We start from the raw sequence: 71,273 nt of genomic DNA, 5'->3' as shown, positions 1-71,273 counted from the left end.
GTCGCACAGAAGATAGGACATTAATCTTTTCTGACAAGGAATTGTTAATGACAAGACGCGTCGTACAACCTGAGTACGCCATCTTGACTCCTTCAAAAACAATGTTACCTACATTGGCTTTATTTAGAACCTCCCACAGCACCCGGTGGCATACTCTGTCAAACGCCTTTTCCAGGTCAATTTGAATCATCGCTACCTGGCTTCCCTCTGCTCGAGAGTTTTCGAGAATAGTCCTCGCGACATGAATGTTCGTTTGAATTGCCCTCCCTTTAATTCCACAGGTCTGATGGTCCCCAACTAACTGGCATATAACGTGCTGAAGTCGTCTCGCCAACACCTTCGCAAAGATCTTATAGTCTACGTTGCTCAACGCAATAGGACGGTAGCTCGATACCTTACGTCTCTGAGCTTCGTCTTTAGACTTGGGGATCAGTATCGTGTGCGATTGTAGGAACGAGGGCGGAAGCGCTTGACGTCGATAAGCCTCACGGATTACTTCGAAAAGGAAGACCGACAACTGGTCTCTGAAATGCTGATAGAATTCAGCGCAGAGGCCGTCTGGACCTGGCGTTTTATGAGCAGCGAGGCTCTCAATGGCTCGGTCAATCTCAGACTTTGTGATGGGTTGTTCCATCCAGTCCTTTGTTTCTGTGGATAGCTCAGGTGCTATCTGGAGAAGACCTTTCAAGGCGGCTGTTTCTTTCGGCTCACCTTTGTCTCCAAAGAGGTTCGTGTAATGTGCAACAAATGCTCTTTGAATGCCGTCTTTGTCATTGCAGATGACGCCTTCATGGTCCAAAACGGTTATCTCTTTGGCCAGCGCAAAGCATCTTTCATCCGCCAGTGCTCGCTTTGTGGGCTGTTCGCCGAGCAAAAACTTTTCCGCCCTCGCCCGCACAACCGCACCACGATACCGATTATTTTGAAAAAGTTGCAATTCACGCTTAACTACCTTCATCTCTTCAGCGTATCTACCAGGGCACTCGCTATCGTCTTTGAGAAGCGCGAGCAAGTACTGCTGCAAACCATTTTCTTCTTTCTTTGATACGTAGTTGGCGATGGACGACTTTTCTATAGCTAACAGTTTAACCTCCTCTTTAAATAATTCCCACTTCTCAGTGAAACTTAAGTATTTATTTTCGCCTAATTTATCTAAAATATTAATCACTCCATCAGTAAAGCTTTTATCCTTGAGGAGGTTGACATTAAATTTCCAGAGACCCCAGCTAAATTTTCGTGACGATTTACTTTTTTTTCCAACCGTTACGCCTACGAGACAGTGATCGCTGAAAAACACAGGTTTGACAGAGTATGCCACTGTAATAGGGCCTAATTCCGCGGACACATATATGCGATCTAATCGTGCATGCGATGACTGCTGAAAGTGTGTGAAACGAAGTTCCTCACGTTCGACGTGCATATCCGCAACGTCGGTCAACAAATACTCATCCAAAATATCTCTTAACAAGGTACTACTACTATCGCTAGGCGATTTCGCTGATGCCCTATCTCGGACATTACATACACAATTAAAATCTCCTAAAAAAATCATATATTTTTCGCAATTAATATATTCTGTTATCTGACGAAAAAAAAGCTCTCTCTCACAGTTTCTGTTTGGGGCGTAAATACACAATACACGCCACTGCAAACCCCCCAGCAAAAAGTCACAGAAAATCAGGCGACCCCCACTATCTGTAGTGACCTTAAGGTCAGTAAGCGCAATACGCTTCGAAAGAAACAAAAAACATCCCGCGGATGTACCGACAGCATGGCTGACACACACTTCGTACGCGCTTAAAAATGGTCTTAATGCGAGTGCAATTTGATCGTCCTCGTGCATTTTTGTTTCTTGGACGGCAAGGATATCGATGTTTTCCTCGTTTAAAAGCCTTTGCACCTGGTATTGTTTTTTTCTAGAGTTAAACCCTCGCACATTTAATGTGGCGCAACGAAAAGGTTGGTAACGTTCAGGTGTCATTTAAGAAAAAAGGCTTTTAAACGATCTTTTGCCAAAAGGAAAGGTTCACCCGTTTAAACCAGTTTTATAACTAAGCACATACGAAAGGGCCTGAGTGTCATTCACTCACAACGAGTCCTTGCGCTGGCGACCATCCGCGGGGATGCGGGGCTTGGGCGGTGCTCTTCGGTGCTTCTTGGGTCCCATGTGGTGCCAGGGCAGTTCGCCCCCGCCTTCGTCTTCGGGAGCGGTCTCGGCGAGAGCATCGTCCAGCTGCCGCTTGCCAGCCAGGATGGCTTCGGCATCCATGGCTTCCGTTGTTCTGCTGTCGTCTTCCTGGGGCTGCTGGTCGTCCCCGGCGTTGGCCCCGGACGTTACCGGACTCTCCGTCGTCCGGGAGGAGGGCTGGGTGGTGCTAGCCGCATTTCTCCCAGACTCAGCGGTCGACGCTAGTGGTAGGCGTTGCACTCGGGTGGATGCCTCGACCTGAGTGGCCGGGCGGACGTCCGGGCTCGTGTCCTTGGGATCTCCGGTGGGGGGTGTGATTCCTCCGGCCGCGTCTTCCGCCTCCGCCTCGTCCATTTGCAGGTCGCTCGTTTCGTCGTCCACCCGTTTTTGCGCTATGGTAGCGTAAGTGCGGACGCAGTCTGCACTCTCGTGGCCAAACCGGTGGCACTCCGTGCACCGGGGGACGTGGCAGTCTCTCCTGATGTGCCCCTTGCGTCGACAGCGGAGGCACAGAGGAGCTCGTCCGGGAACTAGCACGAGGACTTTGCACCCCTCGAGACGAATCTCATGAGGGATGTCATCCACCGTGACGCCGTCTTTTAGGGTCATCTGGACGACCTTCGTGTTGGTCTCGACGCCCTCGAAGCCCCTCTCGCGGAAGTGTTCCCGGCTGACGTCCGAGACCTTCCCTTAGCGCTCGAGTTCTCGACGTACCTGGCAACTGGACACGTCGTAAGGGACCCAGTGAAGCCGCAACTTGACCTCGGTGTTGGCGGGGTCAAGGACCAGGCACCGCCCACCTTTCACTCGCAGCTCCTTGGCGTCGAGTAGGCACTGCTTCGCTGCCAACGTGTGCATGCGAAGCATCCACACGTGGTTCATCTGGTGGGCACCCGCCGACGCCAACTCAGGAAGCACCTTCAAACGCAGAAGTTCCTCTCGAAAATCTTGAATGCGATACGGCCGGTTGCGGACGTCGCAATGTAAAAAAACAGAATTTTTAGCGATGTATCCGTTGGGCAGGGGTGGCAAAATAATCTTATAGTCAGCGGAGCCTTCAACATCAGATAAGCCACGGCCAGATACGGCCGCTGATACCGCTCCTTGGGAGCTCGTCATCGTGCGTCCGAACACTTCGGTGGTCGGCCACAGACTCCCCACTATACTAACGAGGAGAGACGGGAATAGCGGGACGGGAACTCTACCGCAGCATAAACTTTTTCAATAAAGTAAAAAAAAAACGGGGTAAAAAAAAAAATTATGCTCCCCGTCGGGGAATCGAACCCCGGTCTCCCGCGTGACAGGCGGGGATACTGACCACTATACTGACGAGGAGAGACGGGAATAGCGGGATGGGAACTCTACCGCAGCATGGACTTTTCAATATAGTAAAAAAAAAAAAATGTGGGGTAAAAAAAAATGATGCTCCCCGTCGGGGAATCGAACCCCGGTCTCCCGCGTGACAGGCGGGGATACTGACCACTATAGTAACGAGGAGAGACGGGAATAGCGGGATGGGAGCTCTACCGCAGCAGAAACTTTTCAATAAAGTAAAAAAAAAAAAAAATGTGGGGTAAAAAAAAAAAAAAAATGATGCTCCCCGTCGGGGAATCGAACCCCGGTCTCCCGCGTGACAGGCGGGGAAACTGACCACTATACTAACGAGGAGAGACGGGAATAGCGGGACGGGAACTTTACCGCAGCATAAACTTTTCAATTAAGTAAAAAAAAAAAAAAAACTGGGTAAAAAAAAAATGATGCTCCCCGTCGGGGAATCGAACCCCGGTCTCGCGCGTGACAGGCGGGGATACTGACCACTATACTAACGAGGAGAGACGGGAATAACGGGACGGGAACTCTAGCGCAGCATAAACTTTTCAATAAAGTAAAAAAAAAAACTGGGTAAAAAAGAAAAATGATGCTCCCCGTCGGGGAATCGAACCCCGGTCTCCCGCGTGACAGGCGGGTATACTGACCACTATACTAACAAGGATTTTTTTTTTTTTTTTATTTATTGCCTGCTTGGCATACCAAACAAATACATGCAACACACAGAACACCAATGTTAAAAAACGCCCGCCCTTCCCAGGACGGCGCAAATGGTCTAAAATGCCTTCAGGGCGACCAGAGTATCCATCACAGGCAGCCATTCAGGCTGCTCATTTTGGGCTTTGTACACTTCCCTGATGTACGCAACACTCTCAATAAAATAGTCCCTCACGGGACGTGCATCTGCGTCAGCGTGTCGCACGGCCATTCTTGTTCGCCACATACTGTGCAGGCTCAATACCATGAACATGTCATAGGGCACGCCCCCTTCACTGCCAACGGGGAGGAAACGAATGCCATACTCTGTTATTGGCAGATCCTTTTTCAGAGTTCGTTGTAAAATGTCCCAATGCAATACTGCATCCCAGCAGTCCAAGAAGATGTGGTTTATAGTTTCTGGTTTTCGACAGAACAAACAGTTAACTGACCAGGGAACAAATAGTCCTTTTTCCTCAAGCCAGGGTTTAACAGGGAGTGTGCCACTATGCAGTTGAAAAAAGAACGTTTTTACAGATGGCCTAACAGGCATTTTTTTTAGTCTTTTGAGAACATCTTTGCCAGGGCCAGCGCAATAAGAAGATCGGTAAAGATGCTCAGGCAACACCACATCTACCAAGTCTCTGTACAAACGTTTTCGCGATACAACACTCAGGTACTCCAATGAAAAACGCACCTTCAGGAACTGGAAGGCTCGGACAACTTCATGCAAAAAACCACGCATCCCAGGAGAATCAACCTTACTAGACGAGACAACAAAATCGGGTAATGCATGACAGAGGCGAACTTGCAATACAGTCCTCAAAAATAAATCCCTCTGATCACGCAAGAAAATAAAACGGGCCACAACCTGCCGAAGAAACAAAGGGGCTAATTCCAACCCCCCCACTTTGCACAGAGCGAAACAGGTTGGTACGACTAGTGCGTTCCCATCCAGATCCCCAAACGAAAACTGCAAAGACTCTATGCAATTTCTGAACGCTGGCCCTCGTCATCCAGAGGGCTTGAAGCACATACCAGACTTTAGCCACAATAAAAAGGTTACAAACTGTCGAGCGAGAAAACATTGACAAATCACGACCCCCCCACTTGAGTGTTTTCGCTCGGACCTCTTCGATTTCCTCTTTCCAATACTCCGTAGTGTCACGGTAATGCTCGAGTGGCACCCCGAGGTACTTTGCCGGTGAACGGGTCCATTGAATATTTTCGAGAACACGAGGTGCACTTTCCCACTGCCATGCCAAAATCCCACGCACTTACCCCAATTGACGACACTACCTGACAACTTACAAAATAAATTAGCCACCCTTACGACTTCTCTAACACTTTCTGTATCCTCACAGAAAACAGCAATATCATCCGCGTAGGCAAGAACCTTAACTTCACTCGACATCAACCGAAAGCCCCTTATCCGTTCATTATACAAAAGCTTTAAACAAAACGGTTCGAGGTAAACAGCAAACAACAGGGGTGATAACGGGCACCCCTGTCTGACCGACGACTGAACTTGAAAACTTTTACTAACTTCCCTATTAATAATAATGCTCGAAAAACAGTCCGTGTAAGACATCTTAACCCCCTCTAGAATTACCGAGCCAACATTGACGTGCTCTAAAATGCGGAAAAGAACATCATGCACAACGCGATCGAAAGCCTTTTCCAAGTCGAGTTGCAGCATGGCTACTCGCCCTTGAAATGCATCGCAACACTCTAAAATACTTCTCGCGACATGGATATTGGTGAAAATTGTTCGTCCCTTAATCCCACATGTTTGATGAGGCCCAACAATTGATGATATGACGCCTTGCAACCTTCTTGCTAAAACCTTCATGAACACTTTATAATCTACGTTGGTCAGACTTATAGGGCGGTAGGACTTCACCGATAAAAGCTTCGCTGGATCGTCAAACTTAGGAATTAAAACGATATGAGTTTTACGGAAAGACGGTGGCAGCTCTTTTTTGTCATACGCTTCCATTACCACGCGGTGTAAAGCCACAGCTACATCGCTTTTGAATGCTTTGTAAAAAGCAGCGCCTAAGCCGTCGGGCCCAGGCGACTTTCCAGGAGTTAGTTCGTCGATTGCCCGTTCAATTTCTTGCAGACTAATTGGTACCTCGAGACTCGCTTTAACTTCGGCATCTAACTTGGGCATGAGTGGTAGAAACTCGCGATCAAATCCTTCTTCTACACGCTTACTTTGCCCCAGAAGATCTTGATAATGTTCCACGAATGCGCGTTCAATTAGTTCTTTTTCGCGAGTCATGGAGGCGCCGTACTGTATTTCTATTATGTTATTTTGTGATGCGTATCTCTTTTCATCGCTAAGCGAGCGCTTGGTCGGTGTTTCACCCAACCACAGACGCTCGGCGCGGGCTCTTATCGCAGCTCCTTTGTATCTTTCTACATCAATAAGTTCCAGTTTGCTTTTAACTTGTTTAATTTCTTTTGTAAACTTTCCGGGTTGCGCGCTCTCCATGCTTAATACGAAATCTAGCTGACAGTGCAACTCTTTTTCTTTCTCTTTTTCTTGCCGGCGTAAAATACATGAGCTTTCGATCGCTCTTATTTTAACGTCATTCTTGAACTGCTCCCAAAGTTCAGCAAAGTTTCGCGTCCCAGACGCCAGCATTTGTCCAATGCGTTCTTTGATATCATTCGTAAAAGTTTTATCATTCAGAAGCTTATCATTAAATTTCCAAAGATCCCAGTTAAACCGTGATTTTACTTCTTTTCGCCCAATTGTAAAGAGGACTAAACTATGGTCACTAAAAGATACGTTCTTAACTTCATAGTTTTCACACAGTGGAACAAGACACGCAGAGACGTACGCCCTATCCAAGCGAGCGTGGCTGTCACGTTGAAAGTGCGTAAACTGGGGAGAATTACTATGGGTCAAGACACAGCCAATATCCTCTAAATTATTCTCTTGCACTACCAGGTTCAAAAATCGAGCACTCTGATCCCGAACAGGCTGCCTGCGCACTCTGTCTTCTGCTGCGCACACACAGTTAAAGTCACCCAACAAAATGACAAGTCTTTCGCATTTTATGTAATATTCAACACGTTCAAAGAACACTTTTCGTTCATATTCACGATTTGGCGCGTAAACACATATTGCCCGCCACTGTGAGCCAGAAAAGGAGAAATCACAAACAACTAAACGGCCTGTTTCGCATACTGTTACTGTCTCTTCAACAATACCCAACGAATTGCGCAGAAACAGAGCACAACCTCCTGACGTTCCAACAGAGTGACACACGCAGACATTGTATCGAGCTCTGAAAGGCTGCACCATGCGGTCCGTTTGCTCCACACTTTGAACCTTCGTTTCTTGGACGGCGACTATGTCTAGATCGTGTTCTAGAAAAAGGCGGCTGAGCTGGTACTGTCGTCGCCTTGCTCCCAGGCCCCGCACGTTCAACGTCGCGACGCGGAGAGGTATCGTAAGGTTCACTGCCATTTAAGAGTTAGAGCAAGCGGGTCGCATGGTGCTTACCTCGGGTCGCTGAGAACGGCGACAGACTCACAGTCTTGTAGCGTCGCTCGGTGCACCCACCCATGGGATCGCCGAACAACTCATTACATGCCTCGCCGTGAAGACGCGAAGCCGCCGTCCTGTCAGAGTCTCGTCGGTCTCCAGTTCGATAAGCGGTGCCTAGCCGAGCGCGGGCCCTCGCTGCTATGGGGGCGATATCACCGACGCACGTCTTTCCGGCGGAATGTTGGGCTTCGGCTTGACGGTTGCCCGGCGCACTGGAGCCGTTTTGGGGGGCGGCTCATCGGGGAGGGCCTCACCGGAGTTGGGTCTTTCGTCGACGCCTTCTTCACGAGCTCGCTTGGCGACAGCGCCGCTGGTGCCTGCCACCTCGACACTCATGGTTTCCGGCTTTTTGCAGGACGTCGTCGCTGGGACCGAACTTGCGGTCTTGGTGCCCTCCGCCGAAGGGGTGTCGCCTATTACTGGCTCTGCAGGTTGCAGGCGCTGCTCTCCTTCACCCTCAAAATCTTTCTTATCCCCCGCGGTACGGTCAGGGGGCGTTGCCCCTGGAAGTGGTCCACCAGCTTCGTCGCAGGCAGCTGCCTCGGACTCGGCCACGTCCATAAGATGTTCAGCCTCGTCCTCGTTTCCTAAGGGCCCCGTGACGGACGCGTAGGTCCTAACGCACTGGCTCTCGTCATGACCGAAGCGTCGACAGAGCACACAACGCGGTACACGACACTCCCGCCGTATGTGCCCCTTCCCCCGGCACCGAAGGCAGAGCGGTGCCCTGCCTGGGACGACCACCAGGACCAGGTCGCCGGCGACACGCAGTTGATGTGGGAGGGCGTCCACCGTGACTCCAGCCTTGAGCCTGAGTGACACCTAGCGCGTTGTTGAGCACACGCCCGCGGCCCGCCACTGGTCTCTGACGACTTCCGTAACCTTGCCATAGGGTGCCAGGGCCACTCGCACTTCATCGTCGGGAACGTGGTGCAGCAGCCAGTGTAACTTCAGGCGTGTGTCCTGGTTGCTCGGGTCGACCACGATACACCGGCGCCCCTTGACGGCCAGCTCGCCGGCGGCGAGCAGCTTCTTTTTTCCTTCGGCACTCTTGAGGGTAACCGCCCACACGTGATTGTATTGGTACGCCCCCATGGCGACCACCTCGGCGAACAGTGTCGCGCTGACAAGGGCCTCGCGAAAATGCTCCAGACGGTAGGGCCTTGCACTCACGTCGGCATGCAAAAAAACTGTATTCAAAACTGTAGTACCTGTTGGAAGTGGCGGCAGAATGACTTGGTATTCCTGGGCAACAGCGTCCGAGTTCCTGTTACCGCGGCCGGCGGCCGCTGAAACCGCTCCGGGGGAGCTCATGATTGACACGTCCGTACGCTGCGGCGGCCGGAAGTGGAATCCTATACTAACGAGGAGAGACAGGAATAGCGGGACGGGAACTCTACCCCCAGCATGGACTTTTCAATAAAGTAAAAACAAAACTGGGGGTAAAAAAAAAAAATTATGCTCCCCGTCGGGGAATCGAACCCCGGTCTCCCGCGTGACAGGCGGGGATACTGACCACTATACTAACGAGGAGAGACAGGAATAGCGGGACGGGAACTCTACCCCCAGCATGGACTTTTCAATAAAGTAAAAAAAAAAATGGGGGTAAAAAAAAAGTTATGCTCCCCGTCGGGGAATCGAACCCCGGTCTCCCGCGTGACAGGCGGGGATACTGACCACTATACTTTTTTTTTTTTTTTTACATAATACATAAACATTTTATTAAGGAATTATGAAAGGCATGTTTCTCAAGCATGGTTGCTACGATAGTTCTCTGCAGCTGATAGCATAATGATATTAACAGCTAGAGGAATGTCAGGCACTATTAAAGATTTTCCTTACAACATCGAGCGGGAACCGGCAGTCAGCACTGCTGTCTGAAACTCCCGCTTTCCGTTCAATGCCATGTTCCTCCAGCAGGTCAAGTCCAACAGCCGCCATGGACAATGACCCTGGAGGCGGACCATTGACCCTTATGGTCATGAGCTCTTCGGTCTGGTCCCCTTCAAGCAAGGACTGGGACTGCGCCTGAAGCACCTTGGAAGCAGGGCACAAGAGGCTTACAGAACTCAGAAGCGTGACAATGCCAGGGTAGAGGCCTCGAAAAGAGGAAACCATTCTCGGAGCAATATCATCAAAGTTCTCCCTCAGGTCCCTCACAAAGGAGTTCAGCACAGTGCGCTTATAAGAGCCCCACTCCTGGAAAACATCAATGTTTTCTAACAAGGAGTGCTGGTATTCTCTCGCTAGCATCTTCACTGAGTCAAAGCCAAATGCATCTAAGTCGCAGGTGTCGACCGGCCATGTCTTCGAGCCCAGAATGCTCAGGGTTTTTATGGTCCTGCTGGATCTCTGGACTATGTCATCGAGGATGTCAGACATCAAGCCACACACCCTCTCCATAGTGGAGACCAGGACTGCCTCATCCAAGTCGCATTTAATGGGCACCCCTTTGTACCTTCCAATGTCAAGCTGGAGTTCTTCACGCACTTCTTCTACTTTGGATCCACCGGTGGATGTGTGGTGTCGGATGGTGCACGAGACTCCCTCAAGCTCGTTGATCACCTGATAAGCAGGGATGCCCAGGTTGACCACTTTGCGAGTCCAGTCATGCAGACAACGGAACAGTTCGAGGTAAAAAGCAAGGTTAACAATGAAGGTGGTCGACTTGAGTGTTTCCAGAATAAATGAAATCACCTGACGGTCATCCTCCACCAGCGAGTCGACCAGTATTTTGTTCAATTTGGTGACTATGTCGAGCCAGTGGTTATGTATAGTGTCCAATGTCTTGTAGTTAAAGAATGTGTACGTCGAGCACTCCGAGCCATGAAACATGATGTCACCGAGGTTGAGATCATCTGCAAGGGCAAGGTTTTTGAGCATGTTACACAAGTTTGCAATGATGGAAACATGAGGGTCATCCACCATTGATTTCTGGAGAGCATAACCCAACATGGACTCTAACTTGTAGATAACACAGTGGAACTCAAGTAAGTCATTCACCCTGTCCCTCTTACTGTGTAAGATGGCATCAATTTCATTGCAGTGAAAGCAGTCTCTGTCTACAGTCACTGAGACCAGTTTGCAGGAATCTACGATGGAAAGCTTTTCAAGCTTATTGTTGAGAACATCTGCAAATGTGCATGGCAATCCCCGCTTATACGAAACAAGATACCTAATCATTAGCTGGTTATTTTTTATGAATGTAACATAGACCGCATCTTCAAAGTCTCGACATCGAACAAATACTAGCCCATAGTAATAAGCTGCACTAAGGTCTTTCCCAAGCTCCCGAGTAAGATACCTGTCAAACAACACAGCCCCGTCCAAAACAATGTTACAAAAGTTTTCTTGGCAGAAGGAGATCACTTGGTCATGTTCATTCCTCAAAGCAACCATCTCTGGTAGTTCACTTGCCGACTTGTTGGTCTTGAGCACTTCATAAACGCATCGAAGCAGTTTGCTCAAGTTGACTTTTGGATGAGTACATGAAGCTGCTGGAGTATGCTGTGTTCCCTCGTTAGAATGGTCGCCACAACCTAAAGCAAATGAGTAGGAGTGATCCCTTGCTTCTTCTTCCATCCTTTGACAAACACTAGGAATAGCACAAGTGTGGTGCTCCGAAATTGAAGTAACTCTGTCGTGAAGTCATGAAATGTGCGTACGCCGCGTACGCGCCCTTCTGCCGCTCATTACTTGGATTATACTGACCACTATACTAACGAGGAGAGACGGGAATAGCGGGACGGAAACTCTACCGCAGCATGGACTTTTCAATAAAGTAAAACAAAAAAACTGTGTGTTAAAAAAAAAATATGCTCCCCGTCGGGGAATCGAACCCCGGTCTCCCGCGTGATAGGCGGGGATACTGACCACTATACTAACGAGGATAGACGGGAATGGCGGGACGGAAACTCTAGCGCAATATGGACTTTTCAATAAAGTAAAACAAAAAACTGGGTGTAAAAAAAAAATCACGCTCCCCGTCGGGGAATCGAACCCCGGTCTCCCGCGTGACAGGCGGGGATACTGACCACTATACTAACGAGGATTTTTTTTTTTTATTTCTTTATTGCAGGAGGAATGCAAAAACGGTCATGTCACTTTAAAAAAAATACTCTGCAAGCCTTATTGCAGGGTACATTAAAATCCTCGCATTTCGAGGAGCGGTTTACAAATTTCTAGCCACTCGGGTTTCGTTTTACGGTTTGAAAAAACACTTTCCACTTGCTTAACAAGGCTGAAAAAATAATGATGCACTTCTTTCACACTAGGGTCGGCATGACGGACCGCCATGCGCGACCTCCAAATACTGCACAAACCCAACAACATAATCATATCAAAAGGTATGCCATCATCGTTACTCACATTCAAGAAACGTATAACTGATTGGCTAATGCACAGTTGTTTCTTCAACGTGCGCTGGAGCACGTCCCAAAAAAATACCGCATCCCAGCAAAAAATGAAAACGTGCTCGATAGTCTCAGGTTTCTTACATAAAATACAGTCTACCGACCAGGGAACATCAATACCCTTTCCTTGAAGCCACACCTTAACGGGCAGTGTATTGGAATGCAGTTTAAAAAAGAACGTTTTAACGGAAGGGGGAACGCACATATTCTTCACTCGCTTGAGCACATCTTGGCCCCCGCTACAGACTACAGTTCTATACAACGGGTTTGGAAACAAACTTATCAATAACTCGCGTGTAAGTGTTTTCTTGCTAACAGCAGACAAATACTCAAAAGAAAAACGGGCAGACAAAAATAACACTGCGTCTACCACCTCCTTTTGATATCCCACTAATCTCTTAAGTTCGCCGCCATGGGACGAAACGAGAAAAGATGGCAAATGAGGAGACAATTTGGTTTGTATAAATGTACGTATGAAAGGATGCTCTTGGTCTCGTAGAAAAAAGAATCGGGACACAATCTGTTTGCAAAACAAATGTGAGAGACCGAGACCACCGTGACGAATCCGATGGAAAAGATTGTCTCTCCTCATCGGCTCCCACTTTGAATTCCAAATAAACGTGGCAAAAACACGGTGAAATTTCTGCACATTCAAGCGAGCACAATGAATGGCCTGCATCACGTACCATAATTTTGCAATGAGAAAAATATTACATACTGTCGCTCTGGCAAATATGGACAGCTCACGCTGCTTCCAACGGGAAGCGCGTCTGTCCAGGTCGGCGGCGACTCCCGACCAATAGGATTTGCTTTGCCTGTAACATTTTAGTGGCACACCGAGGTAAGTGCACGGCACACGGTCCCAACACACCCCTTCAAACACCGAAGGGGTTGTGGCCCACTCTCCGTGCCAAAACCCACGGCACTTGCTCAAATTTATGGCTGCCCCTGTAGCCTTACAGAAGTCTCTTGCCAACTTCACAGCCGCGCTAATACTTGGCTTATCGCTACAAAAAACCGCGACATCATCTGCATAGCTCATGACTTTTATCTCCTCATTTTCCATCCGGAATCCGTGACATTGATTACTGTTCTGAACACTTAAACAAAAAAGTTCCAAATAGAGGTTAAACAATAACGGCGACAAGGGACATCCTTGTCTTACGGATGTTCGCACACGTATCGGTTCAGTCAATTCCCTGTTCACAATGAGCCTAGTGGTACACTCTTGGTACGCCATTTTAACCCCGTCCAAAATACGCTCGCCCACATTCACGTGCTTTAAAACATCAAAAAGGACATCGTGCTTAACACGATCGAAAGCCTTATCTAGGTCCAGTTGAAGCATGGCAACTTGGCCCATGCCATCGTCACATGCCTCCAAAACAGTTCGGGCAACGTGCACATTCGTCAAAATAGATCGACCCTGTATTCCACAGGTCTGATGATCTCCAATGAGCTGGCAGGCAACACTCTGGAACCTCCTCGCTAGGATTTTAGCAAAAATCTTGTAATCTACATTACACAGAGTTATCGGGCGGAAACCAGTGACTTGACGTAGTTTCGCAACGTCATCGCTTTTGGGAATTAACACAGTGTATGTACGTGAAAAAGACGGCGGCAGTACTTTCCTTTCGTATGCTTTACAAATGACTTCTAAAAAAAGCGGAGCGATTACGCTTTTGTATTTCTTATAAAATTCGGCGCATAGCCCGTCCGGTCCTGGCGTTTTCGAGCTCGGCAAATCGTCTATTGCTCGCTCAACCTCTTGAAAAGTGATCGGCTCTGTGAGGTTTTCCTTCTCCTCTTCCGTTAGTTGCGGCAGGGACTCTAGAAGTTTTCCACACATAGGGTCCTGCCTTCCTTTAACTTGGGTTTCGAAAACTTGCCTATAGTGTGCGACAAAAGCCTGCTCAATACTACTTGGGCTCGTGTTAATCACTCCGTTGTACTCGATTTCGCCAATTTCGTTGCGAAGCGCGAACCTTTTCTCATCCGCCAAAGACCGTTTAGTAGGCTGTTCTCCCATCAAGTACTTCTCTGATCGAGCCCGAACAATGGCTCCGCGGTAACGCTCTTGATGAAAATGCGTCAGGCGTTGCTTAACCGTTTCCAAATCTTTAAGAGCTGTGCCGGGTCGCTCACACTCAGCTCTTGACAGAGCTTGCAAATCTTCGATTAAACCACGTTCGTCGCAACGCGCCTCGTACGCTAAAATCGACGACCTTTCGATAGCGAGCATCTTCACTTCCTGTTTGATGAGCTCCCACGTCTCGAATATATCGTCCCTTGCGGTTTTAAAAAATGTTTTGAAGACGTTATCTACCGCTGCAAGAAAACTTTCATCATCAAGCAGTTTTGTGTTAAGCTTCCACAGCTTCCAGTTAAACTTGGCCTTCGGCGGCGCTTTTTCGCCGATCGTTGTCGAAATCATGCAATGATCCGAAAAAAACACAGGTGTGACGCGATACTTTAACACTGCTGCCGCGGAGGCCGATACGTATACTCTATCGAGGCGCGCATGAGACGACGCTTGGAAATGGGTGAAACGAATCTCGCTCGTTTCGTTCGTCACCGTTCCGGCGTCAACCAAGTCAAAGTCTTCAACCAGTTCGCTTAAAACTTGCGCACTCTTGTCACTGCTCCGCCTCAGGGGCGTTCTGTCTGCTGCCCTTACAACGCAGTTAAAATCGCCCAACAACACAATCGTTTTATCACAATCTAGAAAACGGCGTAAGCCAATAAAAAAGGAAACACGGTCTTTAACCGTACTAGGCGCATACACACAAACAATTCGCCACTGAAAAGACGCTAAAGAAAAATCGCACATGATGAACCGCCCTTCCGTGTCGGTGGTTACAGCTAACTCCGACAAGGGCAGGGACTTTTTAAGAAAAAGAAAACATCCGGCAGAGAAACCAACCGCGTGGGTGACACAAACTTCGTACGACTGCAGAAAAGGCCTAAGCGCACTAGCAACCTGTTCCTCCTCAGCCATTTTAGTCTCTTGCACCGCTAAGAAATCGGGTTTCTCTTTAAGCAGCAAACGCTGCAATTGGTATTGTTTTTTCCTGGCGCTCAAACCTCGAACATTTAGCGATGCGACCGTTATTGCTGGTTGGAACGTACAAATCATGCGTTTTGCTGTAGCACTTGCCTTGGCATTCGGACGTCAGTCTTTGTAACCAGGCGTTAGCCGCCTTACTTGCTGTTGAGTCGCCTCCGGTCATCTGGGGTTAAGGTGGGCGTGGGCTGGAAACGCCCCTTCTTTGTCCTCTCCATCCAAGGGTTGGGCCTGGGTGTCATGCCCGGCGTCGATGGAGGGTTCTCGTCGAGACCACGCTTGATGGACTCGGTGGTTTCGTCCATAGTGTCGTGACCTTCGGAAGGCGCCTTCTCGAAAGTCGGGGGGGAGGCCCCGCGCGGGGCTACGGTCTTCTCCATTGGCGTCGCCGAGGGAGGGAGTGCCGCGCTGTCCGGTTCAGGAAAGCCACCAGCCACCTCCTTCTTCTTGTCCTTTACAGGCGAGACTTCAGTCGAGCCGTCCGCTCCAACAGGATGACTGCAGGGCTCACCAGACGGTGGAGCTTCGTCTTGTTGTCCCTCAGCGGAGCGCTCAGCCTCGTCGATATCCATGGTCAGGGGCGAAAGGTCTTCCGCCGCCGCTCCACCAGTTACTCGGGCGTAGGTCTTTACGCACTCCTCCTTCTCGTGGCCGAAACGTGAGCACACCGAGCACTTAGGCACGCGGCAGTCGCGCCTGATGTGCCCGGCACGCTTACAGCGCAGGCAGACCGGCGCCCTCCCTGGGATTACGATAAGGACGTTCGCCCCCTGAAGCCGCAGCTGATGAGGCATTCCGTCGGGCGTGACGCCGCTCTTCAGCGTCATGCGCGCCACCCGGGTAGTCGACTCGATGCCCTCGAATCCCTCGACGCGCCATTTCTCACGTGCGACTTCTATAACCTTGCCGTAGGGTTCCAAAAACTTGCTCACCGCGTCGTCGGTCACATGATACGGGACCCAATGGAGGCGTAGACGAACTTCTGTGCTGCTGGGGTCGATGACAACACATTTCAGGTCCTTCACGTTCAACTCTTTGCAGTCGATGAGCCGCTTCTTGGCTTCCGGCGTTCGCAGCGTGGCTAACCAGACATGGTTCATCTGGAAAGCACCGAGCGCCACAATCTCGGACAGGACGGCGCACCGCTTCAATTCTTGCCGGAAATCTTCAATACGATAAGGGCAGCCTCTCAAATCGCAGTGCAAAAGTACTGAATTCAAAATAGTTGCACCTATTGGGATGGGAGGCAACACCACCTTGTAGTCGTCGGCAGACGATGACGCAGCAAAAGTACCGCGGCCAACTGGGGCCGTTGTCGCAGCTCCGTTGGAGCCAGCCATCCTGCGACCGTTCTCGGCGAGTGCCAGAAGCAGAATCTTCATACTAACGAGGATTTATATTTTTCTTTATTGCCTGTTTTTACATTTGTACAATAGCATATATACAAAGGAGGGATTAAAAACACGTCAGCCGTAACTTGGCTGCCGTGGTGTCATTAAAATTCTTTTAGACAAACCAAACCATCAAGAATGGGCAACCAATCCGGCGGTTCGGGCTGAGCCCGGAACACTTCACGCATGCCGGCAACACTTTCAATAAAATATTCACGCGCCGAGCGGACTGTTTTATCAGCGTGATTTACGCCTACTCTTGTTTTCCATAAACTGTGAAGGCCCAGTAGTAGGATCATATCATAAGGTACGCCATTTACATTCTCTATTGATAAAAACCGTATACCCCTGGCGGTGATCGGGAAATCCTTTTTGAGTGTGCGCTGGAGTATATCCCACAGAAATACAGCGTCCCAGCAGGAAATAAACACGTGTTCTACAGTTTCTGGCTGCTTGCATAAAAGACAACACGTAGACCATGGCACGAAAATGCCCTTTTCTTCTAACCATGGCTTTACGGGTAAAACGCCACAATGAAGTTTAAAAAAAAAGGATTTAGCATTAGGCTTTACCGGCATCTTCTTCACTCTTTTTAGAACATCTAGGCCAGGGCCTTCGCAGTATAGGGAACGATAAAGCGGCACAGGCAGCAGAACATCAACCAAATCTCGATACAATTTTTTCCGTGACACGGTACTAAGATAATCTAAAGAAAAACGGACCTTCAAGATTCGAAAAGAAAGTAACACTTCTCTCAAATATCCTTGCACTGCAGCACCCATCCCAATGGATGACGAAACAATAAACTCTAACAAAGCGTTTTGCAGACGAAGTTGAACAACTGTGCGCAAAAAGGCATCCCTCTGATCGCGTAAAAACATGAAGCGTGAAACAATCTGACGTATGAACAAATGGGACAACCCCAAACCACCACTTCGCACCGACCTAAATAAATTCGTTCGAGCAGAACGCTCCCATGTCGAAGACCAAATAAAAACGGCAAACACCCTATGCAGCTTTTGCACATTCATACGTGACATACACAACACTTGTAATATATACCAGACTTTTGATATTAAAAACAGATTACACACGGTCGAACGCGCAAACATAGATAAATCCCTACCCCTCCACCCTTCCGCCTTTAATCTAACATTTTCGGTTTCTTCATTCCAATAACTTGAGGTGTCCTGGTAATGTTCTAAAGGTACTCCGAGATACTTCGTCGGTAAAGTCTTCCACCTAACATTCATGAACACTTCTGGCTTACTTGACCAGTCACCGTGCCAAAAACCAACGCATTTATCAAAGTTCACCACGCTACCAGTTTGCGCACAAAAGGAAGACACCACATTTATCACTTCATGTACGCTGTCTCGATCGACACAAATAACAGCGACATCATCCGCGTAGGAAGGAACCTTTACTTCACTTGACTGCAATTTATAACCACGAATATTACTATTATGAATAAGCTTTAAACAAAAGGGCTCTAAGTAAAGCGCGAACAGTAGTGGCGAAAGCGGGCAGCCTTGCCTTACAGAAGTCCTAACTTTGATACTTTCGGTGACTCCCTTATTTACAATCAAACTAGTCGTGCAATTTGTATACGCCATCTTTACGCCCTCGCGAATGACAGAGCCTACGTTCGCATGCTCTAGAACACTAAAAAGTACCTCGTGCGAAACGCGATCGAACGCTTTTTCTAGGTCGAGCTGCAGCATCGCCACTCGTCCAGAAAAAGCATCGCAGCACTCTAGCACAGATCTGGCCACGTGAATAATTGTAGCTATGGTGCTCCCTTTAATACCGCACGTCTGGTGCGGTCCCACGAGACATTGAATCACAGATTGCAACCGTCTAGCCAGAACTTTCATAAAAACTTTGTAATCAACATTGGTTAAACTGATTGGTCTATACGCTGATACAGACAGAAGCTTTACTGGATCTTCAGACTTGGGAACAAGCACAGTGTGCGCCCTTGAAAACGAGGGCGGCAACACGTGAACTTCGTAGGCCTCGGCCAAAACATTATGCAGTGCAACTGCTGCCTCACTTTTAAAAGTTTTATAAAAACCTGCCCCAAGGCCATCCGGCCCGGGTGTCTTGCCGGGACTTAATTCGTCTATAGCTTTTTTCAATTTCTCCAATACTGACTGGCACTTCCAAGCTTTCGCAAACCTGCTGATCCAGTTGCGGCATCAATGACAAAAAACAAGTTTTATAGTCAGTGTCTAAAGGGGTATTTTTCCCTAGCAGATTGCGATAATGTTCTACAAACGCTTTTTCAATCCCGTTCTTATCGCGGGTTAGAGGGGCGCCGTAACTTATCTCTTTGATTTCGTTGCGTTTTGCATATCTTTTTTCGTCGCTAAGCGAGCGCTTCGTAGGGCTTTCTCCCATCAAATACTTTTCACTACGCGCCCGCACAATAGCCCCTCTGTACTTTTCAGCATCGATAATTTCCAATTGACTTTTAACATCTCTTATTTCTTTCGCGAACTCGCCGGGTTTCTTGCCTTTTTCGGCTATGAGCATGTCTAATTTGCGTCGAAGATCATTCTCTTTAATCTTTTTGTGATGTGTTATGACGCTACATCTCTCGATAGCGATCATTTTTACGTCCTCTTTAAACAATTCCACCTTTTCCCCCAATTTGCTTGGTCATTCACACTCAAATTTTTAAACGCTTCTTTAACTTGGGAAATAAAAGGTTCGTCACTAACGAGACATCCGTTCATCTTCCACAGCGCCCACTCCCAACGCGGTGATTTCTTCTTGTTCCCAAGAGTAAAAAATACCAAAGCATGGTCGCTAAAAGACACGTGTTTCACCTCGTAGTGGTCGCAAAGGGGTACTATCGTGGACACTGTTAGCTATAACACCGCAGCGGCGGCCGTCCCGTACCCCCAGCGCCTCATAGCAGGCGCCGTCCGAAACTCCGCGCATGCGCCGTGTGGCGGACTCGCTCTTCCCGTTTGCGAGCACACCCTCGCTCTGTCGTCTGCTAGGCGCAGAGCAGGCGATGCCGCAGTGCTGCTCGTCTGGCACCCTGGCCCTAGCGAATTGGTCTCAAACTCATTTTAAACCGGCGATTTTGATTGGGGGAGATTGCAGAATCATTGGAGCATTAACCCTGTCTACTTTTTTTTTTTTTTTTGCTTTTTCAGAAACAGGATTTCGCAATCCATCTTTCACAATATGCGCTCGCAAACCAGTATGAGCGCAGCAGGTGTGATACAGAAATAGACTTATACTCCGTTCCGAATGCAGCGTACGCTACAAAACGACATAGCCAATCAAATAGCGGCAAAGGTGCAATGTCACGGAGTGCGTCACCGGGGGACACAATAAGGTGCAAAAAGTGAGCTTTTGTCGCTTTTGGTTGGCCCTATCGTCTCGTAGCGCCCGCTGCGCTTAGACCTAAGTGAAACGGGGTATAACTGCAAGTTTGTCTCATAAAAAAAAAAAAGAAAAAAAAGTAGTCTACCGTGATATTCCAATTAGTGGCGATGATTATCCTTAGCCAGCGGAGTCAGGGAATCAACCGTGGACACCTCTTACGCGGTGGTTTGCTGAACCGTGTTCAGGGAAAATTGGCAAGCGCTGTGGCGTCGTCTGCTCTGTGCCTAGCAGACGACAAAGCGAGGGTGTGCTCGCAGGCGGGAAGAGCGAGTCCGCCACATGGCGCATGCGTGGGGTTTCGGACGGCGCCTGCTATGAGGCGCTGGGGGTACGGGACGGCAGCCGCTGCCGTGTTATAGCTAACAGTGTCCACGATAGTACAAGATCAAGTGAAATATACGCTCTGTCAAGCCTCGCATGGCTATTACCTTGAAAATGGGTGTACTGAACCCCTCCCTTAGATGCACAAACAGTGACGTCCTCTAATGTATTTCTTGCAATAATATCACTCAAAGAAAAAGCACTGGAATCTCGAAAACGCACTTGATCGCTCTATCCTCTGAGAGCAAACACAATTAAAATCGCCAAGAAAAATAACGACCCTATTACAGTTGAGATACGTTTCGATACTTTCAAAAAAACTTTTACGCTCACCTTCTTGGTTTGGCGCATAAATACAAATAACCCGCCACTCGACGTTAGAAAAGGAAAAATCACAATACACAAAACGGCCAGAGGAACACGAATGTACGGCCGTTTCTACAACACCTACTGACCGGCGAATAAATAAACAACAACCTCCGGAAAAACCAACCGCGTGCGAAACACATATATTGAAAAGAGACTGAAAGGGTCGCACCATACGGTCCGTCTGTTCAGGGCTTTCGACTTTCGTCTCCTGCACGGCGATTATGTCAAGCTCACGCTCGGCAAACAGACGGCTTAACTGGTATTGCCGGCGTCTCGCTGAAAGGCCACGCACGTTAAGCGTGGCGACTCGTAGGGCAGACTCTAGTCTAACAGCCATCAAAAATAAAAGGGACGGACCGTATGGCGCTTACCTCGAGTCGGGCGGCCCTCTCCTCTGACTCGACACACACCTTCCACGACTTACGCGCCACCACCGAAACCGTCGCCTTTTCTACGCCGTCAGGGGGGTGGCTTGGCACCCCTGACTACACCTGCAGCAACGTTCGGGACGGCGCCGGGCCGTCTCAACCTCGTAGGTGCCGTCTTGGCAGGCGGCTCCTCCTTGATCGCTGCCTCTGGGTCAGCGCCGTTGTCGTCCCGAGTCCGCTTTGCGGCGGGCTCCGGTGTCACGGCCGTCTCCATGGGCACGTCGCCTGGGTGTTCGGAGGAGGCGTCGTCGCATGCGCCGGCTGCCTTGACTCCAGGGCTCGACGCCTCAACGGACTGACTGTCCGGAGACTCGGCCTGGCTCGTCGACCCAGCACCAGGTGCCACGTTGACCGCGGATGTGGCCGTGCCGCTCTCGGGCGTCGCCGCCGCCGCTTTCTGCGATGGTGCCGCCCCGCTGACCGCACCCGCGACGGCCTCCTCGGCGTCGGCCTCGTCCATGAGAAGCTCGGATTTCTCCTCGCCTCCCACAGGGCCCACGGCCGCCGCGTAGGTCCTTACGCACTGCGTGCCGTCGTGGCCGAACCGTCGGCAGACGTTGCACTTGGGGACGCGGCACTCCTTGCGGATGTGCCCCGTCCGCTGACACCGCAGGCAGAGCGGCGCCCTGCCCGGCACGACGACGAGGGCGAGTTCACCGGCGACGCGCAGCTGGTGCGGGATGTCGTCGGGAGTCACGCCCCCCTTCAGGCGAAGCACCGCCGTCCGCGTCATGGTGCTGACGCTGTGGCAGCCGTCAATGTGCCACCGCTCCCTGGAGACGTCCAGGACCTTGCCATAAGGCGCCAAGGCTGCCCTCACGTCGTCGTCGCCGACGTTAAAAAGCAGCCAGTGGAGCTTGAGGCGTACGTCCCGGTTGCCCGGGTCGACGACGATGCACCGCCGCCCCTTGACGACGAGCTCCGACTCCGCCAGTAGCTTCTTGGACCCCTCGGTAGTCTTGAAGGTGACGGCCCAGACGTGATTCATTTGATACGCCCCGAGGGCGACAACCTCGGGGAGTAGTCCTAAGCGAGCCAGCGCGTCGCGAAAATCTTCGGCGCGATACGGACGTCCCTTCACATCAGCATGTAAAAAAACCGTATTTACCACGAGTGACCCGGTGGGCAGCGAAGGCAGGATGACAGCGTATTCCTTATCTTCAACGTCCCTGATACCGCGGCCCGGCTGGGCCGCCGAAACCGCTCCGTCGGAGCTAGACATTCCGCGTCCGATCGCTTCGGCTGCCGGAAGTGGAATCCACTATACTAACGAGGACAGACGGGAATAGCGGGACGGGAACTCTACCGCAGCATGGACTTTTCAATTAAGTAAAACAAAAAACTGGGTGAAAAAAAAAATATGCTCCCCGTCGGGGAATCGAACCCCGGTCTCCCCCGTGACAGGCGGGGAGAGACGGGAATAGCGGGACGGGAACTCTACCGCAGCATGGACTTTTCAATAAAGTAAAACAAAAAACTGGGTGTACAAAAGAAAAATATGGAGACCGGTGTTCGATTCGCCGTCGGGGAATCGAACCCCGGTCTCCCGCGTGACAGGCGGGGATACTGACCACTATACTAACGAGGAGTTTTTTTTTTTTTTTTTTTTTTTTTTTTTTTTTCTTTATTGCAACTGGAACAGCACATGTCAGTTCAATTTAAAAAAGCGCTGCAAGTCTTCTGCAGGGCACGTTAAAAGGCTCTCATTTCTAAAAGAGATTTACAAAGACCTAGCCACCCGGGCTTAGGCTCGCGCGTAGAAAAAACACTCTCAACTTGCTTTACTAGTGAGAAAAAATAGAAGCGTACTTCTTTGACATTGGGGTCGGCATGCCTTACTGCCATGCGCGAGCGCCAAATACTACAAAGGCCCAAAAGAAAAAACATGTCAAAAGGCACACAGTCGTCATTCGTCACGTCCAAGAAACGAATACCTGATGGGGTGACTCGCAGCTCTTTCTTTAGCGTGCGCTGAAGCACATCCCAGAAAAAGACCGCATCCATGCAAAAGATGAAAACATGCTCAATAGTTTCAGGTTGCTTGCATAAAAGGCAATCGACCGTCCACGGGACATCAATACCCTTTTCCCTTAGCCACACCTTGACCGGCAACGTATTGGTGTGTAGCTTAAAAAAAAACGTTTTCACTGAATGTGGTACGCACATACGCTTCACTCGATTTAACACATCGTGGCCGCCATTACAGAAAAGTGTTCGATACATTGGTGTCGGGAACAAACTGACCACCAAATCGCGCGCGAGCGCTTTCTTGCTCACTAGAGACAAGTACTCCAAAGAAAAACGTGCAGACAAAAAGCGAACTGATTCAACAACCTCCTTTTGAAATCCCACGAGTCTTGTTGGCTCGACGCCGCAAGAGGAAACAAGAAAGGATGGCAAATGAGGAGACAGTTTTGTCTGGATGAAGGTGCGGATGAACGGTTGCTCTTGGTCTCGCAGAAAAAAGAAACGCGATACTAGCTGTTTAACAAACAAATGGGACAGCCCAAGCCCCCCGTGGCGTACCCGGTGAAAAAGATTGTCCCTCCTCATGGGTTCCCAGTTAGACCCCCAGATGAACAAAGCAAAAACACGGTGGCACTTCTGAACGTTAACACGTGCACAATGTATGGCTTGCAAAACATACCACATCTTTGAAATCAGAAAAATATTGCAAACTGCCGCCCTCGCAAAGATGGACAGATCACGGTGCTTCCAACGAGAAGCACGGCTGTCCAGATCGGCGGCGACCCCCGACCAAAATGTTTTGCTGCTGCGGTAGCAATTTAGAGGTACGCCCAGGTATGCGCAGGGCACGCGGTCCCAGCTAACGCCTTCGTACTCCGAAGGCGTTGTGGCCCATGCGCCGTGCCAAAACCCGCGGCACTTGTCCCAGTTTATGGCAGCGCCGGTCGCGTCACAGAAAGCCTTTGCCAAAGACACCGCGGCACTGACACTTTTCTTATCGCTGGAAAACACTGCGACGTCATCTGCGTAACTTATAACTTTTACCTCGGCATTTTCCAGCCGAAAACCCCGACAATCCTTACTGTTCAAGACGCTTAAACAAAAGAGCTCCAAATACAAATTAAATAAAAGCGGCGACATGGGACATCCCTGCCTCACGGACGTTCGCACGAAAATCGGCTCGGTCACCTCTTTGTTTATGACGAGACGTGTGGTGCAATCTTTATAGGCCATTTTGGCACCTTCCAAAATAACGTCTCCGACGTTCACACGATTTAAAACATCAAAAAGGACGTCGTGCCTGACACGATCGAAGGCCTTGTCCAAGTCTATTTGGAGCATGGCTACTTGGCCCATGCCCGCATCACACGCTTCCAAGACACTGCGCGCGACATGCACGTTCGTCGTGATGCTCCGGCCCTGGATCCCACACGTTTGGTGTTCCCCGATAAGTTTGCAAGCAACACTTTGAAAACGTCGCGCTAAAATCTTTGCAAAAACTTTGTAATCTACGTTACACAGGGTGATCGGGCGGTAACCAGTGATTCGCCGTAGTTTAGCGACGTCGTCACTTTTTGGTATAAAAACAGTATGTGTTCGCGTATAAGAAGGCGGTAACATTTTCCGCTCATACGCTTTACCAAAAACTTGTAACAATAAACTGGCGAGTACGCCCTTGAATTTCTTGAAAAACTCGGCACTTATTCCATCGGGTCCCGGCGTTTTCGAGTTTGGCAGGTCGTCTATCGCCCGTTCGACCTCTTGAAGAGTGATCGGCTGAGACAGGCTTTCCGCCTCCTCTTCAGCTAACTGCGGCAGCGCCTCAAGCAGCTTGACCCACGCGGGGGCCCCTTTCCCTTGAACTGGGCTCTCAAAAAGCTGCTTGTAGTGAGCCACAAACGCCTGCTGAATACTGCGTGGACATGTGCGCGTAACGCCGTCAACTTCAATTTCCGCTATCTCGTTTCGCACGGCGTACCGCTTTTCGTCTGCTAAGGCTCGTTTCGTTGGCTGCTCGCCCATGAGGTATTTCTCCGCCCGGGCTCGAACCACGGCGCCGCGGTAACGTTCTCGATGCAGCTGTTCTAGGCGTTCCTTAACGTTGTCCAAATCCTTTAAGCAGACGCCGGGGTTTGCACACTCCGCTCTAGAGAGCGCCAGCAGATCGGCGTTTAAACTCCGTTCAGCTTGACGCGCTTCGTGGGCCAAAAGAGACGACCTCTCTATCGCAAGCATCTTCACTTCCTGCTTTGCGGTCTCCCATGCCTCAAAAATGTCCTCTTCAGCGTTTTCAAAACCCGACTTAAAAATGTCACCGGCGCCCTTAACAAAATGTCCGTCGTCAAGCAGCTTCGTGTTCAGCTTCCAAAGCTTCCACTCAAACTTCGCCTTCGGCCGCGCCTTATTCCCGATCGTTGTCGCAACCAAGCAATGGTCGGAGAAAAACACTGGTGTGACGCGATACTTTGTTAACAACGCTGCCACGGAGGCCGAAACGTAAATCCTGTCTAAGCGAGCGTGGGAGGACGCCTGAAAGTGTGTGAAACGCATCTCCCGCGTTTCGTTTCTAACACTCCCAGCGTCTACCAGATCGAAATCTTCGAGCAACTCTTTTAATATCGTCGCGCTTCTATCGGGGCGCTGCCCAGACGGCAGCCTGTCTATCGCCTGAACGACGCAGTTAAAATCCCCGCACAACACAACTGTCCTCTTACAATCTACAAAACGGCGCAAGCCAGAAAAAAAGGAAACTCGGTCTTTCACCGTATTGGGGGCATATACACAGATAAGCCGCCAATGAACTGCCGCAAACAAAAAGTCACACAAAATAAAACGACCTTCCATGTCGGTAGTTACTGATAACTCGAACAAGGCCAACGATTTTTTTAAGAACAAAAAGCAACCACCCGATAAACCTACAGCGTGCGTAACACAAACTTCGTACGAAGATAAAAAGGGCTTAAGTGCATTCGTCACCTGCTCTTCCTCGGCCATCTTGGTTTCCTGCATCGCCAAGAAATCGGGTTTCTGGCTTTCCAACAAACGTTGTACTTGATATTGTTTCTTCCGCATGTTGAAACCGCGAACATTTAACGATGCGACCGTGATGGCCGGTTCAAGCGTGCAAATCATAAAAAAGGCTATGACGGGACACTTGCCTTGAAAACCCGCACGAAAGTTCATGAACCAGGCGTTGCCGCCTTACTGGCTGTCGCGGCGTGGCCCGCCGTCCGCGGGGCTGCCAGGTAGACGCTTGTACCTGCCGCGCTTGCTCGTTTTCCACCCCTGGTTCGGGACCGGTGTCATGGCGGCGCCCTCCCCGTCGCGACCACGCTTGGAGGAGTCCGCAGTCTCGTCCATGTCGACGGTGTCTTCGGCATCCTTGCTGGGTGGGAGGACAGCGGGAGGCGCAGCCACGACGGCCTCGGGCGACGTCGCCGCAGGAGAAGGCGCAGCACCTTCCTCCGTCGGGGTGCTAGTTGCCGGCTCGTTGCCGTCGTTACCGTCGGCCCCGGCGCGTTGCTCCTGATGTTGTTCGGAGGTCTGGGGGGCGTCGCTGTTGAGGCCACACGCCGCCAGTTCGGCGTCCTCCGCCTCCATGATGAACGGGGATGGCTCGTCCGCCTCAACTGCGCCGGTGACGCCGGCGTACGTCCGCACGCAGTCCTCCTTCTCGTGGCCGAAGCGGAAGCACTCCGTGCACTTCGGCACGCGGCAGTCGCGCCTGATGTGCCCGGGGCGCTTGCATCGCAGGCAGACCGGCGCTCTTCCGGGGATGACGATGAGGGTGTTCGCACCTTGAAGACGGAGCTGGTGGGGCATCCCGTCGGGTGTGGCATCGCTCTTCAGGGTCATGCGAACGAACCGAGTGGTAGATTCGATGCCCTCAAAACCGCTGACGCGCCACTTCTCACGTCCAACTTCCTTGACCTTGCCGTACGGCTCGAAAAGCTTTCGAACCGCATCGTCGGGTACGTGGAACGGCACCCAGTGGATGCGAAGGCGAATCTCGGTGGTACAGGGGTCAATGACGAGGCAGCGGAGGCCCTTCACCTTGATTTCCTTGACGTTGAGGAGGCGTTCCTTGGCTTCCGGCGTGCGAAGCGTTGCTAACCACACATGGTTCATCTGGAAGGCGCCGAGCGAGACGATGTCTGGCAAGGCGCCGGTCCGTTTCAGCTCCTGGCGAAAATCCTCGATGCGGTAGGGCCGTCCCTTCAGGTCGCAGTGAAGAATCACGGAGTTCAAAAAAGTTGGCCCGGTGGGCATCGAAGGCAAAACAACCTTGTATTCTTCAGCGGTTGACGTTGAGGCATGAAAAACAGTAGTTCCACGGCCATCAAGGGCCGTTGTCGCAGCTCCGCTGGAGCCAGCCATCCTGCGACCGTTCTCGGCGAGTGCCAGAAGCAGAATCCTATACTAACGAGGAGAGACGGGAACTCTACCGCAACCTGGACTTTTCAATAAAGGAAAAAAAAAATGTGGGGGTAAAAAAAAAAAAATTATGCTCCCCGTCGGGGAATCGAACCCCGGTCTCCCGCGTGACAGGCGGGGATACTGACCACTATACTAACGAGGATTTTTTGTTTCTTTATTGCAGGAGGAATGCAAAAACGGTCATGTCACTTTAAAAAAATGCTCTGCAACACTTATTGCAGGGTACATTAAAATCCTCGCATTTTGAGGAGCGGTTTACAAATGTCTAGCCACTCGGCGGCCAGTCGCCCAGCTTGCAATCGTCTATACAACGGGTCTGGAAACAAACTTTTCAATAAATCGCGTGTAAGCGTTTTCTTGCTAACAGCGGACAAATACTCAAAAGAAAAACGGGCAGACAAAAATAACACTGCGTCTACCACCTCCTTTTGATATCCCACTGATCTCTTAAGTTCGCCGCCATGGGACGAAACAAGAAACGATGGCAAATGAGGAGACAATTTGGTTCGTATAAACGTACTGTCGTGAGCAAAAGTCTGGATAACACGGGAGCGCCGACCGAATTTAGACCGAATTGCATCGCCGCGCTCCCTGACGGCGCGGCGCCTGGTGCCGAGACCCGCGCAATGCGCACGCGCGTCCTTTCTTATCTGCTGGCCCACTCGTTCGCTCGCTTCAACGCGATGCGCTCCTGAGCGAATAAATGGGCGCTAGGTGCCGCCCCGGGAACCAAGGCTCTGCAAGATTCCAGAGCAGTATGCAAGATTCCGAGAGCCTCGCTCACCGCTCTGGACAAGCTCGCGTGGTCCGCGGCACGCGTTGTTCGCGCATATCTTTCCAGCCACACGGAGACGCTTTAAAAACTGTCGCTTATATTGATGCAGCCGGAATGAATTGTTTATTTATTTATTTATTTATTTATTTATTTAGGGATACTACCAGCTCCAGTCAAGGAGCTAGAGTAGGAGTGGTTCCAACATAAACACAGTACACACAGCAACACCAAGCGAACATTAAATAAACACGTTAATCGTAGCGTTCCACAGCCGCTATAAAAGCATGAACAGAGGTTAAGTTGACAATATCATTACTTAGATTATTCCAGCCGCGAATTGCCCGAGGAAAAAAAGAATACCGGTAACAGTCATTTGTAAACCTGTATTGCCTTAAAGATCTAGAGTGGTTTAATCGTGAGGACCCGGACAATGATGGCTGTAAGTAACTGGTGCTATCAATGTGAATGCTGCCGTTTAGTATGTTATATAAAATTTTTAACCTTTCGACGTCGGCCCTTTTATCCAATGATTGAAGCTGGGCCCTTGCAAGTAACTGAGTGGGGGATGTATTCCTGTTAAAGTTATTATATATAAATCGGGCTGCTTGCTTTTGAATACTTTCGAGTTTGTTAATACCAACCTTTGTGTAAGGGGACCACACTGATGAGGCATACTCTAAAATTGGTCTTACGAATGCTTTGTAGGCTATGAGCTTAGTATCAGGATCGGCAAATTTTAATCTCCTTCTTAGCTCAAACAGAGTACCTCTTGCTTTGTTGACGGTCGTTTCCAGGTGCAGGTTCCAGTTTAGCTTGTTATTGAATATTAATCCAAGATATTTGAATTCGTTTACCCGTTGTAATGATTGACCGCTGAGATTGTAACTGAATAAAATTGGTCTTTTTTGACATGATACTGTCATAACAGCTGTTTTATCATAATTTAGTTTCATTTGCCATTGAGTACACCATTTAAATATTTCGCCGAGTGCTTTCTGTAACTTATAATTATCATCCAGGTCACCTATTTTTTATATATTATGCAATCATCAGCAAACAAACGCAGGGGAATGTCGATGTTATCAGCTATGTCATTAATGAAGACTAAAAACAAAAGGGGACCAAGTACAGACCCCTGAGGTACACCGGACGTGACAAGAAGTTTGGAGGAGCCAACTTTTTTGTAATGAACATATTGGGTCCTGTTTGTTAAGTACGCCGTGATCCAGTCAGTTATTTGAGAGTTTTTTAGTACATTTGAAAGCTTGACTATTAGTTTTGGGTGCGAAACCTTATCAAATGCCTTTGAGAAATCCAAAAATACCACATCAGTTTGTCCCCGCTCGTTAATTGTTTCCGCCAAGTCGTGAGTTAGTTCAATTAGCTGGGTTGTGGTCGAAAGCGATTTTCTGAAGCCGTGCTGTTTTTTATATATAAGGTTGTGTTTGTCCAAATAACTTGCGATGTGTGTAAAGATGATGTGCTCCATTAATTTGCATGTTGTACTTGTTAAAGAAATGGGCCTGAAATTAGATGCTAAGTTAGAGTCGCCGCCTTTGTGCACTGGAATTACTTTTGCCGTTTTCCAATCACTAGGAAGGGCAGCGTGCTCAATAGAAGCTCTGAACATAATGACTAAGTACTTCGATACCCATTTGGCATATCGTTTAAGGAATGTGTTTGGTATCATATCAGGGCCCGCACTTTTCTTTGTATCTACTTTAGTTAGTAATAGGTTGTTATAGTTACGTCATCAATTTTAGGAACTAGACTAGGATAAAAACCATGGGTCAGCCCGTCGTCATCAGTAAAAACAGATTTAAAGAAAGCGTTGAACTCATTCGCAGACAGGTTACTTTGTACAAATGACTTCCCCCTGGGTGAGATGTACCGCCAAAATTTTTGTGGCGAGCTTTTGATGAAAGAACGCAAAGTCACATTGAAAAACTTTTCTTTCGCTGTACGGATCTTTTTTTTAAGGCTTGAGGTTAGACCAGAGATTAGCTGGCGACATGATGATGTCCTATTTCGATTAGTTTTCTTCCTCACTCGGGCAATTCGACGCTTCAAATGCAAAATATCTCTATCAATCCAAGGGTTATGAACATGAGTGTTTTTCATTCGATAGGGCACATATTTCACCACACATTTGTTCACTATATTTTTAAAACTAAACCATAACGCCTCAACGTCTGCACCACATTCAATAGACAATTCTTCAAATGTGCCAAGAGACAACTCCAAAAATTCTATTATAGAAACATCGTCAGCTCGGTTGAAATCGGGAATTGAAACTACTGTAGTGCGGGATCTAGGTGTTTGGCCTAAAGAAATTGACACATGTACCATGTCATGATCTGAGATACCCTCTACCACTTCAAAACTGTATTCTTTTGAACCCAGGTTATCAGATAAAAAGACCAAGTCCAGTAGCGACTCAAACCTAGTGGGGCTGTTAATTATTTGTGTCAAGTTAAGAGAAAACGCCAAGTCAATTAAGGCTTCCCCATTAGCGCGATCCTGGCTGTGTGCGGAAAGGGTATCCCAGTCGATGCATGGTAAGTTGAAGTCACCAAGTAGTATAAAATTAGTGGAACACTTAACATGTTGGAGCAGATAGGTATTGAGGTCGATAATCATACTAACGGGGGTATTTGGTGGCCTATAAACTGCGCAGACCATCAGAGAAACATTATGACAAGTGAGTTTGCACAACAAGACCTCGTAATCAATTGACATAGAAACGGGTGTAAGCTGATAAGATTGCTTAAAAAATATTGCTATACCGCCTCCCCTAGAAGCCCTGTCTTTCCTAACAATATTGTACCCAGGGGGGCATAGTTCAGAATTATCAATGTTAAGGTGAAGCCATGTCTCCGTTATAACCATAATGTCCGGAGAGTGCAACAGTAGGATATGTTCTACTTCTTCTACTTTATTGGCCAAACTTCTTGCATTAACATTTAACACTTTGAGCTGGCACTTCTGAAAACCCGCAGGTCATTGTGGGCCTTGTTTGCGCGTCGCGGAAACTTTGATTCTCGTGCATTTTTCCTGATCCCAAGCGTAAACGTCATCGTTCACGATCAGCTTGTCATAGCGAAGAAAAACCTTGTCATCTGGCGTCCGGGTATCTCTCACTGTCTGCCACAGCTGCTTTCTTATCGTTTGCACTTTACGCGAATAGTCCTCGGACAAAGAAATGCGCGTGCCTTTTAGCTTGAAAGCGTTTTTCATTAGTTTCATTTTCTCATTGTAATCAAAAAACTTTATGATGACTGAACGAGACCGGTTAGTCATCTTTCTTCCCAGACGATGCAACCGTTCTATGCTGTTAACAGCAACGCCAAGTTGAGCCTCAAAAAGATTCTCAATAACAGCTTTTCTCATCGAAACCGCCGTTTCATTCACCTCCTCCTGAATTCCGTAGAATTGTAGAACCTGTATTCGCGTACTCGAGGCAGCCTTGGGCTTCCTTTTGAGTGATCATGCACGTGCGGTAAAGTGGTGAATGACGAGCAAAAAGAAAACGCCAAATAAGAAAGAAATATTTATTCAACCCCCCCTCCCCAGAAAAAACAAGAAGCAAAACGGAAGGAAAAAGAGGGGCTGGTTCAGTTTGGGTGGCTAATACTTCGTCATATTTCCGTTAGCATGAATCACTTCTGCCACACGGCGTGGCATAGAATCATAAAGTGAGGCCACCAACTCTGGCTGTGCACGAAGCGCCTCCCATTCCTCTTTGACAGCGTTCCAGAGCGTCTCCGACGTAGCGCTTCCAAGGTTTTGTGCTGCAAGGCGGCCTTTCATCCACCCCCACACGCTCTCGATGGGGTTCAGGTCCGGCCCGACCGGTGGCCACTGCAGCGTGCGGACTGCACGGTCCTCCAGTAGGGCGCTGACAGAACGCGCTGTGTGAACTGGGCTTCTGTCGTGCTGCAGCAGACAGCAGCCGTCTTCGAAGGGACCATCCAGAATATATGGAACCAAGACGTTGTCAAAAGATTTCGCAGTAGCACTGTGCGTTAAAGCTGCCCTCAATACGCACAAGAGGGCCAAGGCCGTCTTTGCTCATGGAGCCCCAAACGCCAACTGCGCATCGGCCGCTTGAGAGGACACTGTGGGTGTACTGGACCATATATACCTAATATAAGAATAGAAAAGAGGACAAAAACGGGTGAACCAGATTCTACCTAAGACGCTGTGATCAATTGCTGCAGAAATAGAGCTGTTTTAATCATACATCTTAATAAATAAAAAGATCGTCTTTAAATTTGGAACAAACACGAGGACTAAACGTCTTGGGGAAATACATATTCCTTCAGCAAAACAAAATAAAAAAAAATAAAAATGCATGCTTCAATTGTTTGAACACTAAGTAAAAACAGCGAACCCGCCACGACAAGTTTCAGTTGAGGTAAAAATTTACTTTAAAAAAAGTTACGATGCCTGGGATAGACAGTAGTGCATTAGATAAATCCAACTAAAAATCTGTATAGTGGTTGTCGGCTGGCATATCACAAATAGTATACGCTGCATGTGTAACACTGGGCCATTGTAGCACTCGTGCTCCGTTACTATAAAATTCTGTAGTTACCATCACTTAACAAAATTATGTATTATTACTACCTGCAGTTAAACGGCCGCCGGACGCGCCGCTGCTGGTCCCACCGGCTTGAGAAGGTCGACTCGTCGGTGAATATAACTTCTCGCCAGTCGTCCACCGTCCATCCTTGCACAGCCCGGGCAAATTCGAGCCGAAGGCGCCTCTGTCGCTCTGTGAGGTGCGGCTTTTGCGCTGCGACACAGTTCTTCAGACCAGCTTCTCTGAGCCTTCGCCGGATGGTTGAACACGATATGTTCAAGTTCAGTTCACTACGGATGTCCTTCGCGTAGACGAAAGGATCTGCGACTATGCAGGCGATGATTAGTCGATCAGTCTCTTCATCGGTTGATCTTGGCCTTCCGCTGCGCTGGTCATCAGTAAGTCGCCCGTTATCACGATATGCACGGATGATTCAATTTACCGCTTTTAGTGATCTGCCAGTACGTTGGCAGATTTCTCGCTGCGAGACACCTTGTATGGAGAGCTCAACAATGCGTCTTCTTGCTTCGATGGTAACTGGCGGCGGCATTCTTGCAGAAAATAAAACCAAGCAAGAATACCTTATATATGTAGCTTTTGCGGCATGATCTCGTCCAATCGCTGACCAGAGCTGCGGAAGCTTTGTGGTGACGATTGCTGCCTAATGCATGTTAGCGTGGTTCACCAATACGTGATTAAGCCCTGCTATCCTGCTGACGCGCTCCGCCGTGATATCGAGTTCCTTCCTAGCGGTATCGAGTGTGCCGTTAGTGAGCCCCCGCCGTGACTCTCATAGATTACGTGCTGAGGGCTTACAAACAGCCGCGTTTTCCGCGTATTCATCTCTGCCTCAGCTAGGAGACAGTTTTACCTACTGCTTTAAGGACACAATAAGTGGCACTATTGCGCACTATGGGTGGTTGTCGCGCGTTCGTGTCACTCAAAGGGGCTATGCAAAATTTTTAACATTGAAATAATTTGCAGCTTGTAGTTTTATATTGTTGATAGCGTCAGAAAGAATCAAAAAAGCATCACTCTCCTGCAAAATGTTGCAATTCTGTTGTGTAATCGCAAAGCAGAAATGGAAAAATTTCCCTCTCTGCAGTTGTGCGCGGCGGTTGAATCCCGGAGAAAAGCTCACCGGAGAAAAGCTCACCGGAGATAAGCTCACCGGAGAAAAGCTCACCGCAAAACCAGCGGATGCGGAGAAAAACTCACCGGCCATTGAGCGTATGTGCAGAAAAGCTCACCGATATTTTTTCTTCTTTTTATGTGGAGGCTGTTGGATCGTGCGTAACATATATCAATTTATTATCATTAAAATTCGTCAGCTTTGTAAAAAATAAAATGTCCTCTTTTGTAATATTTGTTAAGCTTAATGGGTATATTGCTCCCAAATTAATAATCGCGGGCCAGTGTTTTTTGTGGCTTACTCTCTAGGCAACGAAAGCCTAACTAAAAATCTTTATGAACTTGAAGAACAGGAAAAAGTTAAAGAAAGGTAATGATGACTGCCTAAAACCTCAAAATCAAAGGTGTAAATGGCGAAAATTAAAAAGTCCACGCGCAACACCGCGGTGCCTGAAACTCTCTTTGAAGCTTTTGTTAACATTTGAAAACAGGATAAAACAGTCAATTGGATATCGAGGCTTCTTTCTTCCACGGACATGCACGCTTTCTAACCGTTTGTGCTGGTGTTTCCACATGTTCCTTTTGTGTGATAGTGTCCTTCTACGGTGCGCCAGCCATGACCTTCAGAAGTGCACACAGTCTCCGTTATTATTCGTGAGCTATATAAGAACTAGTAATTTGTAAGGTAGGTAGCGAATTGGGTGAGTTGGTAAACGTATACATGATAAAAACCGTTCAAACGACGACGACGGAGTGAAGACAAAAAACACGACACGACGAAGCTGTTCTCGCAACTAAAGTTTTGTTAGTGAAATTAACAGAAAGAAAACAGCGTAGCCGACACTGATTACATCCACAAACACCTACTTATCGATTAGGCACTACACAATATTTGGACCTCAAGCGATTCACACACCGCTATTCATATTAGCTCGCAAAAAACAAATTTCTTTATCTGACAGAGCTATACCGACGGCACACCCTCAGCTGTCAATAAATTGTTGTCTTTTTTACCGGTGTACAATGTTCTGATTTTTTACTTGCGACTTCATTAATTTACAGAATGGGTGATTACTAATTTCTGAGGAATTAGTAAATATGCACAATGAACCTCGAGAATATTACAAAAACGAGGACATTTTTTTAATGAAGTGACGAATGCGAATAGTGTTAAATTGCCACGTTTTACGGAGAATCAAGCTAAGCTAAAAAAAATATCGGTGAGCTTTTCTCCGCATCTGCCGGTTTTGCGGTGAGCTTTTCTCCGGTGAGCTTATCTCCGGTGAGCTTTTCTCCGGTGAGCTTTTCTCCGCCGCCCGCGGCGGTCATGGGAAACGCGCCGTGACGGTGACGCGGGGATCGCTGCAGCTCAACGCTTCACGAAGAGCAGTAAACAAAGCAAGAGTAAACATCCTTGGGGAGAGCGCACGGAAACCGGTGCATCCTCACGTCGACGTCACTGAGCACGTCATTCGGAGAGTTGAGGGGTGCCGGAAACTTGAATCTTTGTTCTTGTTTAAAATTATAATTAGGGCACACAGACGAAATCGCTTTTCTCTTCTTTACTTTAGAAGTGTCGGAGAACAACTCGTATAATTATTTGGCCATTGTCCGGAAATCGTTGCAGAGCCGCTTTATTTTATGGCTTTCGGTACAAGTCATCACAGCTGATGTTAAACTGAACATTTTAAGGTCACTTCGCGAACAACCATGCTGAGAATTTCTGGCCAGTACCACGTGTTTTTTTTTTTGTTTTTTTGTTTTTTTGTTTTTTTGTTTTTTTCTTGTTTTCTTGACTTCTTTACCCTTTACAACGCGTGCATAATAAATTGAGCAGCAGCTGTTTGCATGGTAGCCGGGGAAAATTTAGGATGGGAAGCTTAAAAATAACATATGGAGGGAAGCGACAGTTTTTAACGCGTCGCCGAGTCGCGAGAAAGATATGCGCGAACGGCGCCTGCCGCGGAGCACGCGAGCTCGTCCAGCGCGGTGAGCGAGGCTTTCGGAATCTTGGTTCCCGGGGCGGCACCTAGCGCCCATTTATTCGCTCAAGAGCGCATCGCGTTGAAGCGAGCGAACGAGTGGGCCAGCAGATAAGAAAGGACGCGCGTGCGCAGTGCGCGGGTCTCGGCACCAGGCGCCGCGCCGTCAGGGAGCGCGGCGATGCAATTCGGTCGGCGCTCCCGTGTTATCCAGACTTTTGCTCACGACAGTACGTATGAAAGGATGCTCTTGGTCTCGTAGAAAAAAGAATCGGGACACAATCTGTCTGCAAAACAAATGCGAGAGACCGAGACCGCCGTGACGAATCCGATGGAAAAGATTGTCTCTCCTCATCGGCTCCCACTTTGAATTCCAAATAAACGTGGCAAAAACACGGTGAAATTTCTGCACATTCAAGCGAGCACAATGAATGGCCTGCATCACGTGCCATAATTTTGCAATGAGAAAAATATTACATACTGTCGCTCTGGCAAATATGGACAGCTCACGCTGCTTCCAACGGGAAGCGCGCCTGTACAGGTCGGCGGCGACTCCCGACCAATAGGATTTGCTTTGCCTGTAACATTTTAGTGATACACCGAGGTAAGTGCACGGCACACGATCCCAACACACCCCTTCAAACACCGAAGGGGTTGTGGCCCACTCTCCGTGCCAAAACCCACGGCACTTGCTCAAATTTATGGCTGCCCCTGTAGCCTTACAGAAGTCTCTTGCCAACGTCACAGCCGCGCTAATACTTGGCTTGTCGCTACAAAAAACCGCGACATCATCTGCGTAGCTCATGACTTTTATCTCCTCATTTTCCATCCGAAATCCGTGACATCGCTTGCTGTTCTGAACACTCAAACAAAAAAGTTCCAAATAGAGGTTAAACAATAACGGCGACAAGGGACATCCTTGTCTTACGGATTTTCGCACACGTATCGGTTCAGTCAACTCCCTGTTCACAATGAGCCTAGTGGTACACTCTTGGTACGCCCCATTTTAACCCCGTCCAAAATACGCTCGCCCACATTCACGTGCTTTAAAACATCAAAAAGGACATCATGCTTAACTCGATCGAAAGCCTTATCTAGGTCCAGTTGAAGCATGGCAACTTGGCCCATGCCATCGTCACACGCCTCCAAAACAGTTCGGGCAACGTGCACATTCGTCAAAATAGATCGACCCTGTATTCCACAGGTCTGATGATCTCCAATGAGCTGGCAGGCAACACTCTGGAACCTCCTCGCTAGGATTTTAGCAAACATTTTGTAATCTGCATTACACAGAGTTATCGGGCGGAAACCAGTGACTTGACGTAGTTTCGCAACGTCATCGCTTTTGGGAATTAACACAGTGCATGGACGTGAAAAATACGGCGGCACTACTTTCCTTTCGTATACTTTACAAATGACTTCTAAAAAAAGCGGAGCAATTACGCTCTTGTATTTCTTATAAAATTCGGCGCATAGCCCGTCCGGTCCTGGCGTTTTCGATCTCGGCAAATCCTCTATTGCTCTCGACCTCTTGAAGAGTGATCGGCTCTGTGAGGTTTTCCTTCTCCTCTTCCGTTAGTTGCGGCAGGGACTCTAGAAGTTTTTCACACATAGGGTCCTGCCTTCCTTTAACTTGGGTTTCAAAAACTTGCCTATAGTGTGCGACAAAAGCCTGCTCAATACTACTGGGGCTAGTGTTAATCACTCCGTTATACTCGATTTCGCCAATTTCGTTGCGAAGCGCGAACCTTTTCTCATCCGCCAAAGACCGTTTAGTAGGCTGCTCTCCCATCAAGTACTTCTCTGATCGAGCCCGAACAATGGCTCCGCGGTAACGCTCTTGATGAAAATGCGCCAGGCGTCGCTTAACAGTTTCCAAATCTTTAAGAGCTGTGCCGGGTCGCTCACACTCAGCTCTTGACAGAGCTTGCAAATCTTCGGTTAAGCCACGTTCGTCGCAACGTGCCTCGTACGCTAAAATCGACGACCTTTCGATAGCGAGCATCTTCACTTCCTGTTTGATGAGCTCCCATGTCTCGAATATATCGTCCCTTGCGGTTTTAAAAAAACGTTTTGAAGACGTTATCTACCGCTGCAAGAAAACTTTCATCGTCAAGCAGTTTTGTGTTAAGCTTCCACAGCTTCCAGTTAAACTTGGCCTTCGCCGGCGCTTTTTCGCCGATCGTTGTCGAAATCATGCAATGATCCGAAAAAAACACCGGTGTGACGCGATACTTTCTTAACATTGCTGCCGCGGAGGCCGATACGTATACTCTATCGAGGCGCGCATGAGACGACGCTTGGAAATGGGTGAAACGAATCTCGCTCGTTTCATTCGTCACCGTTCCGGCGTCAACCAAGTCAAAGTCTTCAACCAGTTCGCTTAAAACTTGCGCACTCTTGTCACTGCTCCGCCTCAGGGGCGTTCTGTCTGCTGCCCTTACAACGCAGTTAAAATCGCCCAACAACACAATCGTTTTATCACAATCTAGAAAACGGCGTAAGCCAATAAAAAAGGAAACACGGTCTTTAACCGTACTAGGCGCATACACACAAACAATTCGCCACTGAAAAGACGCCAAGGAAAAATCACACATGATGAACCGCCCTTCCGTGTCGGTGGTTACAGCTAACTCCGACAAGGGCAGGGACTTTTTAAGAAAAAGAAAACATCCGGCAGAAAAACCAACCGCGTGGGTGACACAAACTTCGTACGACTGCAGAAAAGGCCTAAGCCCCCTAGCAACCTGTTCCTCCTCAGCCATTTTAGTCTCTTGCACCGCTAAGAAATTGGGTTTCTCTTTAAGCAGCAAACGCTGCAATTGGTATTGTTTTTTCCTGGCGCTCAAACCTCGAACATTCAGCGATGCGACCGTTATTGCTGGTTGGAACTTACAAATCATGTGTTTTGCTGTAGCACTTGCCTTGGCATTCGGACGTCAGTCTTTGTAACCAGGCGTCAGCCGCCTTACTTGCTGTTGAGTCGCCTCCGATCATCTGGGGGGTGGGCGTGGGCTGGAAACGCCCCTTCTTTGTCCTCTCCATCCAAGGGTTGGGCCTGGGTGTCATGCCCGGCGTCGTCGGAGGGTTCTCGTCGAGACCACGCTTGATGGACTCGGTGGTTTCGTCCATAGTGTCGTGACCTTCGGAAGGCGCCTTCTCGAAAGTCGGGGGGGAGGCCTCGCGCGGGGCTACGGTCTTCTCCATTGGCGTCGCCGTGGGAGGGGGTGCCGCGCTGTCTGGTTCAGGAAAGCCACCAGCCACCTCCTTCTTCTTGTCCTTTACAGGCGAGACTTCAGTCGAGCCGTCCGCTCCAACAGGATGACTGCAGGGCTCACCAGACGGTGAAGCTTCGTCTTGTTGTCCCTGAGCGGAACGCTCAGCCTCGTCGATATCCATAGTCAGGGGCGAAAGGTCTTCCGCCGCCGCTCCACCAGTTACTCGGGCGTAGGTCTTTACGCACTCCTCCTTCTCGTAGCCGAAACGTGAGCACACCGAGCACTTAGGCACGCGGCAGTCGCGCCTGATGTGCCCGGCACGCTTACAGCGCAGGCAGACCGGCGCCCTCCCTGGGATTACGATAAGGACGTTTGCTCCCTGAAGCCGCAGCTGATGAGGCATTCCGTCGGGCGTGACGCCGCTCTTCAGCGTCATGCGTGCCACCCGGGTAGTCGGCTCGATGCCCTCGAATCCCTCGACGCGCCACTTCTCACGTGCGACTTCTATAACCTTGCCGTAGGGTTCCAAAAACTTGCTCACCGCGTCGTCAGTCACATGATACGGGACCCAATGGAGGCGTAGACGAACTTCCGTGCTGCTGGGGTCGATGACAACACACCTCAGGTCCTTCACCTTCAACGCTTTGCAGTCGATGAGCCGCTTCTTGGCTTCCGGCGTTCGCAGCGTGGCTAACCAGACGTGGTTCATCTGGAAAGCACCGAGCGCCACAATCTCGGACAGGACGGCGCACCGCTTCAGTTCTTGCCGGAAATCTTCAATACGATAGGGGCGGCCTCTCAAATCGCAGTGCAAAAGTACTGAATTTAAAATCGTTGCACCCATTGGGATGGGAGGCAACACCACCTTGTAGTCCTCGGCAGACGATGACGCAGCAAAAGTGGAAGTACCGCGGCCAACTGGGGCCGTTGTCGCAGCTCCGTTGGAGCCAGCCATCCTGCGACCGTTCTCGGCGAGTGCCAGAAGCAGAATCTTATACTAACGAGGAGAGACGGGAATAGCGGGACGGGAACTCTACCGCAGCATAAACTTTTAAATAAAGTTAAAAAAAACTGTGGGGGTAAAAAAAAATTATGCTCCCCGTCGGGGAATCGAATCCCGGCCATCCGGGTGACGGGCGGGGATACAGACCACTATACATTTTTTTTTATTGGCTTATATAAAAGTACCAGCTTCACGGCTAGGTTATGCGATACATTCCTTGCATCTTTTTTCAACACTCACAAATCACAGTACGTTTGAAGCAATGCACGTCTAATTTCAAAGACAACCCTGGCGGCAGTGCAGTACATATGCCTGCGAAAAATTCCCAATCTGTACGCGGTACAGATTTTGAATTGACCAGCCCTGATGCTTTTAGCAGCGCAGCCGCTTACACAGTTTCCGCTTAGCACGTTGCCAGCTCTCTATTTCTTCTTCCGGTGTTCGCTTCGCAGAGCTCAGTACCCGTTCTGTGCGCTCTTTAAGAAGCAGTCAGGCTGTTCTCAAGCTTAGATGGAACAGCGCGGATGTAGTCACACTTACATGCACACCAGAAACAGACTCGCAGCGCTGACTAACAACTCAGTGATATATTTTTTCTTCCTCAAATCGCCGTCATCTTCGCCTTCGCCGTTATAAAGATCATTTAAATTTTTTAAACACCAGCAACCAAATAGCCAATGAACATTAATAAATAAATATATCTTTGACAACAAAAAATAAAATTACAAATATATTTAAAATATACATTTTTTAGAATAAATTAAAAAATTAAAATTAGAAAATTATTAAAATTATAAAAAAAACTTTAAAAAGCCTTTAAAAATAAAAAATAAAAATAAATAAAATATAATTTAAAAATTAAAATACATCACTGGAGTTGTTAGTTAGTGCTGCGAGTCTGTTCTTTCTTGCGTGTCTGTGAGCGTGACTGCATATCCGCGCTATTCCATCCAAGCATGAATTACCGACTAGCCCCTGCCTCCGCATTATCAATGTTCTCAAGCGCGGAGCAGCCTCAACCTTAAGCGTTCTACGTATCCACAAGGCGTGTAGCGCCATCGCTACCAAAGCTTGGAATTCTTGAGAAGTGTCCCTTTCAAAATATCAGAACTTTAAGGATGCCCAGAATGGCACAAACGCAGTTTCTAGCACATACCGAAAATCTGCCCAGAAGCAGAAAGCGTCTTTGCAACCTAGGAAAGCGTGTTGCAGGGTTTCCCCCTCTCCGCAAAAGCAGCAGTCGGTGACTAATGGCATGTAGAAATCCTTTGCTTCCAGCCACGCTTTCACCGGCAACGTTTCGGTGTGGAAGTTGATGAAGAACTGTTTCTTACTTGTGGATGCATGCGCAACTTCTTTAGCCTCTTGAGGAAGTCGTTTCCCTCGTGAGCACCATACCCCTCGATCCTGTACAACGGTAATGGAAACATGGTGCTCGGTGTGTCCCAGTAGAGTTTCTTTCTAGTTATTTGCACAAGGTACTCCCACGAAAACCTCGCTTGGAAAAAGATATTGCCTCTCCGATCTCCATGTAAAGTGTCTCGACTTCGGAATTTCTCCCGCGACAGCCACCCACTTGCTTAGGTAGGCGACTCCGTACCGCTGCTGCGCTGTTCCCGTGATTCCTTCTTGGCGGTTTCTAAAAAAAAAACAGAAGTGCTGCACCATTAGTTCCAAAGCAACATTGACCAGGCTGAAGCGTCATTTCCTAAATTCCAGGAATAGATAAGTTCGTCGCATCTTTTCCATCGGTGACGCCCAAGTAAATGTGGCGAACAGGTGATGGACTTTGCTGATGACGCTGTTGCTCACTGGGACTACACGTGCAACGTAAAGCATGTCCGAGAACGGGACAACGTTGCAGAAGTGGCTGCGCTGGATTGCGTTGACCTGTCTTTTCCGCCAAGGAAGAAGGGACATTCTCATCGCTTGAAGTCTTGCCACCCATGCCTCGTCAATCGATTTGGAAGACCCCAGCTGTACTCCTAGGTACCTATTCATGCACGGGGACCCCTTCAGTCCCAGCAGCACTTCTGGCGTGCACAGCCAGTTGCCCAGCCATGATCCTGTGGCCTTCTCAAAGTTGACCTTCGATCCCGATGCGGCACAGTATTCTTCTTGTATCTTGAGTACCTTGGTTATTTGAATTTCGTCCGACAACGTCATCCGCATAATTTAGCACCTTGAGGTCCATGTTGGGAATCTGAAGACCTCTTATGTCTCTGCCCGAGCTAAGCGAGCGACACAGAGGTTCTAGATTAAAGGGCAAAAAGTAAAGGGGACAAAAGGCACCCTTGTCTCACCGATACTTCTACAGCAAGTTTGTTTCTTTTTGCCCCATTTATCAAAAGTTGAGTTGAAATATCCTTGTAGCATATCCGGACCCACTCCCCAAGGTATGCACCGCGGCCCACAGAGTCGAGCAGTTCGAAGAGAAAGTCATGATTTACCCTATCAAACGCTCGACTTAAGTCAACCTGAAGAACCGTAAGTGGCGTGTCTGGCTGGGCCGCAACTTCACAAACCGTCCGCATCGTATCCAGGTTATCTGAGATTGACCTCCACTTCAAGCCGTATAGATCTGGTGAGCCCCGATAACCTCTGGGAGCCCTATCTCTAGTCTTTTTACAAGATTTCACCCCAGGATTTTATAATCCGTGCATAAAAGACTTATAGGTCGGTAGCTGCCCGCCGTTGGAGTTTATTCAGCTGCGTGAGTTTAGGAACGAGACTGTCAAGGCTTTACGCATACTTGGCGGTAGAAGATTGCGCTTCTTGATATCCTTAAAAGCCCTCTAAAGTAGTGAACTTACCTGCTCCGAAAACGTTTTGTAGAAGCCACTGCCAATCCCGTCTGGCCCTGGAGATTTGTTCCATGGCATATCTGCCATTTCTCTTGCTATTTCTCTTTCAGTGATTTTAGAATTCATAATTTCCAAGAATCCTTTGTTTATTTTTGGAACATGACTAAGGAGGGCGTCAAATGTGCAATGTCTGCGGTTTTTTTTTTTTTTTTTTTCAGACAAAGTCTTGTATTTTTTGTGAATTATGTCTTCTATTTCCTGCTGTAAATTCGCACACCTGCCGTACTTAATTGCGATTTTCCGAATTATGTTTGCACAACCTCGTTGCTTTTCGAACACTTGAAATATTTTTGATGGTTGCTCATCTCTGTCGAGAATTTTCACTCGTGACCTTACCATCGCACCTCTATATCGCTCTTCCAGAAGCGATAGAAGCTCTTTCTTCACACTTTTAATGTCCCCTAGGAACTTTCCCGGGAAGACCTCGTTCGCCTTAATCGCTGTTACAAAGTTCGTAATCAGTTTTCACTTTTTTGTATGTCTTTCTTTACTTTTTTGTTCGCTGTACGCTATCGCAGCATCCTTGACCTGCTGCTTTAAGATTTCCCAAGAAACTGCATAAAATACAGGGGCTTGTGCTGCTCCTTGCACAATCTTCCCAAGTTAATCTGCAAGCTCTTTATCTTCCAGAAAACTTTCATTCATTTTCCAGTGTGCCTGCTTTGTTTTGGATGAGGCGTGATCCATCTGCAACGTTTAGTAAAAACATGACCAGAGCATGGTCAGATAACTCGACGGGATTCACTGCGTACCACGAACGAGCAAAATTGAACTCATTTGATATATAAATTTGATCTAAACGGGCTTGCGAGTTACCCTGCCCCCCCAATGCGTATACCAGAATACGTTACTATGGACCGTCTCCGCAGCATCGATTAGGTTGTGCTCTTTTAGCAAGTCACGCAAAGCAGCCGCGCTAGCGTCAGCAATCGCTCTTCGCGGCATTCTGTCGTCAGCGCAGAGAACAGAGTTGAAGTTGCCGCATAACAAAATGCTTGCATACGTGTCAAGCACCTGATATAAAGAGAGGAAAAAATTCTTTCTTTCGCGTTCGTTATTGGGAGCGTAGAGGCAAAACCGACCTTATCATGGCTTTCGAAACTAAACAATCAACAAAACTTATCCGACCATTCGGGTCGTATACCCGATATCAGGGACAATCTGCACAAATGACCTACGACGTACAAACACTGCGCACCCGCCGTTTTGGCCGACTGCCGGTGATGCAAAAAATTCAAAGTGCCTCTTAAAAAATTCTCGCGCTTCGCCTTCCCTTTCAGGTGTATCTAACTTAGTTTCCTGTACACAGACAACATCCAGTCGCTTCTCAAGCAAGAGGTCTAACAGCCACTGCTTCCGTTTGCGGGACACCAAACTCAAAAACTTTCAGTGTTCCCACCAACAGTTTTTGTGTTCGTACCCCCCTTTCTAGACTCTCACAAGTTAGAATGTCATTCAACAAAGAAAGGCGCACGGCAAACACCAAGCTCACCACAAGAAAGTTCTTGTTCATAATCTGGAAAGCTGATCAGCACACTATTCCGCTGTCGATCCGAAGTCCTCCAATGTAACGCTCCGACCTCCGTTAGTCGGAGCGGCGGCCCTTCATCTACCTTCACAACGCTTAGTAGTGCAGACCCTCAGTTTTTTTTTTTTTCAGCGTTTGCTGGTCACAAGCTGGAAATGCTGTTCCGACGCGTTGGCCTCTGATGGATGGTCCGGCCGCTTCGCAGCGCCTTTCTTCCATTGCCTCGTCTGGTTCAACCTTACTTTCGCGGCACTCCACCGAAACTTAGGGCGCCGCAGCCCCTCGAGGCTGACCATGCTTTTCAGATTCATCTTCCTCCTTGTCGGCTTGACCCCCAGCAGGCGTTCCCTCGATGACCTGATCTTCATTGTTCTGCTCGAAGGGTTCTGTAGTAAGCACTGACTTGGGCCTTTCCGATGGTTGAGAACCGTGAGCCTTCGCTCAAGGTTCACCGACGGTTTCCTCCGTTTCATCCTGTTCCTTTAGGTTCTCGATCGAGATCCTCGTCAAAGCTGGCACGTTTCGTTTTCGCTGTGTAAGTTTGGACGCAATCGTCCGCCTCGTTTCCGAAGGTGCGGCACACGTAGCGCCACGCCGCCCTGCACTTCTTCCTCATGTGTCCCACTCTCTTACAGCGCAGGCACATTGGTTGTCGTCCTGGGATAGAGACCAACGCTGCATTCCCGAGAATATTTACCTGGTGTGGAATGGCGTCGACTGTTGTGCCCTCCCTGGGAACTATGGTGACGGTCCTCGTTGTTGTCTCGATGTTCTCGTATTCCGGCCGGCGCCACCTTTCACGCGCGATGGCCTTGACCCTCCCGTAGTCTTCAAATGTTTTTTTCACCTCTTTTGCCCGGGACATACTGTATATGGGAATCCAGTGGACCTTGAACGACTTTTCGCTCCGGCTTTGGTCGATGACGAGACACTTTTTTTCCCTTGACCTTCAGTTCTTCCATGCGGTCGAGTTTTTCCTTTGTGGTAGCATTGTGCAGGGTGAGCATCCACACATGGTTTATTTGGAACGCCCCAAGGCCAGTAACGTCCTTCGTCATGTCAACCACGCCTCTCAATGCCTCGCAAAAATCGTCGACTTGGTACAGTCTCGCTGAACGGTCTCCGTGAAGAAAAACCGACTTGAAAGAGCATCTACCTGAATGCAGCGCCGGCAAAAAAGTCCTGTAGTCCTGCGAAGACGCCTGGGCAGTTGGCACAGAAAAAACCCGGCTAAGGTTAGCCGAAGAACTTGCTTTGCCGGAGCTCATGATTCGCACGTCCGTCAGCGACGAGTGTGGGAAGCCGAATTCACGTTGACAACTGCGCCACGAACGGGGCTTTTTTTATTTTTTTTTTATTTGGACGATGACACAAGGCAGTGACACACAATCGATATGAAACATTAAACTACACCAGCCATCTTGGCTAATGTCGAACATGCTACAAGTCTTTGAGGGTAGACAACACATCAAAACGTGGCAGCCACTTAGGTGCAGGTTGCTGGTCCTTAAATAATTTCTTCAGAAAGCAGATGTGCTCAACAAAATACTTATGCACGGGGCGAACACCGATATCTGCGTGGCGCACAGCCATGCGGCACGCCATATGCTGTTCAAGCCCTGAATGTCATTTCCCTTCTACCGCTCAAAAACGTATGCCATGGAGCGTTAATGGGAAGTCTTTTCTGAGGGTCTCTTGTAGGACGTCCCAAAAGAAGACCGCGTCCCAACAGCCAAGGAAAACGTGATCAAACGTTTCCTGCTTTATCCACAGTATGCAGTTGTAAGACCAAGCTACTGGGATACCTGTTTCAACTAACAAGACTTTAACTGGGAATGTTTGACTATGTAACTTGGAAAAGAAATGTATTTGCGTTCGGGGGTACCATTTTACGCTAGACTCGCTTTAAGATATCTTTCCCTAGGCCTGCACTGTACAGAAACCGATACAGAAGTTGAAAAAAAAAAAGCAAATCAATTAAATCCTTCGTTAGTCGCTTGCTCGACACACAAGACAAGTATTTCAGTGAGAAACGCGGGACTAAAACCACGAAACAACATCTCTCATATACCCGCGTACACAAGCACCTACGTCCTCGCTTGACGGAACAATGAACCCAGGAAGCTCGCCACGCAATCTCACTTGAATAAGAATTTGTAAAAATGAAAAAACAGTTAGGGCGCAGGCGAGCTGGTGTAAGTGAACCGGAGTCGGCTTTCGGTTCACGCACGCGCCTCGGAGAGCTCGTGCAAGGAATGCTTTGAAGTCGCCATCACAGGCACACACGTCGTCCCGTTGTCTCTTTCTATGTCCTCACTTTAAATAACGTGGTAGGACCTCGCGGCCCCCACACGCCTTTTCATATTTTGATAACATGATGGGCTGTTCTAACTTTCTTTTTAAATCGGCTACAAATTTCGGCAATAGAGGCAAATAAAACTTCTGGAAAACACCTTTTTGGGGTGCTTGGTATTGAAATGCCTTTATAACATGTTCTACGAAAGCGCGTTAAATGATTCCTTTCTCGCGTGACAAACCCCCTGATACAGAATCTCACTGTACTGCATTCTTGCGTATTTGTTCTGCCCTTATCGCCCTTTACGTGGGTATCTCTCCGAGCGATAGCCGCTTCCAGTGTCAAAAACCTCGAGGCGTTTTTTATAGCCAGCCGGCATCAGCCAGACGGCGCCAGCAGAGTGAGAGCCCACGGTTATACCCTGTCTCGTTGTAACTTGGCAAAGGGTGAACGATAAGCCGCGCATTGCGTGCCGACGGCTTCGAAATGCGTGGCAATGCGCGACGTACACGAGCGATATGCACGTATACGTCGCGTATTGGAGCATGACGCAGCGAAAAGCTTGATAGTTCTGCGCGGTAAAAGCGCACTCCGGTGATACGTGGTGACGTTCCGATTGGCCCGCCATAGGCCGTATAGCTTTTGCCGCACTGGCATGTTATGCGATCACGGCTTCCTGCATACCCATTATTTATTGCTTCAGACGCTATAGGCTATTGTAGAGTGCCTTCATGTGCGCTAAAGCGCACATGAAGGCTCCCTAGGCTATAGCGGCGCCACCAAAGTAATAGCTCACGTTTGAACAATACAGCCGCCACTCCCAGGCATACCCAACATTTCTTGCTTCAGTCGCTAGATAGCGCCAAACCAAACAGCATTGCAGATTTCGTCAGAAAACGAACCGGGAGAAGCGCAGACATCCCTCATGAGCTCCTGAAGTGCGTTTAAATCGTTCCCTTCTTTTTGTTTTATTCGTGCTTTAAAAAAGTGAAGCGTTCAAAGAGCTACCATCTTAGTTTCCTGCTCAAACAATTACTATTTAATTCTCAACTCTTCCTTGTTAGCTGCCAAGTCTTCAAGATGTTGGCAAACCCTGTTCACAAAACATTATTCATTTAGAAGCTTCGTATTAAACTTCCCTAAATTCCAAACTTCTTCGGCCTTGCTTTAAAGGAACAAATCGTAAAGGATACAGAAGCATGATTCCTAAAGTACACGTGATCCACCTCATACTGCTTGCACCCTCTGACAAGGTTGAGAAAAACATACGCTTTATACAAGCGCGCGTAGCTTGCACGAAAATACGTGTACTGCATACTCGCCCACTTGACGCGCAATGTACGGTGCGCCCAAAACTTAACGCCGCCACGAGATGGTCCGATTTCTTCACTTTTTGAGCTATTCCTGAACATAGCGGTCGAACGAGTTCGTAAAGATTTGCGTCCCCGAAGGAAACCCAACCAGGGGAAGGCATTCGAGCAGCTGCAACGAACAATGTATCTTTGGATACGAAATAACTCAATATTTGCGTAACCGAGTGGCGGCGTTAAGTTTGAGGGGCACTGTACATCTGGGAACTTACTACGTTCGATATTCAAAATCCTCGCTGCTAGCGTCTTTCTATCGCGCGCCATTCGCTCTGTCATGCCCTATAAAAGAACACTTAAGATGACCCAAAAATAAGAAGGCGATCAGTTTGAACGTACTTTTCAATGTGCTCAAAAATTATCAAACAATATTCTTCCGCCTTCGTAGGGACGTATACACATCGCCCAGCCACGCACGCGGAAATATCGCCTCGAGCTGATGGGACCGATCAGACAACGTCCAAGAGCACCATCATGGCGTTTGTTGTGTTTCTCTACGTGTTCTATCATCGCTGAGAAAATCGTAAAAAGAAAAAGCCCATTAACCTGGGCTTTTGACGCTGCTTCATTGGTCCATTCGCTAGTAGCGTCATCTGCGTCTGGAATTAAGCTGAAACGAAGTATAGAAACTATCGCTTAATTATGCGGCATTTACGACACGCCCGAATGTACTGCAATATTAAATGTAATTTATTACAGTTATATCGTGCACATTTCATTCAGGCTCCGACCAGGGCGCTCCTAGCGGCAAACGGGTCCGTTTTATCGGGGAGCTTCTGCCAGTCGCCGCGTTGGTTGTGCCGTTGTAGCTGGTTAGTGCCGTAATTTCTGAGATGGCTATTCTGCACCAACAAAGTCACAACAATTGCTGCGTGGTCGGCTGCGATAGTACGTGCAAGGACGCGCACGGCACGAAGTTCTACGGCTTCCCTTCGAAGCCGTACGAGGCGGAGTGCCGCACGACCTAGGTGCGACTTGTGCGTCAAGGCAGGTACAGTCGGGAGCAAAAGTTTGCGGGGCACCGGAGCGCGTGCCGAAATGCATCGCCGCGCCGTCCGACGGCGCGCCGCCGCATTAAGGAGATGCGCTTTGCGCATGCGCGGCTTTCGTGCTCGCAATCATGTCTGTTTCGCTCGTTTCTTTTCGACGCACTCCTGATAACAGGAATCGGCGCCAGGGGCGCGAGTTAGCGCTTCCCTGATTGTCATGCTGTGCGTTTGCTTCAGCCGCCTCAGCCACCGCGCTTTGTCATGGAGGTCGCGTACGGGGAAGAAGGGGGAGGGGGGGGGGTTAACCAGGCGCTCCGTCACCCAGCGCGGCTGCTGAGGTAGCTGAAGAGGACGCGAGGCATTACAGCCAGCGAAACGGCAACTTGCGCCCCTGGGGCCGACTCCGGTTATCAGTAGTGAGTCGGACAGAAACGAGCGAAAGAGACATGTCTGCCAGCACGAATGGCGCGCATGCGCAAAGCGCGGCTTATTAATGCGGCGGAGCGCCGTTGCACGGCGCGGCAATGCATTTCGGCAGGCGCTCCCGTGCCCCGCAAACTTTTGCTCCCGACTGTACAGTGCTAATCACACTTGTCTATAACGCGTGAGCGTGCGGCTCTCTCCGGGGAGCGCTAGACTGGTGGCATTCGCGGAAACTAAGCTAGTCACGTGGCGCAACATGGAACGGCCCTCTCGAGGGGTGTCCTGCCCACTCTATCAGCTGGCGGCGAACGCGGAAGGCTGCTCGCACGCTGTTTACAAACATCACTGCTCGAACAATAAACAAACTAAAGCATGAAGGCGTATCAACGATGTCATCATCAAAGAACAAGAATATATCATAAATCACTTTACTTTTATCGCTTATCAAGCTGATAGAGTGGGCAGGTCACCCCTCGAGTGGGCCGTTCCATGTTGCGCCACGTGACTAGCTTAGTTTCCGCGAATGCCACCAGTCTAGCGCTCCCCGGACAAAGCCGCACGCTGTGATTAGCACTGTACGTGGCGTTTCTTGCCTTGCAGTTCGCATTTTGCTTTAGGCTTCTGACGAGTAATACAATTACTTTTTTCTATTCTAGCGAGGATGAAACAGCATCAACACCTACGGTAAACTCTAAAATATGCAGCAAATACTTCATCGGAATCGAGAAGTGAAACGTGGTCACCCACCCAAGCCCACCCTTGGATGTTTCCATCAGCCTACAGGAATATAGTAGTGGGAATCACGGAACGGCGCGAAAACAATCTCGCAGTTATTGTCAAGCTGATTCAGTACGTAATAAACGCACATAATTAGCGCAGTCTACTCAACGGTAACAAGAAAATCGAAGTTTATTTGCAGGCGCGCTCAATTTCGTCTGCGGGGTACGGCGCGCCGTGAGATCCACTTGTCCGTCGAAACGGACCTCCCTCACGTCGTACACGCGGCTAGATGCATCCCTACCGAAAAATCCGGTATAACTTTTCACTATCCGGATTATGGAACCGTAAATTTGTTTCTGGAAACCCGAAATCCAGATTGCAGACAAAGGAATAATTTTTGAAAACCTAAATTCCAGATAGAGTCCAGATATAATCCACATAGATTTCCGGTTCCATAATCCGGATAGCGAAAAGTTATACCGGATTTTTTCGGTAGGGATGAAGCAGTTTTCCTTTTATAAAATTGACACCACGGAAGAAGCTTTCTGGATTCGTAACCGCTTTAAACCCCGTCGTAATCACCACGGGAACACTGTCCGTTGTGCCGCTCGTCGTCATTGATTCTCCCCTGATAATTCTGCACCGGCTACCGAAGAAGTTTTGCGGATTCGTAATCGCCTTAAACCTCGACGGGGACACTGTCCGCTGTGCTTCCCGATGATTCTGCGCCGGCGGCACCGGCTACCGAAAAAACTTTCCAAATTCGTAACTGCCTTAAATCCCGTCGTAATCAAACTCAAACTCTTTATTTCTCTCCGTTTAGAGGGGGGAGACAGAGAAAAAAGCAACTCAGTTGTTGCTTGACGAGCCTCTGCCTCCCCACAGCAGCGAAAGAGGACAGCATGGACATACAAATGTTGTTGTTGTTTTTTTTTGTTGTTTTTTTTCACCATCACACTTATAGCACAAAAATAAACAACATTAGATGGGGGAGGGGAAGGGGTAAAAGTAATCGATTTAGCCAAGTTTACAAATTCTAGTTTCCATCACGACGGGGACACCGTCCGCTGTTCCGTTCGCCTCCATTGCTCCCCGGTGATTCTGCGCCGGCTACCGCTAGGGGACGGCGAACAATAAGCGATCGCCGCGACCCGGCCGGCCCGCTCGCTCTTCCCATCGTGTTTTTTTTTTTTTTTTTTTGATAAAGGCTACATTAACGGCCGTATAATCACGGAAGTTGCACGACCAGGGGGACATTATTTACGGGGATAATCGTCACAAACTAAACATTTTTTATCCTTTTAATTAGGGACAATAAACACATGGTTCAAATTCACGCCGACGAATACCACGAAATCAGTAAATTTTAGAAAGAATCCCAGCGCATATGGGAAACGCGGTGGTACTCTAAAGTGCTCGTGCAAAAGGCGCAAGTCTGGCGATACGAAAACACGGATGATAATTTTATCATCCGCATCCATCATTCCAAGTCAACAAAAATCAATGCATACCGAGTGGCATCGTATCAAAGTGGGGATGTACCGGCCCTTTTTACGGATTCGTTTATCTTTAGAAGTTTGGGCACCCACGCCTCGCCAGGGAACTCTTTGACAAAAACTCAGTCCCAAACTAAAGGCCGAATATGAAATGTAGAGCCATAGCCTCCTATATAGTGACAAAGCCTGGCAGATCGCCACGAGAAGCGGCCGCCGAAATGGAAAAGGTGGGGCGGCAGACAGGCGGATTAGAGAAGAGCCGCGTGACTGGCGACCCGCTGCGGCGAGACGCCGAAACACACTTCTTCCGAGCGAACAAGTGTGTTTCGGGTCCTCGCCGCTGCAAAAGCTGTGCGCTGACGTCCAGGTTCCCCGAGAAAGGGCTCTTTGATGCTCTGTGCCACCAGATCCTCGCGCTCCCAATCTGCGACCGGGCACTCTATGGCTCTGTCGTCGAACTGCTAGACTTTGTGAGGCTATGATAGAACACCTGAGCCCATCCTGGAACTATGGCAAGTACTCCAAAACTAATTCTTTTTGAGAAAACCGGTCTCGAAGTGGGGATGGTTCGGCAGTCTGTACGTATTCATTCATCTTTTGAAATTTGGGCAGCCGCGCATCTCTAGGGAACATTTTGAGGGCAATCCAGTTCCCAGCTAAAGGCAGAATATAAAATTTACAGCCCTCAAGCACATCCTGGTTCTATGGCAAGTATTTGAAAACGTATCCTTTATGAGAAAACCGGTGTCAAAGTGGGGATGGTTCGACTCCTTCTAGGCATTGGTTCATTATATTAAATTTGGGCACCCGCCCCGCGCCAGGGAACTTTTTTTGGGACAACCCAGTTCCCAGCTAAAGGCAGAATATAAAATTTAAAGCCCTCGAGTTTATCCTGGTCCTATGACAAGTACTCGAAAACGAATCCTTTTTGAGAAAACCAGTAGAGTCATATCTCGTTAACATGGACACCGTTCATATGGATACCCCTCTATATGGACACCATTTTCGGGGACTAACTGGGCAAATGCATGCATTTTTGTCTCGTTAATATGGACAACTCGCATTATGGACGATTTTATGGGGGAACGGAGGCGCCCATATTAACGAGACATCACTTATCAAAGTGGAGATGGTTCGGCAGTTTTTACGCATTCATTCGTCTTTTGAAATTTGGGCACCCGCGCCTCACCAGGAAGCTAAACAGTTGCTTTTGTTCTCTAGCATATTCATCTCAGTAGAATAATACTGGAAATGATCGTAAACGTCTAAACGAGAATGAATCCGCCTTACTTGGCAAATTAGTCTCAGGAACCCCAGAAAAGGATTTCGAGAAAAAACAAAATACACCCAGCACATTATCGATTCTTGTGGTTTACAGTAGTGGAATGGCAAATTTTGTATTTATCTTTATTTTTGAATTGTGCTCGCTTGAACTTAGTTGTTCCTCAAAAATTGTTGAGAGCTGCCTCCGAAATATATTTTTCTACAGATGATATACACATCTTGGACACTACAAATTTTGCCGTAATATTGGGGAGGAATCCTATTTAATTTATACAATCATAACAATTTGTTTATACCCGAGAATAACCTGTACACTTCGATTAACTTGGATGCTATCCGGAGTGTCAATACATAAAAGAGTTTATTCGATCGAGGAACCTGCAGTTTACACGTCATCATCTTGAAATTTTGGCACAAGAATAGCGGTACGTGATAGAATATAGTAGTAGCATACGAACTGTTCAAAGCGTAACGTTTCGGTGTTGTGGCCATATTTGTATCTGCAATACATGGGCTTCTAAAGGGGCGCTTCCGTAACCCGCCAAGAGATGGCGCAAGCATACGATGGCACACATTTCTGGGGATGGCTTGCACAGAAAGGAAGCTACAAACTCAACAAGGAGAACAATTAATTAACTGCTGAGTAATATTGCCTTACTTTGAAATGGTATACGCTTATCTGGTGTGAGTCAACGTTTCCTTTTTGTTTTAGTCAGAGGTGAGCTTGACGAGAACCATGTTGACTCTGCCATGACTTGAAGCGCACTTGAATTTGAGCACAAATATTTTTTCCGCCGAAGGTGCCAAGCAGCTGTGGCGGGCCTTCCCCAGAAGCCTGCCATCGGCGGGGACGTTTTCAGCTTGGATGAAGAAGTTGATGTCTTTCTTGCGCTCTCCTGCCTCCAGGTGAGTCATATACATGCTGTACATAAGCTCCTCGTTTCCCTGAGGTAATTCCCCTTTTACGGGGCCGGCGCAGTTGATCTCGAGAAAAAAGGTCCTACTAGTCTCCCGGTGTTTGAAAATGGTACTGACTTTGCCAGGGTGAGCTGCATTGGGTAATTTCACCAACCATAGGAGTTCTTTGTCGAACAGGCTGACGCCCCCAATCACAGCGGGCTGGTTTGTTTCATGCTTTGCTCCCTCGTCTCTCTGGTTGCGGCGTTCAATGGTGTTCGTCAGTTCAAGTTCCTGGATCCTCTCGTGGATGTCATCAAAACACGAGATGTGGTTTCTGAAGTTCAAGTGGTCCTTTATCTCTGTCTCGACGGCTTCGAAAGTGCAGCCGTGCTTTTTCATAGGACACGGCTTGGGCGTCTTGACGCAGTCTCTGGCGTGAGCAAACAGCGATCCTCGTCGGATATTATCCTCGTGGCAGTAGGTGCACGACACTGGGGCCTCGTCGCAAATTGCGTGGTGAGCGGAGAGCTTGAGGGCGTAGCATCCCTCGCCGCAGAACAGGCACTCGGCGATACGAAGTCGGCATTCCAAACTCACGTGATCCGGGAGAGACTTCTTAGACGGGGCTTGGCCGCATTCGTTGGGACAGAAGACCGGGACAGACCCACACGTCTTGATATGCAGTTTTGTCTCAGAGATGGTTTTCTGGAATTTGCAGCCGTACTTCCTCCCGGGGCACCAGAACTTCTGGGTAGCCGCATTGCAGTGGACGCAGTCGTCGATGCTGGTCTCTTGCACCAGACATTTGTTACAAATCATATGCAGGCACTGGTTTGCCATCCAGACGTCGAGGGAGTCCCTGCCGCACTTCTGACAATTTTCGAACTCTGCCATGATTGCGGCTCAAAGTAAGTCAGCCCAAGTCTACCACTAGACTAGTGTGCACGGCAACTCTCTTGTCAAAAAATAGGATGCCTGGCAACGGCCTGACAAGGCGCGATATCCGTCAGATAGCGGCTCTAGCTTGTTCTGTGTAAATAGTTCTGTGTTTCGCCCATTGGCTCTCCGAAGTGAAACGCAGGAAAGAGTTCTGATAAGAGCAGCCGCCTGCTTTTGGCTCAAGAGAGACTTCAATGAACCCTCTCTCGGTTCGCTATGCGTTAGATAACGTACTGCCACAGACGTTTTTTTAGCCAGCCGGCATCAGCCAGGCGGCGCCAGCAGGGTGAGAGCCAACGGTTATACCCCGTTTCGTTGTAAAGTGACAACGGGTTAGCGATAAGTATAGAGTAATATACACAAGGTAAACAGAGCACACTGCCATAGGCCCCAGCGGCCCAGATAGACCAGTGACAGCTAGCGCTCCTAGCGGGCGACAGATTTTGATTCCGGTTCCGGTCGAGTTAGTTTCGGTTTCGGTTTGAGCGTCTCTGCTCCGGGTTACCGACGGTACCCTTCACTCTCCCTTTCCTCCCCGCCTCGTTCCTCGCTCGACTCTCGGGAGCTCCTCGACTCCCAAAGCCGCTGTTTTTTTTTTTTTTTTTTTTTTTTTCAATATTGACGCATTTTTACTTTCATTTTTACGATAGAGTCCATGCAAAATGTTCAAACAATATTTCAACTTCACAAGGCAGAGGTGTATTTCTTGTTCTGTTTCTATTGTAAAGCATTGAAGTTACACAATCACTGCATTGACTCCTGGCTGGTGGAGCATTTTGGGGTCAACAACCAGTAAGTGGTTCGAAAACATTTTATTGGACCGCATTCATGTATACATGATTTACTTCAGAAGCTCTGTGTTTTGTACGAAACAGATACTCACAAAAATAAACGAATATGAAGGAGTTCGGTGTATCGTACACTTTCTAATAGATTCTTAGCGGAACCAAGTTAACAAAGACTTTTTACAGAGAACATGCTGAATAATCCTTTCCCTTTCACGCCGACTGGGGTACGGGAAGTAAGTGCAGAAATAAATAAGACATCGCTATCATTACCAGTAATAAGAGTATAATAAGAGTGCGAATTGCACACATCGGATAGTACAAATTCCCGACTTCCGTCTAATTTAAAGAAAACACCAATTTGCACAGCCTCAAAATCACTGCAAGCGAGCCATTACCAAACAATGAGAACTCTATTCGAAATCTGACAAGATTCAACGTCCCTAAACATTCCCCAATATTGTTCAGGAAAGAAATATGGCTTCAGAAAAAAAGCGGCTAAAATACTATGGGCAATGAATACATTTTCTTTCGAGTATTTTTAGCCTCTATACACTATTTTTTATAGAAAATCTGTAGAAAGTGGATAAATATTTTCGTTAGGGAGCCGTGACACACATTTGCTAAAAAAGGTGAAACAAATGTTTGAAGAGCAAGCTGCATCGCCCAAATAATTAATGCCCAATTAATAAGCGCTTTTTGTTTATGGTTTGGTAACCGCCTCCGTTAATACACTATTAACAGTTAAACTTGTCTAGTTGCTTACTAGCCGCTGAAGAGTGCAACCGAACTTTGTCCGAATTCCGGTTAAGAAATCAAACATGCCAACACAACCGTATTCTGCTAAACAATTTTAAAAACCTTTTGTGGCACTCCTCTGAGCGAAGGCTAAAACCGCCCAGACTTCAAAGTGTGCGATACAAGGTGGCACACACTCCTGGAACATGCGCCACACTCTCTATTATGGGAAGAAAGTGATTTCCTAGCTACTGAATGAAATTAAAGGCAGTCTGTGATGGTACTACTAAGTTACTGAAGAGTTTTCCAGGCACGTGGTATGCTTTGAAAACAATAAAGTACTGGTGAGGCCTGGTCAAGTTATTAGACTCATCCGATAGCAGCTGAGAACAGCCACAGCTGTAAGTTGTCTGTTAAAGCAAAAGCTTTAACAGACGAGTCATCACTTATGTTAGACCTGCAGGTCTAACATAATTGATGACTCGTCCACTTATTACGTTTGGGGCTATTTGATCAAGCTTGTGTTTGAACAGACAACCCACAGCTGTGGCTGTTCTCAGCTGCTACGGGATGAGCTGGCATCATATATCATGATGTATACCAGCTCAGAAATATCCTCTAGTGGTGGGAAGTGATCAATTGGAAGACATTCCACATTGCCTGAAAGTGAAATTTCATGGTGCAAAGATATTGGCCATTCCATGAGGAAGTCAGCCTTGTCATCCTCTACGTTTCCATTGTCCGATAGTTTGAACAGTTTCTTTATCCCTAGGTGTTTCAGTCCTGAGGTGAACTGATACACATTTGGGTTTGTGTTGCAGCACAGCATTTGCCGTATATAACTTCAAGAAGTTTCTCAAGTGTGTCTTGCTGCAGGCGTCGTGTGAGCAAGAACTCAAAAGTCATGGCTGTTTGAAAGCTCATCCCAGAGCATGAGGACATTTTTTTATAGTAACTTGCCATCCTATGATAGCTTGTGGCTGCCTGCTACTTTGGAACTACCATGCTGAAAGCCATCCGAGTTGCTGGTATAAGAAATCAAGTGTTTCAGATACTCCCTTCAGAATGGCATGACGCAACTTCTGCCCTGTCTTCTTGAATTTTGAGCTATTTAGACAATCAAAAAGTATGTACATCCTATCACAGAAATAGGCTGTAGTCATGGCTGCCTCAGGAAGCTCTTTGGCATACACAAGGGATATGATTGCAAGAAAGAGTGAGGCACTCAGTACCTGTGCGTCACGATTTACTTCCATGTTACAAAAAGGTTTTTGAAAAATCAGTCTCTCAGTAAGTTTCTGAGCCAATTGCAAGCTCATATTAATTATTTCATGGGTAGAAAGATAAAGATCAACAATATGGGACCACTCAATGACCTCATTTCAAATGCAAAGTTTGTGTGCTTCGTGATTGCTCTTGGTTGTTTTGGAGAGGTGCGGAACATCAAATACACAGTAAACGTGTTCGTTGTAAACTTCAAAGAATGGCTTATCAACACACACACCAAGCTTACGTTTGAAGCCCCCTAATCACAGACAACAGCCTTTACTGTGAAACCAACAGTCTTCAGCTCCCGAATGAGAGATATTAGGAGACTACATTTAACAGAAGACGTTGTTGGTGTGTGCCCAACAGTGTGTGCCAATGGGCTAAACCCATCTCCTGGAAATTCCTGAGAGCACAACAACCAAGGCTCTATCTGCAATGTTAAAGGTTCGTTCAACACCGTCATCTGTAAATCCATGGACAATGCCGTGTGCAGTGTCGTAAGTTTAATTCTTTTTTACAACAAATTCATCGAAAATCAACATGCACACACGTTCAAGTGCAGCCAGACAGCCGGGCGGAAACAACAGCGCGAAAAGCTCAAACCAATCGGCTGCACAAATTCACGCCGAGCATGCGAGCACGCGGGCGGTCATGCGTCACCTTGATTGATGCAAAGTCGACCGAACATGATGCAGCAGAAAGCACAGACGGACGGCACGCAGGGCACACACAAACGACGCATGGACGAGCAGAGGGCCGAGGCCATGCAGAATGAAGCAGAGGCGACGGCGTGCGGGCAGGCAGGCCAAGGTATATGTATGGATGGTAGCGAAGCTTCCATAGAACTTAGAAGCCCATAGGCGCAAAAATGGCGGCTCATGGGGCGCAGCGCCATCTGTGTGTTGCGTGGCATTGTCATTAGTCATGCTCGCCTGTAACGTACGGGAAGTGACGCTTTATTAAAAGGAAACAAAGAAACACGATATGACGCAATTTCCTCAAGATTGTGATGTCACGATTGTCTTTGGCGCGAAATTTAAATGATTTTCACCGGTGGCGCGAAATTTAAATGATTCTTTTTTTTTTAGATGTTCTATATGCCTGCTACCGTCCTTCATACCTTGCTTCACGCATAATAGCCTTGTTTGTATCAATCACTCCCATGTAATCCCTCTTCCAAAAGAACCAGTTTTTTATCAGTTCTGGGAACCACCAATAAGTTACTATCTTCTTCAACTAAGCAGTGTGTTACAGCACGCCTATGAAGGCATGAAGGTATATAAGAAAAAGGGGAAGGGGTAATTCGTTGTTTTTTGTTTCTTTTTTTTGAACGCGTTATTGCGAGATTTTATTACTACTGCGCGAATTCATTTCAATCCCATCGACACGATCGCATTCCTTGGTATGTACATTTATTTATTAAAGACTGACGTGTTATATTCATAGAATGCAGTAAATTTTGAATTTCTCCACCATCGCACCCGCGTAGAATCAGGCGCGGCACTTCAAGGGTTCGGTGTTTTAAAGGTCATTTCACGTGTTTAAACAATTTATTTTCAAATTTTCAAGAACCATTGCGCTGAGAAGAACTCTGACATCTTGTCGTAGGCTTTCTTTGCAGCATGCGCCACCTGAAAGCACTACAAAGTCTCTGTTTCAATAAACGAATAACTGTATTTATTAAAACGTCGACGGACAAGTAACCCAATGCTGGGCATAGCCGTATCTCGCACTAGTGAGTCCAGAGACGGTCGTCGGTACAGGCCTCAAACGATCGCGCGTCTCGGGTGTGCACCTGGAGACTGGCACAGATGTGGCGCCGCCGGGCGCTCCCCAGCTCAGTAGTGGATATCTGGATTGTTTCAAGATGCTGGTATACAAGGCGTCTTGACGTGACGAGAAGTCAGGGGAATTCTTGCGGTATGGGGTTACTGGGTGCGATCGCCGTCCTTTTTCCCGTAGCTTATTGTGGCAGACGTTTTCTAGTTATGCTCGGAAAACACTGGCACCGTACGGGCTGGCTTTTCTGGAGTCTCATAGATGCGGTTGATACACATATTATCTTGACTAGCGGATCTGCACCCAGGAAGTCGGCCAGACGATTGACGTCAACCGGTGGATGCTGGAACGGTCATGCGTGACCGAATATCGGGCTGCTGCCATCGAGACTCGTCACTCTAAGAAAAAGGGGAGCGCGACTTAGTCCCCGAAGGGAGCAAGTGCGTTGCCACAACCATTAGTCCCCTCGGGGACTAACGGGAAGGGGAGTAACAGTTGCGCCCCTCCATTAGTCTCTCGCACTAGCACCGTTGGGACTAACTGTTACACCGTTTCAATTGCACCTCGAGAACCAACTGTTGGGCCCTTGCACTTGGTCCTCTGGGACCAACTGTTACACCGTTTCAATAGAACCCCGAGGACGAATTGTTAGGCCCTTGCACTTGGACCCCTGGGACTAACCGTTACACCGTTTCAAATGAACCCCGAGGACCAACTGTTAGGCCCTTGCACTTGGACCCCTGGGTCTAAACGTTGCGCCCTTGGATTTAGACCCCTGGGACTAAAGGTGTATCCTTTGCATTTGATCCCGAGCCACAAATCTCCAAGACGAAATGGACTTCTTTCAAAACCGACGCGCCCCATCCCGGCGAAATACCACGCAGTGCACCCTGGGAACTAGTTGGCCACTCCGTTTCGGTTTCGACTGCGCAGCTTCATCTCGTGCTATCACGCCGCGACCGAACGCGCTGCTTGCGTTTTCGATTATCTGACTTTTCACGAACGTACACTCATTCTCGAGCGATACAAAACGAAGACCGGGGCACTTTCCTTGGTTCCCGAAACACAAGATATTGTGCGTGCGTATGCGAACGTAGTAAGTCGTGGCTTAGTCACCTCACGCACGAGTGCATGTTTGAGCTCTATTTCAATAATCCCTTCTAGTACCAGAGAACTAGAACTGAAATTTGTTTATCTGGAGCCTGACACGCATTTTGTTTGCCAAACGTCCGTTTCTTGTTACTCCATTGGGCGAAAAGCAAGCCGCATCCTCACAGGGTATCAAAGTTGAGCCCAGCGTTTACGCATGAACTTTTAAGGAAACGCAATAAATTCGACCTCACTATTGCAGAAAAGTTACTATGATGTCTTCCTAGTGTCATCATATATCTCCCACTCAAATTTTATGCTGATAGAAGATTAAATGTTCGCAAGCGCTGAGATCGGCTAGCTACGACGGAGGCCCTATACAAGCGTCCCCTGCTCCTCGGTAAGCCTTTTTGCGCGAGCTTTTACTGAAGCCCAAGATCTGTGCCTGAACAGTGCGTCTGAAATTATCTCGGCATACTCGGGCAGGAAGAAAACAAACACATAACAAATATTATGGCCATTAGCAACCGCCAAACGCGCTTTCAATTCGTTCGAGCACTTGTGTGAAGAATGTCGCACCGTGCGCCGGACGGGCATGAACCCCTATGCGGTGCGCATAGGGGTTCATGCCCGTCCGGCGCTCTTCCGGCGAACGGTGCGACATTCTTCACACAAGTGCTCGACTTTTGCTTTCTTAAAACGGTCGGTATGTGCGAATTGGCCTATATAATATCAGGATAACTTTATGCGCATACGCGATTTTGAATATTAGTGGAATGCAAGCGTGTGCGGACTTCGCTTCGTGCAGTGCTGCGGTCAGTACAGATAAGAGATAAGAAGTGTATTAAAATTGAGCTTTTCAATGGCGCCTCCGAGTTTTACCTCGCCTACTCTGGCGTATTAAGAAAACAGTAATTGCAAAAAGTAATATTTCGTCTATGGACGCACGAAGCAAACAAACTTCGATCCTGATCAACAACACTCATGTAATTGCGCGAGCTCGATGTATGCGTACTTATTGGTTGCTACAGCTTGTTGATTCCTACACAAGCAAGATCCCCGAGCTTCGCAGCGTCGAGATTCCCAGCACTGGCTCGTCCACATACCTCGATTGGAACGCTAACAGGGAGGCTCAGTACAGAAATACAACAAGCATGTGTTAAGATAAGCTATACGTCTCAGGCTTGTGCTAAAGTTTCGAGGTCTGGCCATTTAGGTTAATTTAGAGACCACAAATGACGATCTCGGGTCCAGAAAACAATCTCTTGTCGACGTGTCGATCGAAACCGAAACCATGCCACTCTCCTCCCTGGCCAACTAGTTCCCAGAGTGCAACGCGCGCCGTGCTGCATGCAGGGCTTTATGGAAGTAGTCTATTGTGCAGTTCAGGTTAAACGTAGCTTTATTGCCTCGTAGATACACATCGCTTTCAAGGATGACTGAAGTCGAAGTTCCTGAGCGGTAGACTCCACGATAAGGCCCAATTCCGAAGAGTGCACTTGCGTCGACGATGGCTTGAACACTGGGACGGCTGTCCAAACCGGTTGTGGTCCAAGCACCGTTTATTGGGGCACCTGCAGCTTCTTGCCTGTTTGCGAGGAATTTGGATTATTAGCAACAGGGGCAGCGTGAACTACCCGATCGCTCAACAAAAGTATGAGACATAACACACACGCAGCAGACATAACTCACACGCAGCGAAGCGTTGAAGTAGCGCTGCTCAGTGTCGTGAGCTGCTTTTCGTCTGCCATGAGCAACAGTTTTGACGGTGCGATACAAAGTTGGTGAAAGCTCCCGTCAGCACGCGCTTAGAGCTAGGTTAGCGTAGAGTCACTAAATAAAGCTACGCTTTTCAGAGTACCGCATTCCTTTTCTTTCGCACCTTGCCAACAATACAGTCGCTCTATTCAACAATATTATGGTTCGCTGCGGCATCATTGGACAGCGGCAGTCACGTGAGTCGCTATCATCATCATCGCGTTTTTTTAACGCCACCATCTTGGGTCCAGCGATCCGCTGCCTCCTGCTGTTTTGCTGTTTACTGCGCGCTCACGCTGAAGTCCGTCGCTCAGCATGCACTTTTTCCTTCTTACGTCGAGATACGAACAACACGACCTTGATTCGCTGCCACAACACGGCTGCGGCAGCTGACGCAGGCGACGGCTACAGCTCGGCTTGGCTCAGCTAGAGTCACTCCTCCATCTGCGCGTGGACCCAAGATGGCGGCGCCTGACGCGCTTCAGACGAGTAGTTTGGGAGTTTCGGTACTCTGAAAGCGTAGCTTTATTTAGTGACTCTAGGTTAGCGCTATGCTTGTAGCTCTCTGCTGCACGTGTGAACAGGCCTTTATGGTAAAGCGATGGTGCCAGGGTCTGCAAAACACAAAAAATGAGCCATCGGTAGTACTGGCGTTTTGCTCGATACAATTGAATATCAGGTCTCTGTGCTGCGTAACAAAATAAGCAACCATGGTGCCAAAAAGAATAGAGCATGGCGCGTGCTTTGGAAGCTAGAGAACGCGCTAAAAAAAAAACACTTTCTGAAGCCGCAGTTAATGAATATACCATAAACAGAAGTACTTTGACATACCGTAATCGAGCTCCCTTGTCTTGTGACTTCAGAACAGATCAAGTGCAGTGTTGCAGCTCCGCGAATCCAAACCGGATCCCGCAATGATCGGAGACGACCAGCTTCTAAGTCCTGACGAAGGACGGGTTCTTTTCAAACGAGTCCCGGAGAAAAGCTCACCGGCGATAAGCTTACTGGAGAAAAGCTCACCGCAAAACTGGCGGATGCGGGGAAAAGCTCACCGGCCATTGAACGTATGCGGAGACAAGCTCGCAGATTTTTTTTTCTTTTATATAGAGCTTGTTGGATCATGCGTAACATATATCAATTTATTATCATTAACATTCGTCATCTTTGTAAAAAAATAAAATGTAATTTTTTGTAGTATTTGTTAAGCTTATTGAGTATATTGCTCCCAAATTATTAATTGCGGGCGAGTTTTTCTAATAACACCTTTCGGCGGGCTAGTTGGTTCATGATTTGAAGAAATAAATGAACTGCGCAAAGCACGAGGGCAGAGGTAGAAACGAGTACGACACACGGAGCTTTTCTGTGGATTACTCTCTAAGCAACGAAAGCCTAACTCAAAACATTAGGAACATGAAAAACAGGAAAAGTTCGAAAACTTAATAATGTCTGCCTAAAACCTAAAAATCAAAACTATTAATGCCGAAAATCCGAAAGTGCATGCGCAACAACGCGGTGCCTGAAATTATCTTTGAAGCTTTTGTTAACCCTTGAAACCAGAATAAAGGTCAGTAGGATATCGAGGCTTCTTTCTTCCACGGACATGCACGTTTTCTAAACGTTCGTGCTGGCGTTCCCACACGTTGCCTTTGTGTGATAGTGCCCTTCTACGGTAGGCAACCCATGACCTAAAGAGCTGCACACTGGCACCGTTGTTACTAGTGTTCTGTAAGGCAGCGAATAGGGCGAATTGGTAAACGTTATACATGATGCAAACCGCTCAAAAGACGACGACGGAGTGAAGACAACAAACACGACAACACGAAGCTGTTCTCGCAACTAAAGTTTTGTTAGTGAAATTAACAGAAAGAAGCCAGCGTAGCCGACACTGATTACACCAACAAACGCCTACTTATCTATTAGGCACTACACAATATTTGGAGCTGAAACGATTCACACACCGCCATTCATATTAGCTCGCAAAGAACAAACCTCTTTATTCGACAGAGCTACCGACGGCGCACTGTCAGTTGTCAATAAGTTGTTGTAATTTTTACCGGCGTACGATATTCTATGCGCAATGAACTTCAAGAATATTGCAAAAAAGAGGACATATTTTTAATGAATTAAGTCACAAATATTGAAGCAGACTCCGCTGAGTTAAAAAAAAAAAAAAATCGGTGAGCTTTTCCTCGCATCCGCTCAAAAACCGGTGAGCTCTTCTCCGGTGAGCTTTCCTCCGGTGAGCTTTTCTCCGCCGCCCTTTTCAAACAAAGACCCCTTCCCACTTTCCCGACGGACCCTCTCTGCCCTGCCCCATCTACCCTACCCCCCGCGTGAGCGAGGAATGCGGGGTAGGGGGTTGGTGAAAGGGTGAAGGGAAATCTGTTTTCCCCCTTTCACTACACACGACGCGCGGACACACCAACGCCCGAAGGACGGGAGAAGGTCGAAGGTCGCCATTTTCAACACGCCGGTCAAGTGACGTGCAAACAAACACGTTTTTTTTTTGTTTGTTTTTTCTCTCTTTCTCTCTCTTTCTCTCTCTCTATCTTCAGTTTTCTCGGGGGCCTTTTTTTTTTTTTTTTAGTTCGCATTTGTTTTGTATTAGCAGGCCCGGCCCGATGTTGCCATGGATGACGTCCGGGCGCGGTTCGTTCTTCGTTGTTCATCTGGAATGTTATCTGAAACATCGACGACGATGGCATGAAGGCGTCTGGATACTGCCACTGAATGTACTTTTTGAGTGGAATGTGCCGTGCATCAAGTGTGTCGTTGCGGATTTTGAGTTCGACATTGGACTACCAAGAAAGGTTGGTTACGGGGAGACGCAGAGACGAGGCTCGACCTGTTCTCAGTAACTCAGTTTTAGCGATTGAAGTGACCATTTATTCTGACTGCGGAGACTCCGGTGTTGAAAACGCGTCTTCTAAGTTTCATTTAAAAAAAAAAAGTGTTAGTATTTGGAGGTGTTGCGTTTGGATTAATGCTCATTTTTTGCGCGAAGGGAAATTACGTGAATGGGATTTGTGAAATGTCAACAGATCATTTTTGACGAGATAGTTGGGTGAAGTGGAGTCAACACATTCGTTAACTCGCATTCGCACAACGCGCGAAGCTCTACCATGTAATGTCTGAACGTTCGTGGCACATTAAACAAATTCGTCAGTTTCGTCCGAGTTTTGTCAACACTTTCAGCCGTGCTGGGCAGAGTCTCGCCGATCCCCAAGACAAGCGAAATATCACCCGTCCTCCTGGCGAACATTGCGTTTGCCTTCGGGGACTAAATCCTACAGATGCACCCTGTCTGAGGGGGACTAATGGCTGCTTTTGCTCGGGCACGCCTATCGGTTAGTCCCAGTCGAGTGCAGTTAGTCCCCAGCTTTTGCGCACGGTACCTAGCTTGAACCAGATGGTCCCTACGGGGAGCAACTGGAAGTTCAGAGGACCAAATGCTGCCGTTAGTCCCTTGAGGCGAACTTTTTTCTTAGAGTATGGCGATGACCATGCGCATCAGGTTCAGCAGCGTGGCTACAACGTCATCATCAACCGTTGATGTTTCCGCTGCGGTTTCCAACCATGTCGTAGGCTCCACGTCTGCAAGCATAAAGAAAAAAACACCGCGCCGAACACGCAACAAAGCAACAAAATACGAAGACCCCCAAAAAACGATAACTCCTAGAAAGAACTTCATTGGCGCAGCACGAAGTAAGCCGAAACGAAGGGGAACAGACACGATTTATCAGTCAAGGAAGCCCAATCAAGTGCTAACAGAAGGGCGGAAAAACCATGTTGGGCGCAGTTGTGGTAGAATGCTCTTGAATGTAAAGTCGTCGTCTCAACGAACGAGAAATGACATTTAATATAACATTAACTGACACATCGAGATAAAACTGGTAAAATCATACTAGGTATAACCGAAGCTATATCGCAGTAAGTCCAGGACCAGTTTGCTCAAAACAAAATCAGGAAGCTTTATGTAAAACGGTATTATTCGTATTATTTATTATATTTTCAGTACCACCCGATTTCCTCTGTGCTGTTTGTGTTAATATTGTATAAACCAATACAGCTGGGGCCAGGAGCACCCCGGCCAATAGCCTCTGGATACGACCGACTGATTTTGTTTCGGGCAAAACCAGCCCAGAAAAGATTGCCCTAATGCCGGTAGCGATGTCCTTTGGGTGGATAGATGTGGATTAGTATACAGAGCACTTTGAATCGAGCGACGGTTCGCGCCCTTCGCTATTTTTTTTTTATAACTGATATGTATCTTTCGTTCCCTCTTTCTTTCTTTCTTCTTTCTCTCTTAATATCTGCCTCTCTCTTCATATAACGAATGAGCGTCAGACGTTTTGATATTGCTGCTCCCTAACATTGAAATGTGACGGAAGTAACTCCGCACCCGAGTACGCGCATCTTCCTCTACGAATCGACCAGGGAGAAAAAACGAATAATTATCATACTTTGAGTTATGTCTCCAGGTAAACAACTTCGACATGGTTTTCATTCGGGCTTATCGAAGTAAGTCTGCTCGAGCCTCGGGTCTTTCTTTTTCTTTGCTATCTTTCTACCCCAGCGCGTTCACTAAATCAGTCACGTCATTGAAAACTGCAAGGTGAGGCCCTTTATAGATAGGTTGCACTGACGTATGTCGGTCCTCCTCTTTCTCTACTCTTGTGGCCGAGCGTAGCCTTGACTGTACGAATCCTACAAGCAGGAAACGAGCGTTGAGCGCGAGCAGACACGAGCGAGCGCAGCTTCCACTGCACTAACAACAGGCTACCACCAAGGAGGAAAAATATGACTTCACGTGCAACCCATGTATACAATAAAGTACCAAAGTGCTCACTCATCTCTGCATACCCCAAGCACTTTAGACATTTTCGTGAAAGAGCGGATTGCTGAGCTGTTTGCTTGTGGAACATGGTATTATAAAAGTGCAGAACGACAAGACACAAGACGAAGAAAGGCGCAGGACAGACGCCAACATGAATCTAAACGTTTCTAGAAATTTATAGAGACTACCGCTTCGAAAATGTACGCCGTTTGATTTCTGCATGATACAGTGTTTATTTTTGGAGACAACTTTGCTGCTGCTATGCCTCTGCGTTTTGGCATTGTGACACTTTTTTATAATAGGATAATGTGCTTGTTTTGTAGAGACCCGAGAGCGATGCTGGAATTTAAATAAAATACTTAGTTACCAGTTAGCGCTTTTAAGTGTTTTTCTTCGTCTTCTGTCCCCCTTTTCGAGCTATTTTAATAACATATGCAACTTTCCGGTCTATATATTTTTGTCTTACACACTCCTATTTTGGTCGTGTCAATGTACGAATACGTTGAACAATATCAATCGAGCGGTAACTTGGGCTATCAGATGCTATAAATTCGAACAGCTAAAGTATACTACCCTCACACGCTGGAGAATGACAAGGGAAGCCCCTTTTCCCTTTCGCACGGGCATTCTTTGCCATTCTAGAGACAAAGATAGTGGGTGTATCGTTTTTTACGGGCATTAGCTTGCGCCATCTATCCCTTGCTACCTCAATTCCTTTTTCTCTAGAACTCTGAAACTATCACCGTGACTCCATAAAGTAATCAAAGACAGTTCATCGTTTTCGAAAAGAGAACAAAATTACGATTTTAGAAGAAGCCGTTGGACTTCAGACACTACTACAACTTGAAGTCCAACCACCGTGATTTGTGGCCAATTCGTCTAGAATCTCATCCGCAAACTTCGCGGTGAACATTTAGCAATACTAGTCCGTTTAATTTTAGCGCCCCAGTCGTATTGCGGAGGTAGGTTTTCAAGCCTCTCAGGGTTGAAAAAGACCTCTCAGTTGTCGATGTCGTCACTGGAAGAGTCGCCATAATTTGAAGCAGCTTTTGGATTACGGCAAACATGAGAGACGGGCATGTTTCAAGTGCCTCTGTGGACCCGTGGGATATTTGCCTAGCCTTTGGAGCCTCTTATACCAGAGGTGTAGCTCTCCGACAACCGAGAAGATTCCGCCCGCAACATCGGTATGGTTGCGCTCACACAAGAGGCGTACCGCGCCCTCGTCATTACAATTCGGCAGTGGGCTTGACGACGAAGGATGAAGCACTTGAAATTGAGCAAGAATTTTTGTGCTTTACAAATCGTTCGTCCATTTGCTCTGCGAAAGCTTTCGGGAATGGAATGAATATGCAATGACGGAAGTACTCTTCTAGATTCGCAGACTCCACATTCAAGCGCGTCGTTTGTCGACCAACGACCCTCGGCACTTCTATGCTTAAGCCAAGATTTGCACAGTTTGAAGAAATGTAACCAAAGAGCTTTTGAAATTCTTCGTGAGCTCTGCACCGTATACTTCGCACATTTCCCAAAACATCTTCAGCCAACTCAACAGCGGGTGAAAGATCAAGGTTTACCGTTTGCAAGTACTTGCTCAGTGGTAGGCTGAAACTAAAAACCTTCTCTGCCACAAAAAGAGAGGCCGAAAATTCGCTCCTCTGGAGTGCGCTCAGTAAGAGTTGAGCATTTAACGATGATTCCCTGTCGTTCCAGTTAGTGGCGATATCCTGGAGAGTTACCAAAACAGTTTCTAGGAGTTCTACAAAAAATTGAGAGCGTCATGTCTCTGAACCCATCGGGTTGGACAAAGCGACTTTAAGCGCCCTACACGAGGCTTGAGCACCAGCTTCTCAATCTGGTCGCCGAAAGCAGCTTGGCGTTTCGGAGTGTGAAAGAACTCGCAGACCTTAGCTATTGTTCCCATGCAGTTTCTAATCTGAGGTACAGAACATGCACTCGACAGGCTCAAGTTAAGGCTGTGTGATCCACAGGGAACGTAAATAGCATTAGGAAACTGTTGTCGGATGAGTGCCTGAACACCATTGTAAGCCCCACTCATTGAGGCCGCACCGTCATACGCTTGAGCTCTCAAGTACTCCGATGCAACACCAATGTCGTTCAAACTGTTCACTATCGTGCTGGCCAGACCTTTCCCTGTCATGTCAGTCACAGGAACAAAGTGCAGGAACTCTCCTTTTATAACGATCCGCTCCATGTCCACATAGCGCGCACACAGCGAGAGCTGTTCTATATACGCGATGTCCGTTGTCTCATCAGCCATGACTGCAAAGCACTTTGCAGCAATCACCTTTGAGACAAGCTTTTGCAAAACAATGCTATTGCATGCCGATATAATCTCATTTTGTGTCCTCCAGCTGGTGTAGGTCGCTTTAGCACTGCAACCCTCTAAATGCTTTTTGAGAGGCTCATCGCCGTTAGACGCACGCAACCTTAGAAGCGCCTTGAAATTCCCTTCGTTTTCTCCAGGCTCATTGGATAGATCCATTTTCCCGGCGTCTCTATGGCCACGCAGAGCAACTTCTTGTCTTCCGCACCAGACTACCGTTGTGATGACAGGAGTCAGGCATTTCCTGTTTCTAGCTATTTGATCCTTTAACCCGGAGTTAATGTCCTGGTCAATGGGATTCTTTCTCCCCCTCTGATATCTCCAGAAACTGGCCGGCATCAAGGACGCTGTTCTTATGGAACGTTATTGTTTCATGGTCCTTAGAATCCTCAACTGCATTTTTCCATTTGTCGAATTTCGACAGCACAAGTTTGCCAGCGGGCAATCCTCTCTCGCCCACCTCAGATGAAGCACAAAGGACGCAGTACTTACAAATGGTGCCGTTCTTCGCGATGGAGTAGACAAGCCAGTTCCATCAGTGCAGCCACTTATACTGAAACTTGAGGTTCCTTTTTCCCGTTGGCTTGAAAGGGAAGGTGGGGCTCGGCGTCCAGGCACTTGTCAGCAACTCTTTTCTTGACGTCCGTAACCTGCACAAAATAGAAATGACATTGATAAGTAGGGTTGAACCTTGTAACAATACCTCCGGGCTTAAATCAGCTACTCTGGTTAACCATCACCGTTGCAGGTAGAGGGAAACGGCTAGGTTTGCACGGGCTCATCCCACCAAGCGAACGAACAAGAACCACTGCTTGCGCACGTGTCAAGCGAGCGTCACCATGAAGGATGTCCCGTCTGTAAAACTTTGTTGTTGAACGTTGCACCAGTGGAACGAGGTTACCAGTCGTGCAAAAAAGGACCGACCTGTGTGCAAGCCATCCGAACAACAGCGGCAACGCATAGGGACCAGTCACAGGACAACGGAAGGAAAAAACGTGGTCGCGAACCCGTAGCATGGAACCTAGCCTAAATCGATTATTACGTGCTAGTTACAAAAATTACGAAAACAACATTTACGACTACAACCTCTTTCACTCGAAATGTACTCATTAGATTATTTGATTACTTGACATTAAATATAATTGAACGTCGATCCAAAAGAAACCATTACTTTTCATTTTCTCTTTGTGTAACGTGATTATTACGGCTGGTTGTTTTATTTAGTGTGTCTGTGTAAAATGAATACACGTAATTTAAGAAATAATAAGTTCCGGCGATATAATTAAGTAAAATACGCAAACTGTATTCGCTTAAATAATCTCAAGGAAGAGTCATAAAACGACTACGGCTTTGGTCTTCTTGTTTGTCAACTCGCGAAGGAATGATTAAATCCCCAGATGTGGGGGAAAAAAAAGGATGCTCGTTGCGATTGAACACATGGCGACTTTTCTTTGACTCGTGCGGTCACGTTTTCTTAAAAACTTGAAACCTAGAAACTCTTACATAACTTGAACAAGAAAGAAAAACCAAGCAAGAAAGACATCCAAAAAGTGAGGTCATTTCTAAAGTTCGCTAAAAGTTAGAATAAATCAATCCCC

General features: G+C 47.9%; 3 protein-coding genes, 5 non-coding genes and 2 pseudogenes across 8 annotated transcripts; all 10 read right to left on the bottom strand.

Annotated features, from left to right (window-relative positions):
- LOC115310017 overlaps positions 1-9,020 on the bottom strand; it is a 10,705-nt pseudogene extending 1,685 nt beyond the window's left edge.
- Positions 4,110-4,181, bottom strand: Trnad-guc. The gene has a single exon. It is a non-coding gene; the product is annotated as a tRNA-Asp (tRNA).
- A 219-nt stretch (positions 9,021-9,239) lies between the features above and the next one.
- Positions 9,240-9,311, bottom strand: Trnad-guc. Its single transcript has one exon. It is a non-coding gene; the product is annotated as a tRNA-Asp (tRNA).
- Positions 9,312-9,521: 210 nt separating this feature from the next.
- LOC115310015 lies at positions 9,522-11,496 on the bottom strand. Its single transcript, XM_029968286.4, has one exon. It carries the CDS (start codon positions 11,358-11,360, stop codon positions 9,594-9,596), a length of 1,767 nt encoding a protein of 588 aa, XP_029824146.4. The 5' UTR covers positions 11,361-11,496; the 3' UTR covers positions 9,522-9,593.
- A 100-nt stretch (positions 11,497-11,596) lies between these two features.
- Trnad-auc lies at positions 11,597-11,668 on the bottom strand. Its single transcript has one exon. It is a non-coding gene; the product is annotated as a tRNA-Asp (tRNA).
- Positions 11,669-11,757: 89 nt separating this feature from the next.
- On the bottom strand, positions 11,758-11,829 carry Trnad-guc. The gene has a single exon. It is a non-coding gene; the product is annotated as a tRNA-Asp (tRNA).
- A 2,881-nt stretch (positions 11,830-14,710) lies between these two features.
- On the bottom strand, positions 14,711-16,649 carry LOC120847966. The gene has a single exon (XM_040219917.3). It carries the CDS (start codon positions 16,634-16,636, stop codon positions 15,392-15,394), a length of 1,245 nt encoding a protein of 414 aa, XP_040075851.2. The 5' UTR covers positions 16,637-16,649; the 3' UTR covers positions 14,711-15,391.
- A 10,994-nt stretch (positions 16,650-27,643) lies between these two features.
- Positions 27,644-27,715, bottom strand: Trnad-guc. Its single transcript has one exon. It is a non-coding gene; the product is annotated as a tRNA-Asp (tRNA).
- A 25,861-nt stretch (positions 27,716-53,576) lies between these two features.
- LOC8051732 (TNF receptor-associated factor 5) lies at positions 53,577-55,261 on the bottom strand. The gene has a single exon (XM_029994728.4). It carries the CDS (start codon positions 55,026-55,028, stop codon positions 53,943-53,945), a length of 1,086 nt encoding a protein of 361 aa, XP_029850588.3. The 5' UTR covers positions 55,029-55,261; the 3' UTR covers positions 53,577-53,942.
- Positions 55,262-68,408: 13,147 nt separating this feature from the next.
- LOC115332313 lies at positions 68,409-70,201 on the bottom strand (annotated as a pseudogene).
- Between the last annotated feature and the right edge of the window lie 1,072 nt (positions 70,202-71,273).

Source organism: Ixodes scapularis, unplaced genomic scaffold, assembly GCF_016920785.2.
Source record: "Ixodes scapularis isolate PalLabHiFi unplaced genomic scaffold, ASM1692078v2 ptg001080l_1__unscaffolded, whole genome shotgun sequence".
In the NCBI taxonomy this organism is placed as follows: domain Eukaryota; kingdom Metazoa; phylum Arthropoda; class Arachnida; order Ixodida; family Ixodidae; genus Ixodes; species Ixodes scapularis.
Note: the sequence above shows the minus strand (reverse complement) of the source record. Positions and strands in the feature narration are given on the sequence as shown.

What these genes read in the sequence shown, in the direction of transcription:
- LOC115310015 (XM_029968286.4), bottom strand. Translation starts at nt 11,360, where the DNA reads ATGGAAGAAGAAGCAAGGGATCACTCCTACTCATTTGCTTTAGGTTGT.
- LOC120847966 (XM_040219917.3), bottom strand. Translation starts at nt 16,636, where the DNA reads ATGAAGATTCTGCTTCTGGCACTCGCCGAGAACGGTCGCAGGATGGCT.
- LOC8051732 (XM_029994728.4), bottom strand. Translation starts at nt 55,028, where the DNA reads ATGGCAGAGTTCGAAAATTGTCAGAAGTGCGGCAGGGACTCCCTCGAC.